This window comes from Chiloscyllium plagiosum, unplaced genomic scaffold (genome assembly GCF_037043375.1).
Source record: "Chiloscyllium plagiosum isolate Xiang-an unplaced genomic scaffold, Cpla_swu_hap1 HiC_scaffold_22, whole genome shotgun sequence".
NCBI lineage: Eukaryota > Metazoa > Chordata > Chondrichthyes > Orectolobiformes > Hemiscylliidae > Chiloscyllium > Chiloscyllium plagiosum.
Window position 1 is genome coordinate 73,671,416 of NW_028270160.1, and position 72,089 is coordinate 73,743,504.

At 46.4% G+C, this 72,089-nt stretch overlaps 1 protein-coding gene across 1 annotated transcript; it reads right to left on the minus strand.

Annotated features, from left to right (window-relative positions):
- Nucleotides 1-14,110: 14,110 nt before the first annotated feature.
- LOC148146046 (beta-1,3-galactosyl-O-glycosyl-glycoprotein beta-1,6-N-acetylglucosaminyltransferase 3-like) lies at nt 14,111-30,505 on the minus strand. Its single transcript, XM_087999241.1, has 2 exons — nt 30,005-30,505; nt 14,111-14,647 (listed from the first exon to the last, which is right to left on the minus strand). The coding sequence occupies exons 1-2, from the start codon at nt 30,473-30,475 to the stop codon at nt 14,111-14,113; spliced, it is 1,008 nt and encodes a 335-aa protein (XP_087855367.1). The 5' UTR covers nt 30,476-30,505.
- Nucleotides 30,506-72,089: the final 41,584 nt, after the last annotated feature.

Here is a 72,089-nt window from a genome sequence, read left to right on the forward strand (position 1 = left end):
CAATCAGTGACAGGGATTGATCCTCAGTCAGTGACAGGAATTGAAGCTCAGTCAGTGAGAGGGTGTGAACCTCAGTCAGTGACAGGGATTGAACCTCAGTCAGTGACAGGAATTGAGATTAAGTCAGTGACAGGAATTGAACCTCAGTCAGTGACAGGGATTGAATCTCAGTCAGTGCAGGGATTGAGTCTAAGTCAGTGACAGGGATTGAATCTCAGTCAGTGACAGGGATTGAATCTCAGTCAGTGACAGGAATTGAATCTCAGTCAGTGACAGGGATTGAACCTCAGTCAGTGACAGGGATTGAATCTCAGCCAGTGACAGGGATTGACTCTAAGTCAGTGATAGGGATTGAATCATAGTCAGTGACAGGGATTGAATCTCAATCAGTGACAGGAATTGAGATTCAGTCAGTGACAGGAATTGAACCTCAGTCAGTGACAGGGATTGAACCTCATTCAGTGACAGGGATTGAATCTCAGTCAGTGACAGGGATTGAACCTCAGTCAGTGACAGGGATTGAATGTCAGTCAGTGACAGGAATTGAATCTCAGTTAGTGACAGGGATTGAATCTCAGTCAGTGACAGGGATTGAACCTCAGTCAATGACAAGGATTGAATCTCAGTCAGTGACAGGGATTGATTCTAAGTCAGTGACAGGGATTGAGTGTCAGTCAGTGACAGGAATTGAATCTCAGTCAGTGACAGGGATTGAACCTCAGTCATTGACAAGGATTGAACCTCAGTCAGTGACAGGGATTGAATCTCAGTCAGTGCCAGGAATTGAAACTCAGTCATTGACAGGGATTGAACCTCAGTCAGTGACAGGGATTCATCCTCAATCAGTGACAGGAATTGAATCTCAGTCATTGATAGGGATTAAATATCGGTCAGTGACAGGGATTGAACCTCAGTCTGTGAAAGGGTTTAATTTCAGTCAGTGACAGGGATTGAACCTCACTCAGTGACAGGGATTGAATTTCATTCAGTGACAGGGATTGAATTTCATTCAGTGACAGGGATTGAGCTTCAGTCAGTGACAGGGATTGAACCTCCGTCAGTGACAGGGATTGAATCTCAGTCAGTGACAGGGAGTGAATCTCAGTCAGTGACAGGGATTGACTCTCAGTCAGTGACAGGGATTGAAACTCAGTCAGTGACAGGGATTGAACCTCAATTAGTGACAGGGATTGAATCTCAGTCAGTGACAGGGATTCAAACTCAATTAGTGACAGGGAGTGAATCTCAGTCAGTGACAGGGATTGAAACTCAATTAGTGACAGGGATCGAATCTCAGTCAGTGACAGGGAGTGAATCTCAGTCAGTGACCGAGATTGAGCCTCTGTCAGTGACAGGGATTGACTCCCAGTCAGTGACAGGGATTGAAACTCAGTCAGTGACAGGGATTGAATCTCAGTCAGTGACAGGGTATAAGCCCTTCTTCTGGAATGAGGAGGGTGTACCAAGCAGGCTAAGATAAAAGGTAGGGAGGAGGGCCTTGGGGGAGGGGCATTGGGAATGCGATAGTTGGAAGGCGGCTAAGGTGAGGGTGATAGGTTGGAAAGGGGGTGGGGGCGGAGAGATCGGGAAGATGATTGCATGTCAAGAAGGCGGTGCTGAGTCTGAGGGTTGGGACTGAGAAAAGGTGGGGGGAGGGGAAATGAGGAAGCTGGAGAAATCTGCATTCATCCCTTGTGGTTGGAGGGTTTCTCCAGCTTCCTCATTTCCCCTCCCCCTTTTCTCAGTCCCACCCCCTCTCCGGCCTATCACCCTCACCTTAACCTCCTTCCACCTATCGCATTCCCAACACCCCTCCCCCAAGTCCCTCCTCCCTGCCTTTTATCTTAGCCTGCCTGGCACACCCTCCTAATGTCTGAAGAAGGGCTTATGCCCGAAACGTCGATTTTCCTTCTCCTTTGATGCTGCCTGACCTGCTGCGCTTTTCCAGCAACACATTTTTAAGCTCTGATCTCCAGCATCTGCAGTCCTCACTTTCTCCTAGTGCAAAACTGAATTAACAAGAAAAGCAGTGGGATAACAGTACTGAGTAAAACAGCTTTCAGGGTGTTCTACAACATGACGTATTGATTGGCTGACTAGCCTCAGCAAAGTGAAGGTCATCGCTGAAAAGAATATTGAAAGATATTTCAATATTGATGGGACTGATAGTGGGTGAAATCTGCAAGTCTTATTGTTTGAATACAAGTTGGAATTAGCATGTGAGACCTAATAGGATCAGATTAATCCAGTCTTTGGATATCACATCATTAAAATAAACCTGCTGTCATTCAATGATTTTAAAAATAATGAGATACCACACAAGATAAAATAGTCTCTGAAACTGTCTCTTCTTCAATTTTGAGATAATTCTCCAATTCTGAGACATTGCCAGCAGCAGGAAGGGAGAGGTTATTTCACAAACAACAACATGTACTTTCGAAGGCTAGTTATCTTGAAAGTATGCTACATCATCCTTCACATTGTTAGTGTGCCTGGTAAATCTTGTAACAACTTAAGTTATATAAATCTCTACATTTCCACTGTACGCCTGATATGCCAGATGACAGTATGCTCACTAACTAGGTTTAAAGTGAATAGTTTCAGATAGGAGGCTCCTCAGTAATATGCAGTATTGTGGGTTTCTCTATGCTGTACAGAATGTGTATACACTGAGGCCACATTGATGGAATTTGGCTGAGCACTGACTCTATCTGGTCAAGAAAGTGTTCAGCAAGATGGTCTTTCCCTGTAGTAGTTTAAAGCCTGCTATTTCTCAGATGGGTTTTGTAATGACCCACTTCTCAATGATACCTGGTGTTTCCCATTCCTTGATGGAAAGAGATGTTGTTAGTGGATCTTGCTCAGGCAGCTTGCTCCAAATGGGAGCCCAGCTACAATATTAGCAAAAGGTGAGTTGAGCAGGTCATTATGGAGTGATAACTGATGGTGAGCACAGATGGCATTGACTATCTACGTGTTTTCATCAATCAGTGGATGTGTGGGGACACAGTATTTGTGAGGACAGCTCACTGGGAGCGGTGTTAAGCACAGGGTTCCATTTATGATGTGTATTGTTGAATTATTTGTTTGTCAAAAAGACGAGTGAGTTATGCTATTTGTAGAAAGAGGCATAGTGCTGTGGTGCACAGTTTAACAGGACAAACACTGAGATCTGGAGTGTTGTGGTAGCAGCTGTCCCACAGAGGATCAAACAACTTTGTCAAACAGGATGTTTCCCATCTTGCCCTTTGTTGCTGTTATCCTTTGATGTTCCCCAAACGATAATGGTCTATGTGAAGATACTCCCATGTACATTTCCTTGGGATTGTTATTTCATTTTAGGCTATTAATTTGCATAAGTATTTATTATTGTTATTATTATTTTGTTGGTTCTGACATTTTACAGATAAATGCCCGGATATATTTTTCGACCAATTCACTGTGAGGCCATAGTGTTACACCTTGATGCAGTACTCCATCAACTTTGTGAAATCTCTGTTATTGGACCTGGTCCAGAGGCCTCACCACTGTGGAAATTGGTTGGTCCAAAAGGATTTTTCACAGATGAAAGCCAAGTTGGTTTATGGTGAATGACGTGTGATTTAGGATATTTGATATTTTTGTGCTGCTCCAAGGCTCCAATTAGGATCAAGAACATTTGGCCCGACAGAGTGAAAGTCAGTGCTGCTATTGTGTATTCCTGATGAAGAGCTTATGCTCAAAATGTTGATTCTCCTGCTCCTCGGATGCTGCCTGACCTGCTGTGCTTTTCCAGCACCACACTCTTTAATTTTAATCTCCAGCATCTGCAGTGCTTTCTCTCTGTTGTGCCCTCCAGTTGAACTGAAATTCAACATTGAGAGACTCGTGAGTTGGAAACTGTAAATGGATCACCAGTTGATTCATAGTCCATCAGTAGCACGCTGCTAAAAGAATATGAATCATCTGTCAACCGTGATTTACAAGATGCTCTTTGCATCATGGTGTGGGACATCATTGCACCGATTGTCACATGGGACGTCTGTCCAAGCAGTGATGGTGATTCACACCACAGAGAGGCAGATTTATATAGACATATAAATTCCAACCGTTATAATTGCTGTAGTACAAGTCAGTTCAAGATCTTGCTGGGCAATTTTAGCCAATCTGCTTCTTAGAATTTTTATTGCATCTTCCTTGCATTCTGGGTGGTTGGAAAGGAGGTGAGTGGGAATGACTGCTCGCCCTGTGTTCACTTTATGGGTAGTTGTTCATGACTAGACCCTTTGCTGGTTGGGGATGGCTATTCAGGGAACTGACCTCACATAGGGCAGTTTAGTATGTTCAGCTCCTGTTTGGATGACAGTTCTGAGGTAGGGCCACTTAAATTGAAATATCACCTCTGATTTCTCTCCACCAATGCTGCCAGACCTGCTGAGCTTTTCCAGCAACTTTTGTTTTTGTTTTTGATTTACAACATCCTCAGTTCTTTCAGTTTTTATTTGTCATTTTTCATGTTGTTTGAATCACTGTGTGAAAGTGAGGTGATTTATTGAAGATCACACTTAGGTGCTGAATAACCCCAGATTGCTTTGTGGTTATTGATGGTTGGAAAGTATATCAGGGTGGGAGTAAGGTAGTATTGAAAGGACTTGTTATTGCCAGCTAACAATTGAAAGTTTATAAATGTTTGCAGTAACAACAACACTGAGCTGAACATTCCCCCAGTACATTGTATATGTCAGGGCAGCTGCTGGCACAGCATGTTTTACATCAAGGGAGTAATGCAGTGGATCAGACTTTTTGATGGAATAACAACCTGTTACTTCAATTCCAAAAAAGTTCACTCGAAGAAAATGCTGTTGATGCTTGTGCAATGGCATGGGGTGTTCAGCAGAGGGTATCATTTTAAACACAAGAGAGAGAGAAAGAGAAAGAGGGAATTAACCCCCAAAACAAAAGACACTCCATTGGACAGAGACACAGACACAGAAATTACTCACAAATATACAACACACTGATACATTCCCAGGCTGAAGCAAACCTCATGGGAGAGAGGGAATATGAGACACCATCAAGAGAGCTGGGACTAACTGGAATATGAGTATCACCACTTCAGTCTGTCCATGTCTTAACTTCTGTTTGTCCCTGTCTGACTTTTCCTCTCTCTCTGTGTCCTTTTGTCTGCCTCCCTCTTTCTATCTCCCTCTCACAGTCCTTCTCTTTCTCTCTGTCTCCATCTTTCTATTTCTCTCTCTCTTCCCTATCTCTCCCTCTGCCCTTCTCTCTCTCTCTCCCTCTCTGAGATTCTCCAGCTCTCCCGTCTCTGTTCTTCGCTTGCTCTCCTCCTTCTCGATCTCTCTGTTCTCTCTCTGTTCCTGTTTCTTCATCCCCACTCTTCCTCTCTTCTCTCTGTCACTTATTCCCTCTGTCTCTTTCTCTCTCATTCTCTCTTTCACCCTGTCTTTTTCTCTTAGATCTGAAAGTGCCTACACAATATTGCATCCCCCTATTCTGTTCCCATTTTACTCCCCTCCCAAATGTTTGCCCTTCCACAATTATTTTGCCCTCCCAAATATATTCCTCATCAAATGTGTACCCTCACAAATATTTTGCTGTTCCCCCATATCATGCTGAGCCCCACTCCCTGGTGTAGAGATTAATGAGTTTGTCTGGACTAACTGGCCTGTAGCTGACTGCTTTCGTGCACAGCAAGATCGCAGTCCCAGAATTATGGAAGCTTCACATCACACAGATAATCCTTTCAGCCCATCATGCCTCCCTACCACCACAACCACCAATAACCCCCCATCCTCCCACCACACCCCCCATTAAATAATCCTGGTGCTGTCCAGCTACTCAGGCCTTGCCCCGAATGGCATTGTTACTCCCCTACCTGGGGAGACCGCTCTTCCGCCCTGTCTCATACTCTGCCTCTTTGTCCTCTCACCCCTCCATCTCTCTCTCTCCTACAACAGCCCCTTCCCCCCCCCTCAAGCCCCATCAAACACTCCCCCTCTCCCTGGCTCTCTCTCACCACCTCCTTGCTTCCCATTCCTCCGCTCAAGAACTCAGGGGCATGGCTACTCCGCCTCCCCTCACAGACTCACAACCCCTGGGCTGAAGAACATGGTGAGTATGTTCAGAGACTAACTGGTCTTTTGACTGACTGCTGTAATGCACAGCAAGATTCCAGTCTGCAGCCAACCGATCACACATTCAATGAGAAAGGTACTTTATGCCCCTTCCACTCATCCCTCCACCCCCTGGCCCGGTTTGGACAACAGTGAGGGTAAAACCTGGGAGAGACAGGGGAAATGTGTATCCTACTGCATTAACTGTACAGCAATTTGTGGCACTAAGTCCAAATCTTCCCAATCCCCCTTCCCTGCCACTGGGACAGAGCAGAGGGCCCAGGGAGAAAGAGGGAGAAAAAATGCATTGAGAGAAAAAGAGAAGAACCAACAGACAGAGAATGAGATAGTGACAGTCAGAGGGAGGGAAGGAGAGAAAGAGAGTTCAAGGGAGGAAGAGATCGCAAGTGAAAATCCCAAGGACAGAATCAAGATGTCAGGCTAATAAAAGCAAGTATATTATCTCCATTCTTTATCTATCTTCAGAGACTGGTGTACATTCACCCCAAATCTCTCTAATTGTCAATGCTTCTAGGGTCCTATTGTTCATCGTGTATTTCCTTGTCTTGTTTGTCCTGCTCATGTGCATTACATCACCTCACCTCATTACTGCTGTTTCCTCGACATGAAGGATTACTTTCTGTTTAGAGATTTATTGTTAAGTTTCACCATTTTATCATGAAATTCAGTGGCACTGCTGTTACTGAGTCCCCTTTATCCATATTCTCTGAGAGTGAGGGACAATGGGGGGGTATATGGGCCAAACACATGCAAATGGGACTATTTAACAGTGAAAACTGAGTGGCATCATCAAATTGGGCCGAAAAGCCTGTTTCCATGCTGTAGACCTCTAGCACTCTATAAATCCTTTACAATCACAGCTCCATCTCCCTCTGCTTGACAGTGACTATCACCCACACCCCAACGCTCACCAGCTGCTACTGAAGTTTTCCACTGAATCTTGTTGAAACAAGGAAGACTCCACATCACTCCCATTTTATTTCAGGAATTCCAGGAATTGCTTTTCTTGAGTCAATGTAATGTCTCATGTGTTTTGCTTTATCCTTTATAGAGGTGAGAGAAATACACCACACTGTAATATCGAGTCCAAATAGTTGGCAACTTCTTGATCCTTTGATCACACAAATACTCAGACACCAGCCCTGCATTATCTCAGTGATCAGAGCTACTTCTTTCCATCTGAAATTAACTGATTACTCCATAATCTAAGAATGAAATAAATGATTAATAACCAACCAATAAAGTTAAAATTACAGAATCATTTGTATTTTTCCAACTGAAATGCACACATTTTGAAATCAAACTGTACCAGCTACACTGTAACAAATGGGTGTAAGTGGTGGGGAGAGAGAATCAAATGAGCTGCTGTACACACACAGACAGTGCTGTAGGAAACTAAGGTGTTGATATTTGGGGAATGATGTAAATTGTGATGTAGTTGGACTGGGGGAACCTCACTGGACTTGTAATGCAGTGACCCAGGATACAAATACCAGCAATTGGCAGAATTTAATCTCAAATAATTAATCCATCTGGAATTGAAAGTTAGTTTCATAGTCCCATTGCAGAACCTAACACCAATTGCTATAAATACACATCTGCTTCACTCATGTCCTTCACCAAAGGGAATCTGGGAATCTTACCTGGTATGGCCCAGAAGTGTTTTCAGAAGACATTAAATAGTTCTGACTGATATATAATGCATGGTTAAAGCTGTATGTTTCAGACATGAGTGAGCAATGAAAACAGGAATGCTATTCGGTTTCAGCTTCGACATTGAAATTGGCAACACACACAATGAACACAGTAAAGTACTTCTTCCTAAAAACTGGTAGCAAGACAGACATGGTCTCGGTTGTTTTTGCTGAATATTACATCACTTCACTCCTAAATGTTGATTGCCCTTTAAACACCACCTCAAAGACGTGCTTCAAATGGCAAAGACGGAGAACAGATTCTGACTGGGGAGCATCAGATTCGCAGTAGCAATACTAGGGACCAAATTCGTCAATTTGTGAGGAGATGGTCAACCAGACTAGACCTGAAACTCGCATGAAGGGAACCAGTAAGAGAGAACAACTTACTTGTGTCCCACTCCTCCAATAGATGGAGCCTAGAAAGAGAGAGAGAAGAGCAGTCTGGCAGACAAAGGGATGAATAATTGTGAGGCAGGGAGAAAGACAAGCTGATCATGGAGCTACAGGTGAAAATGGAGTTGGCTGTGCCTGAAGCAGCCCGTGTCATGACCAGGGCCTGGGTTGTGGAGGGTCGATACAAACTTAATGGGCCAAATGGTCTCTTTCTGCAGTGTCGGGATTCTATGATCTTTGATAAGTTGAGTGATGATCACAGATAAGTACCTAATGCAATTAATAAAAAAAGCAAACATTAAAAGTTAGAGCTACACAAACCCTGTTAATTGAGCTAAACGTTGAACTGGGAACTGAACTGAACTGCATTGCCAAAGAATCATCAATCTTGGAGAGATGGCACATGAAGATTACCAGGACGGTACCAGAGCTGGAGAACTTTATGTAAATTTGTTCACAAATGGGAACATCATTGGTTGGGCCGGCATTATTTTCCTTCCCAAATTGCCTAGAGGGTAGTTAAAGGTCAAGCACATTGCTGTGGGTCTGGAGTCACATGTAAGCCAGACCAGGTCAAATGGCAAATTTCCTTACCTAAAGCACATGAATGTATCAGACGGGTTTTCACAACAATGTTTTAATGGGGAAGACTCCTTCCTTTTCCACTGAAATTGAATTCAATTCCCACCATCTGCCACGATAGGATTCAAACTCATGTCCCCAGAACATTGACTCGATTTTTTTTCTGCCCTTGCCCAGTCCCTTCCCACTTCCATCTGTAATTCCTCTGATGCCTTACTTTGGTTCTGGATGCTGCCAGGTTTATAGTGTTGTCAATCACAGGGACCCTGTTTCCAAAACTCATTCAACTTTCACGACAGAATAATCATCTCAATCCTTGTGCTCCTCATGTTGTGGCTCAGACTGGGAACACTTCACAGTTCCCATCTTCATATCCCGCAGTTTGACCTACACAGCTGTCCCACATGGACAAATCACCTTCGGGTGTAGAAGGATGGACTGGGCAAGGAATGGGAATTTTAATCAGTCACTAAGTTAGCTTGGAAATATGTGCTGCACATTATATTCCATCTACTAATTCCTTCCTCACTCAATGAAGTTGCCCATATCTTTGGTCCACAGCTTTCTCTCCCACTCACTGTAGATCTTTTCAGTGAACCTGGAAACATTACATTTGTTCCCTTCAGCTACTCATTGCTATCAATTGTAAGTGCCTGTGTCTTTAGCAGTGACCCTTCAGGCAGCCCCACTGGGTACTAACTCAAAGAAAGTGAGGACTGCAGATGCTGGAGACCAGAATTGAAAAGTGTGGTGCTGCTAAAGCGCAGCAGGCCAGGCAGCATCTGTGGAGCAGAAGAATCGACCTTTCGGGCATAAGCCCTTCTTCAGGAATGAGGCTAGTGTGCCAAGTGGGCTGAGATAAAAGGTGGGGGGGAATTTGGGGGAGGGGCGCTGGGAATACGATAGGTGGAAGGAGGTGAGGGCGAGGGTGATAGGCCGGAGAAGGGGTGGGGGCTGAGAGGTCGGGAAGAAGATTGCAGGTCAAGAGGGTGGTGCTGAATCCGGGGTTGGGACTGAGATAAGGTGCAGGGAGGGAAATGAGGAAGCTGGAGAAATCTACATTCATCCCATGTGGTTGGAGGGTTCCTAGGCAGAAGATGAGGCGCTCTTCCTCCAGGCATCATGTGGCCAAGGTCTGGCAATGGAGGAGGCCAAGGACCTGCATGTCCTTCGTGGAGTGGGAGGGGGAGTTAAAGTATTCAGTCACGGGGTGGTTGGGTTGGTCGGTGCGGGTGTTCCAGAGGTGTTCCCTGAAACGTTCCGCCAGTAGGCGGCCTGTCTTCCCAATGTAGAGGAGACCACATCGGATGCAGCGGATACAGTAAATGGTGTGTGTGGAGGTGCAGGTGAATTTGCAATGGATATGGAAGGATCCATTGGGGCCTTGCAGGGAGGTGAGGGGGGAGGTGTGGGCGCAAGTTTTGCACTTTTTGTGGTTGCAGGGGAAGTGGAGTGGAGATTGGGCTCGTGGAGGGTGTGGACCTGACGAGGGAGTTGCGGAGGGAGTGGTCTCTCCGGAACGCTGATAGGGGTGGGGAGGGAAATATATCCCTGGTGATGGGGTCTGTTTGAAGGTAGCGGAAATGACGGAGGATGGTACATGTATCTGGAGGTTGGTGGGGTGGAAGGTGAGGACCAGTGGGGTTCTGTCCTGGTGGCGATTGGAGGGGCAGGGTTCAAGGGCGGAGGTGCAGGAAGTGGAGGAGATGCGGTGGAGAGCATCATCGACCACGTCGGAGGGGAAATTGCGGTCTTTGAAGAAGGAGGCCATTTGGTCTGTTCGGTAGTGGAATTGGTCCTCCTGGGAGCAGATGCGGCGGAGGCGAAGGAATTGGGAATATGGGAGGCATTTTTACAGGGGGCATGGTGGGAGGAGGTGTAATCTAGGTAGCTGTGGGAGTCGGTCGGTTTGTAGTAAATGTCTGTGTTGAGTCGGTCGCCCGAGATAGAAATGGAGAGGTCTAGGAAGGGGAGGGAGGAGTCTGAGACGGTCCAGGTAAATTTGAGGCTGGGGTGTACTAGCTCATCAAGCTGGAAATGACCTTGTTTACTGCCCACCAGCTAGTCCTCCACCCTCCAGGGCACAGCAAACACTGTGACATTCATGGTACAGTCTCTTTTAACATCGCAATGGTGTCACGAACCCACAGAAAACCCACAGAAAGCAGAGATGAGGGAGGGAGGCAGAGAAGTGAAGGGCAAAGAGAGAGAGAGAGAGAGACACATACAGGGAGAGAAATAGGGAGACAGAAGAGGAGAGACAGACACACTGTCTATGCCTATGAGGGAGAGAGAGCTATGAGGGCTCACTGGGCTGAATACATCCCTAAATGATGAAACAAAATTCAGAGACAGATCTCTAGTCAATGGCAGTGTGGGGATGGCATTTCAAACCCATGGCCAAAGGAACAATGATGAGAACAATGTTGAGGTGAGTTCTTCCTCTGTGCCTAACACCATTCTGTCCCTGTCCTGGGAGTGTTTGATGAGGATGGAGTGGTGGGAGATTTACTCTTATCAATCCCAGGATTGTTCCTGCCCTGGATGTATACAGTTGGCATTACATGTGGCATTACAGAGGCAACATTTCTCTTTGTATAGCTTCTGCTGTCATTGCCCTGTCAATTTTGGTGGGAGATGGATAAAATGGAGATGTCTGAGTCCTTGAAGTATGAAGCAAGCTCCATTAAACAATCCCTGGATGTTAGACTAACACGGGGCATTCGCACACATAGGTCAGCTTTCGTCATTTGTACAGAAACCACCCCGAACCCCTTGATTAGATTCCAGTCTGAAACTCACTCCCGCATATCTGGTATTCTTTATACAAACCACCCCGAGACCCTCAATTAGATGTGGATATTATTGCAGTGTTCTGATTTCTGTTCATTAAACAGCCATAATCATTCTCATTCAGTCCCATTTAGTTCCCATTTCTACAAGTAGATTCTATCTCATTTGTTTTCTTTTTGACTGTTTTCATTTTTATTTGCATCCAAATGATATCCAGTGTCACTATTTCCAGTGTTATTGTCTGTAGTTAAAACATCTGACATCGCAATGTCCAGCATTACACTGTCCAGTGTCACAGTCTGATCTCACAGTATCTAGTGATAATGTCCAGAGTGACAGTGTTGTAACCAGAGTGACAGTGTCAAGCATTGGAGATTCCGGACTGACAGTGTCATACAGGGAGTGGCAATGTCCAGAGTTATTGTGCCAGAGGTACGGTATCCGGCGTGACAGTGTCATACAGGGAGTGACAATGTCCACAGTTATTGGGCCTGGAGGTACGGTGTCCAGAGTGACACAGGAAAATGAAGCTGAACCAAAACCAGCCTCCCGATAACTGGATTTGCAACACAGTGACATTCAACCATTCAATGACCCTCAAAATCGTTCAATTGTTCCTTACCAGAATTTACAAATAACAGATCTTGGATATCAAGTTTATAAATTAATAAATTGTTAATTTCTGTTTATGTCACTTTAGCAGAACACAGACGATCATAAACCCATGCACTCCTCCAATTCGCACAGCAGCAGACAATTAAGAGATAAACTTGTTTAAAATTTTAATTTGCCAGTTGATAACAGTTTCAATGATAAATAGTAGGCCATCATGAAATCCTTTGATGCTGGGTTGTATTACAGGCACAAGAACTGTACACCATGTTTGAACTTAAAGTCACCAGTCAATGCGAACAAATTCTGCAGACCTGTGGAGATTAACACTCATTCCCGAAGACTCACATTTGACCTTTTAACCAGTTAACATCTGGGGAAATAACTAGACAAAGTCAAACCAAAACGAAGACCAGACCAGTCCAGCAACTTCCAAAGAAGCACTTCCTCCAAGCCCAAAATCCAGTCAGAGCGAGATCACTCATGGTTTTTGCTTTCTTTCTCACCATTCTCTGTGGTTACCTGCCTGGCAGCATTCCTCTTACTGACTGACCCATTCAATATCCATCCAGCTGTCAGTACCTGAGCAGAACTACATCTCGGTGCTGAAACGTCTGCTGTGTTCAGAGAGCAGTAATTCACCTGCATTATCTTTCCTGGCCAGATCCTAACAGCAAACATCAGTATTTTGTCTCTCCAGTTTTTTTTTAAGAAGAACTAGCCACTGTTCAAACTTCAATTCTCAATTTGGACTCACAGTTCCTAACCAAAATGAGAAAAATAAAAAAATAGTGATGGTCACAACACTGGTCTTGCAGTGTCCAGCTGTACAGTGCCCACTCGTGCAGTGTTCCAGTAATGCAGTGTCCACTCGTGCAGTGTTCCAGTAATGCAGTGTCCACTCGTGCAGTGTTCCAGAAATGCAGTGCTCACTCGTGCAGTGTTCCAGTAATGCAGTGCCCACTCGTGCAGTGTTCCAGTAATGCAGTGTCCACTCGTGCAGTGTTCCAGAAATGCAGTGCTCACTCGTGCAGTGTTCCAGTAATGCAGTGCCCACTCGTGCAGTGTTCCAGTAATGCAGTGCCCACTCGTGCAGTGTTGAGTATTATTGGTGGATGTGTCCCTGTGAGACTGGGCACAAATAACCCCATCGACCTGTGGCCAACCACTTCAACTCCCCCTCCCACTCCACAATGACACTTCCTGCACCACCAAATCCAAGCTATCTGATGACTGGAGGAAGAACACCTCATCTTCTGCCTTGGGACCCTCAACCACATGGCATCAACATTGACATTACTAGTTTCCAAATCTCTCCTCTCCCCCCACCTCATCCCAGATCCAACCCTCCAAGTCAGCTCTCCCCTCTTGACCTGTCCATCTTCCTTCCTAACTATATGTTCGACCTTCCCCACTGACCAATCACAATCACCCCCCCAGCTGGATTTACCGAGCACCTTTTCAGCTACTTCCCCAAAAGCCCCACCCTCACTCCATTTATCTCTCAATCCCCTTATTCCCCCACAATCCTGATGAAGGGCTTATACCTGAAACATCGGTTCTCCTGCTCCTTGGATGCTGCCTGATCTGCTGTACTTTTCCAGCACCACACATTTTGACTCTCACAGTAACTAATGTTACAGTGCTAAGTCTCACAGTGCCCAGTGTTACAGTGGATAGTATTAAGGTATCCAATCTCCACAGTGCCCAACACTATAGTGCCCAGCCTCATACTGTCTAGTGTTACAGTGGCCATGTTACAGCATGCAGTCTCACTGTGCCTGGCCTCCACAGCAGCCAGTGTTATAGTATACAGTCTCACAGTGCCCAGTTTCACAGTGCCCAGTCTCTCAGTGTTTCCGATGTCTCACCCACCACCCCTACCACCATCACTGAGGTTTACTCTGTCCCAACCTCCAACCCAGCCCCAGTTTTACCAAGTGTCCTGTTTCGGAGATATTCCTCCATGCACTGTACTGCCGTGTTGTCCATGTTGGGGTCAAACATTTTTGCAAAGAAACATCTCTGACGGACCACCCACTGTAGATCTCCTGCCCCATACACACAAACCAAGTGGCGATACCTTCCTGTGCAGGGAGGGTATAGGGCACCCCTCTCAATGTCACCAGCCTCAAAGGACCACTTTACTGCCTGGCCAAGTGTCCTGGTGGCCCCTTGGGTGTATGGGATGGAGCCGGGTAGATTGGGCATTCTGTGCAGGGTAGTCCACACATGCTCGTCCGGGCTGTAGGTATCCTCCGACCACTTGAGGAAGGCCTGGATCTCGGCACTGTCAAACACATGGCCGACAAACTCTCTGGAGTCCATGAAGTAGGCGCTGCCCACGAAGATGGAGGTGCTGATGTTTGGCTGGTCTTTCAGTTGCGCCGTCAAGACAACTTGGTCGAGGATATCATGGTGGTATTGCCAACGTTTCTAAAAGGCAAGCACAAGAGAGAGTGAGAGAGACGAGAAAGTAGAAATGATAGCTTTTCAACTTCGCCTATGGCTTTTTCCCTCCCCAACTCCTCTGCACTCTCCTCGCCCCCAGCTCCAGCAAGATCCATGCACACTCCTTCTCTCAGTTACTCACCTTACAGTGGAGAACAAGGCCATTCAGCCCCTCAGGCCTTTCTCACTCCTATTGCCTAGTGCTAGTCACCTGCCTATTTCCCCATATCCCTGCCTCCCAAACCATCTCCCAATGCTCATTCGCTGAGCAAACATAAAACTCATCCTCAAACACTCCCAGTGCATCTGGCTCCAAAAATATACTTCAAGCTGTGCCCTCTGGTCATAAAGGTTGAGAGCACCAGAAAAATAGATCCTTCAGCCCATCATGTCTGCGCTGGCAAAACAGGCTCCTTGCTACTCCAGTCTCATTTTCCACCACTGGGAACATTGCCTTTCATGCCTCACCAGTGCAATGGAGACACTTTCCTGTGGTCATCAACTCCTGGAATGGAACTTGAACACAGAGCTTTTGCCTTAGAGAGAAGAACATGGTGTGCAGGGATATAGTTCTTTTAAAGTTGCATTGCAGATAGACAGGGTGGTGAAGTAGGTATTTGATACCTTTACCTTCATTGGTCAGTGCATTGAGTATAGGAGTTGGGATGTAATGTTGCAGCTGTAACAGAGATGGATAGAGCTCTGAAAGATAGTGGAATCAAGGGTTATGGGGATAAGGCAGGAACAGGATACTGATTGTGGATGATTAGCCATGATCATAATGAATGGTGGTGCTGGCTCGAAGGGCCGAATGGCCTACTCCTGCACCTATTGTCTATAAGTAGGAGTATCTTTGACTATCTCTGATATGCCTTTGCCATTAACAAGTGTGATCTATTGTCTGTAGAGGACATTGGTGAGGCCACTTTTAAAGTACTGCATACAATTCTGGTCGCCCTTCGAAAGAAAGGATGTTGTTAAACTTGAGAGGGTGCAGAAAAGATTTACCAGGATGTAGCTGAGATTGGAGGGTTTGAGCTACAGTAAGAGGTTGAATAGGCTGGGGCTATTTTCCCTGGAGTGTCGGATGCTGAGGGGTATCCTTACAGAAGTTCATAAAATCAGGAGGAGCATGGATAGATGTTGAAATGATCAGCCGGATGATAGTACACTTCACACAGCTTCCTTTATCACATACATGCAAGAAGACTCAACCAGCCGGGTCAAAATAATAAGGAAAGCAAGGAGCTCTGCTCAGTCACTCAAACCACTATCATGGCTTTCAACCTGAAGTGCACACAGCACAGTGTAGACAATCTGCCACCAAGGAACTCAAAAACAGCACATGCTTACACATGTTCTCAAAATGTTGCGCCTTATAAAAAGTAGAAAGTTGCATTTACAATAGATTAGATTAGATTACTTACAGAGTGGAAACAGGCCCTTCGGCCCAACAAGTCCATACCGCCCCGCCAAAGCGCAACCCACCCATACCCCTACATTTACCCCTTACCTAACACTACGGGCAATTTAGCATGGCCAATTCACCTAACCTGCACATTTTTGGACTGTGGGAGGAAACCGGAGCACCCAGAGGAAACCCACGCAGACACGGGGGGAACGTGCAAACTCCACACAGTCAGTCGCCTGAGGCGGGAATTGAACCCGGGTCTCTGGCGCTGTGAGGCAGCAGTGCTAACCACTGTGCCACCATGCCGCCCACAAAATAAATATATTTTATATTTATTGTGTTGTGGTCTCACAATGAGGCACTGGATTTGACCTGGTGAAAGAACCTGTCCCCCTCTCATAAATTTCAGGTACAAACACAGCATAGTGCCCAACTTATGCAAAATATTAATTCAAGGCATAGGCTCGATAATGTGGAAATACAAATTCAACACGTCACACATCAGATAACTCGAAGTGAGCCCACGGCCAGTATTAACCACAAAGGCCAAAGTCACTGGTGTGGTATTCCTGATGAAGGACTTTTGCCCGAAACGTCGATTTTGCCTGTCCTCGGATTTTGCCTGTCCTCGGATGCTGCCTGAATTGCTGTGCTCTTCCAGCACCACTAATCCAGCCGGGTCAAAGTCCACCCTTGCCTGGAGAGTCTGAAACAGGCAGTTGCAATCACACTTTTACACACAAATCAGCGTTCCCTTTTCACGAATTACATTTTGATTTCAAGCCTTATCAACACAACTGATCAATCAGATCCTGATCTAGGTACATGATGTTTAGCATTAGATCATTGACCTTAAACTTCTACAACACCTGTTGAGTGTTGTTTCGGTCTTCCTGCCTTCTCACTTAACTGGAGCCAGTTTCAGTAAGCTAGCTAGCTTGCATACATGCTTGGCTGCACTTTTCTGTTGCTGCTCAGAATTGTTTAGCTGACCTCCTTTTCTGTTCTTGCCCCATTTTGATTCCTTCCACGTTGGCTGTATAGCCAAAGGTCTTTTCCCAAGGGTGGGGGAGTCCAAAACTAAAAGCATAGGTTTAAGGTGAGAGGGGAAAGACCTGAGGGGTTACGTTTTCACGCAGTGGGTGATGTGTGCCTGGAATGAGCTACCAAGAGGTGGTGGAGGCGGCTGGTACAATGACAATATTTAAAAGGCATCTAGATGTGGACATGAATAGGAATAGGTTAGAGAGATATGTGCCAAAGGCTGGCAAATGAGACTAGGTCAGATTGGGATGACTGGTCAGCGCAGACAGATTGAATTGAAGGCTCTGTTCCATACTGTATGATGCTATGACTCCATGCTCTCTGGTTATTGAGGTTTAGAGCACCAAAATAATAAGTTGCCCTTCAGCCCATAGTGTCTGCATTGGTCAAAAAGACAAGCTCCGAGCTATTCTCATCCCATTTTGTAGCACTTGGCCCATACTCTTGAGTGTCTCACAATAGCAATGAAGACACCTTCCTATGGTCATCAGCTCCTGGAGTAGGACTTGAATCCAAAGCTCCTCCCTCAGAGTGAAGGACACCACACATTAGATTCTCTACAGTATGGAAACAGGCCATTTGGCCCAACAAGTCCACACCAATCCTCTGAAGAGCAACCCATCCACACCCATTACCCTACCCGATATTTACCCCTGACTAATGCACCCGAACACTATGGGCAATTTAGCACGACAAATCTACCTGGCCTGCACATCTTTGTGGATTGTGGCAGGAAACCAGAGCACCCCAAGGAAACCCACGCAGACATGGGGAGAATGTGCAAACTCCACACAGACAGTCGCCCAAGTCTGGAATCGAACCCGGGTCTTTGGCGCTGTGAGGCAACAGTGCTAACCACTGAGCCACCGTGCCACTCCTTCTGCAAGACACAAGACACTTTATTCACATTGTGTCGAAAGATATCTTTTATCCTCGGTCCTTGTGGCATCATGCATGGGAGATATGGATCCTTGGTTACCAAGGGGAGGATAGATTATCGATGGTATGCAGGAATGTAGATTGTGGAACAGGATCAAAAGGGCCAATGGTCTACTCTTGTTCCTTGTATGTATGGGAGCAGATTTTTTTTTATTCAATTTACATCGGAACTTGCCATCATCTCATACAAATGTAGTTTAGGCTTCATATGCGTTTCAATTCCTCAGATCTCCCTACCAGGCCTCTAACCCAAAATCTTACATCTGCATTCCATTGCAGTTGTACAATCGGTGAACAGTGAAGTATATTTCCTTGTCTTCATTACCGAGTGCTCACCCATTGAATAAACCTCACCCCAATCTCCTTTGTTCCAATGGGAGCATCTTTCCAACTGAGCCATCCAACTTAAACCCTGGCACCATTCTGCGAAATCTCCTCCCTGTCCTGAGGGCCCTCACATCGTTTTATTGTCACCGGAAATGACCACAACAATCCAACTGGGGCTAAACCAATTCGACATGCAGCATAACTCAACCATTTATTGGCATCAATGCCTCTATTTATGAAGCCTTCTGCTTTTCTACCCTCTTATGGCCTCTCCCACCTTCTAATGTTGATGAATGTTTATCGCCAGATCCCTCTAATCTTGCGCACTCTTTACGATTGTGCCATTACATTTCTATTACCTCTCCACATCCTTCTCCCAAAACATATCACCTTACACTCTTCTGTATTCCCCTCTGACTGGATGCTGTCTGTTCATTGTGGTGACTCTGGACAATTCACATCATCCTCACCATTTGCCAATCCTCCAGGTTTATCATTGCCCCGAATATGGGCATTTTGCCACATACTCCAAGATTGATATCACTGACATATTGAATAAAAGCAGTCGTCTATTTAGGGCTGAGATGCGGAAACATTTAACTTACAGGACAGTGAAGTTATGGAATTCTGTACCACAGAAAGCTGTGGAATTTGAGTCATTGAATATATCCAAGAATGCGATTAACAAATATTTAGGTTTCAAAAGCATCAAAGGCATGGGGAGAAAGTGGTAGTATGGCATTGAGATAGAGGGTTAGACAGGATCATATAGTATGGTGGGCCTCATGGAGGGCCAAATCATCTTCTCCTGCTCCGGGTCTTGATGTTTATATGTCCCAGCTGTGTGGATCATTCCCATCTACCAACCTACCAACGTCTCGTCCAAAACAAGATCCATGAATCAGGGCTTGTATTGTCAATTTTGTTGTCCAGCCATTTTTATCTAGTGCCTAGTGAAACACTTCATTGAATCCAGTTCAGACAACATTCTCTGCATTCAAATTCTCAGCTACTTCATCAATGCATGATACGAGGTTAGAGACTTACTTTTGAAAACCTGCACTGGCTTCGCTTCATTACTTTGATCTAAGGCAGGTTGGTGCGAATTGTAGCCATAATACCAGCATGAATGACAAGTGCATGATATAAAGTAAACTAGGATCCATGCGGTGTGAGCCTTGGAGACACAGGTTCAAGTCACTTCTGCTCCAGAGTTGTGCGATAACGTCTTTGAACAGTTTCATCAGTAAATGTAAGATCATTAACAAGTCGGGACAGGAGTCGGCCATTTGGTCCCTCAAGCCAGCTTCACTAGGATCGTGGCTGATTCAACATTCCTCAAGTCCATGTTCTTGCCCTATCCCCGTAACGCTTAATTCCCCAACTGAACAAGAATCTATCCATCTGAGCCTTAAATATATACAAGGACAGCTCTCTGTGGCAAGGAATTCCAAAGATTCACAACCTTCTGAGAGAGGAAATTCCACCTCATCTCAGTCTTAAACTGGTGCCCCTTTATTCTGAGACAATACCCCCCTGGTCCTGGACTCTCCCATGAGGAGAAACATCCTTTCAGCATTTACCCAGTCAAGCCCCTTAATCCTGTCCATTTCAATGAGGTCACCTCTCAGGGCGGCACGATGGCACAGTGGTTAGCACTGCTGCCTCGCAGCGCCAGAGACCCGGGTTCAATTCCCGCCTCAGGCGACTGACTGTGTGGAGTTTGCACGTTCTCCCCGTGTCTGCGTGGGTTTCCTCCGGGTGCTCCGGTTTCCTCCCACAGTCACAAAGATGTGCAGGGCAGGTGAATTGGCCATGCTAAATTGCCCATAGTGTTAGGTAAGGGGTAAATGTAGGGGTATGGGTGGGTTACGCTTCGGCGGGTCGGTGTGGACTTGTTGGGCCGAAGGGCCTGTTTCCAAACTGTAAAGTAATCTAATCTAATCTTCTAAACTCCAGTGAGTAGAATCCTGTTTAGCCTTTTGTTTTTAAGACAATCCCTCCATAATGGGGGCCATCCCACTGAACATTCTCTTAACTTCCTCCAATGAAACAACATGTTTTCTTAAATAAGGTGACCAGAAGTGCTCACAGCACTCCAGATGTGCTCTCACAAGCACCTTGCGCAGTTGCAGTAAGACTTCCTGACTTTTATACTCCAACCCCCCTTCAAATAAGGGCAAACATTCCACTTCAGTTCTGAAGAAAGGTCACCAGACTCAAAACATTGACTCTGTTTCCTCTCCACGAATGCTACCCGACCTGCTGAGTCTCTCCAGATATTTCTGTTTTCATCCAATATTCCATTAGTCTTCCCAATTACCTGCTGCCCCCCTGTGCAAGCTTTCCATGTTTCATTCACTAGTTCCCCCAAGTCCCTTTGTGTTGCAGCTTTCTGAAGCTTTCTCCATTTAAATAGTATTCTATTCTTTTGATTTCCCTTCCAAATGAACAACTTCACATTTTCCCACATTGCACTCCATTTGCCAACATTTTTGCCAACTTAACCTATCAATATCTGTCTGTAAAGCACATAAGACAACATTTTTTACTGTAACTCGATTATACATGACAGTAATATATCAGCAAGGTTTGAGAAGGTTTGTAGCTCAGGTTGAGGTTCTAGATGTAGCTTTGCTCGCTGAGCTGGAAGGTTCACTGAAGATGTTGCCTCGTATGGTGACAAAACATCTGAAAATGAACCTTCCAGCTCAACGAGCAAACCTACATCCAGAGTAATATTTCGAATCAACCTCAGAGTACAATGGGATCTTGATCAGATGGGCTAATAGGCCGAGGAGTGCCAGATGGAGTTTAATGTCGATAAATGTGAGGCGCTACATTTTGGTTTGGCGAAGCAGGGCAGGAATAATACACTTCATGGTAAAGTCTGGGGAGTGATGATGAAACAAGAGATCTTGGAATGCAGATTCATAGTTTCTTGAAAATGGAGTCGCAGATAGACAGGGTAGTGAAGAAGGTGTTTGCTACGCTTGCCATTATTGGTCAGTGCATTGTGTGTAGGAGTTGGGAGGTCATGCTGTGGCTGAACAGGACATTGGTTTGGCAATTTCTGGAATACAGCATGCAATTCTGGTCTCCCTGCTATAGGAAAGAGGTTGTGAAATTTGAAAAGGTTCAGAAAAGATTTACAAGGATGTTGCCAGAGTTGAGTGTGGAAATGCAGGAGATTGGTACTCGATGTGGAATAATTACAGACACGATGGGCTGAAGGACATCCTTCTGCAAGAATTCTTTAATTCTGTGACTGGCGCAGAGGGAGATTAACTTCAAGGTTCATGTTATCAGGAGGGAGACCAAAGCCCTTTCCTTAGCTGAGAGGTCAGAAAACTCTCTACTCTTTACATGAACTAAGGCATAACCTGTCTCCACCAATATCATAGCAAAAGTCAGCCATTCGTCCCTTCCAGTCTGCTCCACCATTCAAGGTCACTGCTCTTCTGGTTGCAATTTCAATTCCACATTTCTATCGGTTGCCCCGGGGTCCTTATCTTTTTTTTAAAAAAAGGTCACCTTACTCACCCTTTCATAACTTCATCAACTCAGCCTTCACAACTTTGTACAGAAGAGATTTACACAGTGCAACAGCCCTCTCAGGGGAAAATAATTCTGCAAGGCATTGGTGAGGTCACTTTTGGAGTATTGGGTAAATTTGTGATCGCCCTGCTGTTGGAAGGGTGTTGTTAAATTGCAAAGGATGCAGAATAGATTTACAAAGATGTTGCCAGGACTGCAGGGTTTTAGTTATAAGGAGAGGCTAGATTGGCTAGGACCTTTCTCACTGGAGTATTGGAGGGTGAAGGGTGACCATATAGAGGTTTATAAAATTGTGGGGGAAATCAATAAAAGTGAATAGCCCCAGGATGGGGAGGCCAAACCCAGAGGGCATAGGTTTAAGGTGAGACCTGAGGGTGGTACAAATACGGAGCAATTTGCCAAAAAGAATTGTTGTAGTGGATACAATCACAAGATTTAACAGACGACATAAATAGGACAAGTTTAAAGGGATATGGACCAAATACAGGACAATGGGACTAGTTCCAATTAGGATACCTGGTTGGCATGGATGAGTTGGACAAAAGGGTATGTTTCGGTGCTGTAGGACTCTGACAATATCTTATTCTACAGAACATCTTGTCAAACCTACAAGAGAAAGCAATGTCCCATCAACAACCTTATCATGTCCCCTCAGAGAAATTCATACATTTCAAAAAGATCTCTCAGATTTCCAAACTTAAATGTGTAAAAGCCAATTTGTTCAACCTTCCTTCATAAGATAAACCCTTCATTCCCAGGAAAAAGGCAGGTGAAACTTGCTGTCAATGTAATTATTTTAAATGAGAGAAAATGTACAGACTGATTCTGATGTGGTCTCATCAAGGCCTTGTATGGCACTCTCTCCATCCCTCAAACCTGGAAATGGACTCTACATTTTGAAGAAAAATGTCTGTGCTAATGGACTCTGGACTAGAAAGGACTTTGTTTGTTGGTAATTAACTGTCATATGGTTTGTTGGGTTTATCACTTGCACTGGAGGCGAAAGTGAGGACTACAGATTCTGGAGATCAGAGCTGAAAATGTGTTGCTGGAAAAGCGCAGCAGGTCAGGCAGCATCCAAGGAGCAGGAGAATCGACGTTTCGGGCATGAGCCCTTCTTCAGGAATCTGCACTGTCTTGTATGTCCCTGGGTCTGGCAGGTCTTACTGTGAGCTGGGAGGCTCATGGGTCCTCCTGAAAGCTGTCACCCCGAAAGCCGAAGGGTGGGTAGGCCATCCTGTGAACCTGAAGGTTGGTAGGCTGTCCCGAAAGCCAGAGGATGGGTAGGCCACCCTGATGACAGTCTCCCCGAGAGCTAGATGGTGGCCAGACCGTTCTGAGCACTGTCATCCTGAAAAGGGGTAATCGGGATGGGCTGTCCTAGAGGTGGTCGAAAGCTGTGTCAGAGCAGCCGAGAGCCAGAAAGTGCGTAGGGGCGGGCTGAGATCCAGAAGGCTTGTGGGCTGCTCTGCACGCTGTCGTCCCAGGGAAGGGGACAGGCTGTCCTAGAGGTGGCCGAAAGGTGTGCCAGGATAGCCACTGGCCAGATGGCGCATCGGGGTGGGTGAGAGCCCAATGGTACGCAGGGGCAGACCGAGAGCCAGAAGGTGGGTGGCCGTCCTCAGCGCTGTCACTCCACGTGGCCACTGGGGTGGGCAGACCTAGAGGTGGTCGAAAGGTATGTCAGGGCGGACCGAGAGCCAGAAGGTGCGTAGGGGCGGGCTGCCTTAGAGTGGTCGGAAGGTGGGAGGGACGGGGGCTTGCTGGGTCTGTATTGTCTGCACTTTTTAATGTAACAAGATTGTCTTATGCATAAATGTCATTGTTGCTGTCCTTCCATATTTGAAACTGGGATTTGTGGTTTGTCCTCAATTCCCTGTAAACTGGTTGAACAGTAGGGCTTGAGGCCTAGCTTTGCTGCTCCTCTCTCGTACAATTGCTGTTGTATACAGCTGTAAATGTTAACTGTTGTGCTGTAAACTCTTTTTTGTACTTGTTTAATAAAATTAAAAAAAACAGGGGAATGCTCCTCTCCCTTGTAAAATTGCTATCTCTTGTATACAGTTGTAAATGTTAACTGTTTTTGTAAACTATTTTGTAACTGTTTAATAAAATTTATAAACAGGAGATTCAGCGGTCTTCTCAATTTAGGGGACTGACTCTGTGCTGGCTGGGTCACAGTCAGTGTGTTACTGTTGGTTTCTGCTTGTTTTTTGTGTGGGGGAAACCTGATTCCTGAACTGGCTGAATTATTTAGCCAGTTTGTTAACTGGCATTCCTTTAGGGAGGACTGATTGTTAAACTCCTGATGTACATAATGTGTTTCAGGTGTAACTCAGTTCTCATTAGGGGATAGTTGTTTCACTGACTGGTTACAGTCTGTGTGTTATTCTTTTCTTCACTTTTGAGAAAAGGACAATGTTAATTTTGTGGTAGGCCTTAGCCCTTGGACTCTAGTTTTCTTTGTTTTTTGTATGTGTCCTCACTGTTTGGACTGAGTCCTTGTGGAAGACATACATTTTACCAGAGGAGCTGTTCCTGTGGGGAGGCCTAGCCCTGAGACTGGACCTCCTGAAGATTGAACACCTGTGTGTGTGCTGGGAGGTGAGCACTTGCTGTATCCTGGAGTTTGGGAGAAGACCTTCCCTTCAGGGGTGGATCAAAACCCCTGTGAGTTAACCACCTTTACAATGTACTGTGTTCCTGTGAGTGGGCCTGGCTCTCCAAGGGTGTGCCAGGACTCCATGGAGACTGAACACCTGTGTGCTGTGGGGTGTGCATTTGCTGTCTTTGGGAGTGGACTCTGCCCTTGGTTGTAGACCCTGTTTTTAGCAGTGGACTCTTTCTGACAACACCTGTCGTAAACTGGAGTGGACTCTTTTTTTTGAAGACTCTATATTTGGACTCTGTGTACCAGAAAGGACTCTATTCACAATTAACTCTGTCGTGTTTCTTGTTGGGCTTATCACCTGCACTGTCTTGTGTGTCCCTGGGTCTGGCAGGCCTTACTGTGAGCTGGGACGTTCATGGGTCGTCCTGAAAGCTGTCACCCTGAGAACAAGAGGGTGAGTAGGCCACCCTGATGCCAGTTGCCCCTAGAGCCAGTAGGTGGTTAGGCCATTCTGAGCGCTGTCGTCCTGAGAAGGAGTAATCTGGATGGGCTGTCCTACAGGTGGTCGAAAGGTGTGTCAGGGCGGACCGAGAGCCAGAAGGTGCGTAGGGGCAGGCTGCCTTCGAGCGACCAGAAGGTGGGAGGGATTGGGGTGGGGGGGAGGCTTGCTGGTTTATTGGAGGTCTGTATTGTATGCACTGTTTCTTACACAAGTGGACTGTCTTATATGTATGTCTGTCATTGTTACTGTTTGTCATGATTGAAACTGGGATTTGATGTTTGTCCTCATTTCCCTGAAAACCAGTTGAATGTCAGGGTTTGGGGCTTGGCTTTGTCATTCCCCTCCCTTGTAAAATTGCTGTTTCTCTGTACACAGCTGTAAATGTAATTGTTTGTTTGTATAAACTGTGAATTGTTTAATAAAAAATATAAATAAACAGGACTGTCTGTTTCCTTTCTTCCTGGTGATGGAATATAAATTGTGAGGAGCAATTATAAATGTTGTCTGCAAAAATCACAAAGCTGAATCATGAAAGAGGAAGGGGAGTGTAGGTTAAGCTAGATATGCTTGTACAAACAGTTATAAGCATCTGTTTCCCGCTTCTGCAAAAACAAAAACCACAATCAAGAGGTCATAAGGCTCAGTGTGGACGAAGAATGAGAGGAAATGTTGCTTTAGCAAGCAAGGAAGCAGATGGCAGTGATGGAGGATATATGCTAACAATAGACCACAGAGGGATGTGGTGAAATGGCCAAGCAAATCCTGTACCGTTACGCACAAGGCCAGCTAAGGCAAGAGATAAACAAGAGGAATGGGTGCTGGGTTTAGAGTAGTGGGAGGAGGGAAAGAGAAATGAATTGTATCAAGGTTTTGTACTGTGTGCCTATCTTGTAGACACCACTCTTGCAAGAGTATATCAGATGATACTGCTGCAGCAGATCTTGTCTTGGACTGAAATTATGAAGTGAGTGGGTTCTATTTCCCACATAAATTAAGATTTACACACTTGTTATTTTTCACTGCATCTGACACCTACACATGATATGGGTACTTGGGAAAAATAAGCATGACTGCTGTCGGGTGGTAGTGGAAGAAAAATAAACAGGCATGTCAAGAGATCTGCTCACTGAGAGCTGGCTCGAGGGAAGCTGGATCAGCATATGAAGGACTCTTCAACCCTCTTGAGAGGAGACTGACTTCGAAACAGCCTCAGTGTGTCTTATGTGCTGCTGTTGGTGTCTTCCTACTGAGGAGTTTATTTTTAATTTTTTTTTATAGTTTGTTGTGATTTGTTTTCTGGGGTTTCTTTCTGCTTATTTCTGTTAATTTGAAGCTATGCTCAGCTGCACAGGCAGCTACTACCACCACTGCTGCTACAGTCTGGGCCTGCTCCTGCTACTGAAGCCTGGACCTCGCCTGCACCCCTGCTGCTGCTGCCTGGGCCTACCTACACCTGGGGACGACTTCGACTGCTACTCCTGAGGCTGCTTCTGAAAAAAAAATAAACAGGACGATCAGATGTTCTGTTCACTCTGAGCTGGCTCTGAGGAAGCTGGATCCATATCAAGGACTCCATGTGAAAACAAAAGGGTGAGTTGATGACTGGATAATGGCCTCTGTGAAGTTATTCCTGATGTTGGGGTTTCCTGCTCCTCAGATGCTGCCTGACGTGCTGTGCTTTTCCAACACTGCTCTAATCTTAACTGTAATCTCCAGCATCTGCAGTACCCACTTACAGTCATAGAGATGTAAAGCATGGAAACAGATCCTTCAGTCCAACCTGTCCAGGCCGACCAGATATCCCAACCCAATCTAGTTCCACCTGCCAGCACCCGGCCCATATCCCTCCAAACCCTTCCTATTCATATACCCATCCAAATGCCTCTTAAATGTTGCAATTGTACCAGCCTCCACCACATCCTCTGGCAGCTAATTCCATACACGGACCACCCTCTGCGTGAAAATGTTGCTCCTCAGGTCTCTTTTCCCTCTCACCCGAAAACTATGCCCTCTAGTTCTGGATTCCCCGACCCCAGGGAAAAGACTTTGTCTATTTATCCTAACCATGCCCCTCATAATTTTGTAAACCTCTATAAGGTCACCCCTCAGCTTCTGACGCTTCAGGGAAAACAGCCTCAGCCTGTTCAGCCTCTCCCTATAGCTCAAATCCTCCAACCCTGGCAACATCCTTGTAAATCATTTTGGAATCCTTTCAAGTTTCACAACACCTTTCCAATAGGAAGGAGACTAGAATTGCACGCAATATTACAACAGGGCCTAACCAATGTCCTGTACAGTCGCAACATGACCTCCCAACTCCTGTACTCCATACTCTGATCAATAAAGGAGCATATACCAAACACTGCCTTCACTATCCTATCTACTTGCAACTCTGCTTCAAGGAGCTATGAACCTGCACTCCAAGGTCTCCTTGTTCAGCAACACTCCCGAGGACCTTACCATTAAGTGTATAAGTCCTGCTAAGATTTGCTTTCCCAAAATGCAGCACCTCCCATTTATCTGAATTAAACTCCATCTGCCATGTCTCAGCCCATTGGCCCATCTGGACCAGATCCTGTTGTAATCTGAGGTAACCCTCTTCGCTGTCCACTACACCTTCAATTTTGGTGTCATCTGCAAACTTACTAACTGTATCTCTTATGCTCGCACCCAAATCATTTATGTAAATGACAAAAAGTAGAGGGCCCAGCACTGATCCTTATGGCACTCGACTGGTCACAGGCCTCCAGTCTGAAAAACAACCCTCCACCACCACCCTTTGTCTTCTACCTTTTGAGCCAGTTCTGTATTCAAATGGCTAACTCTCCCTGCATTCCATGAGATCTAACCTTGCTGATCAGTCTCCCATGGGGAACCTTATTGAATACCTTACTGAAGTCCATATAGATGATATCTACTGCTCTGCCCTCATCAATCCTCTTTGTTACTTCTTCAAAAAACTCAATCAAGTTTGTGAGACTATTTCACTATCAACCTAAGAACAATCCTTTACATGCTCTGAACGAAACTTACATTCTTCTGTTCACTCTTAACTTTTAAGGGGTATCCATGGGCACCCGCATGGGCCCAACTATGCCTGCCTCTACATCCATCGGCACCATTCCCCACCTTTTCCTCCACTACATTGATGACTGGATTGGCACTACCTCGTATATGCATGAGGTGGTTGAAAAGTTCATTAATTCTACCAACACCTTCCAACCTGACCTCAAATTCACCCAGACAATCTCGGACACCTCCTTCCCCTTCCTGGACCTCTCCATCTCTGGCAACCGACTAACCTCGGACATCTACTACAAATCCACCAACTCCCATAGCTACCTGAAATACACCTCCTCCCACCCTGCCCCTGTAAAAACACTATCCCTTATTCCCAATTTCTCTGCCTCTGCTGCATCTGTTCCCAGGAGGACCAATTCCACCACAGAACATCCCAGATGGCGTCCTACCTCAAAAACTACAATTTCCTTCCACATGGTTGACAATGCCCTCCAGTGCATCTGCTCCATTTCCTGTACCTTCACCCTTGAACCACACCCCTCCCAACGCAACAGGGACAGAACCCCTTGGTCCTCACCTTCTACCCCACCAACATCCGGATACATTGCATTATTCTCCACCACTTTCTGCCACTTACAAACAGACTGCACCATTAGGGACATATTTCCCTCTCCACTCCATCTGCAACTCCCTTGTCAGATTCACACCCCTCACCAACCCACCCTCCCATCCTGGCACCTTCCCTGGCCTCTGAAAGAAGTGCAAAGCCTGCACCCACACCTCCCCCCTCACCTCCGTCCAAGGCTCCAAAGGATCCTTCCACATCTGACAGAAATATACTTGTACCTCCACCAATGTCATCTACTGCATCCATTGCACCCGATGTGGTCTCCTCTACATCGAGGAGACAGAACTCTGACTTGTGGATTGTTTCAGAGAACATCTCTGGAACACCCACACCCACCAACCAACCCTACCGCCCCGTGGCTGAACACTATAACTCCCCCTCCCACCAAGGGCATGCAGGTCCTGGGCCTCCTCCATCACCAAACCCTTACAGCTGACGTCTGGATATTCCACCTTGGAACCCTGCAACCAGGTGGATCAATGTCGATTTCACTAGTTTCCTCATTTCCCCACCCCAACTTATCGCAGTCCCAAGCCTCCAACTCAGCACCACCCTCCTGACCAGTCCATCTTCCTTCCCACCTGTCCACTCCAGCTTCCACAACCTCCTCTCTTCCCCCCCCCCCCCCCCGCCCCCGCATACCTTCATCTATCTATCACATTCCCAGCTACCTTCCACCCCCAGCCCCACACCCATCCCACTTATCTCTCACCCCCCTGGTCCACAAGCCTCATTCCTGATGAAGGGCTTATGTCCAAAACATTGATTCTTCTGCTCTTCAGATATTGCCTGACCCGCTGTGCTTTTCCAGTGCCACACTCTTGTCTCTGATCTCCAGCATCTGTAGTCCTCACTTTCTCCTACACTCTTAACCTACCTACATTCCTGTATATTCTCCTAATCAGTCTATATCCCTCCTTATCCCTATCCCAGGCCCAGCCCTCTCTTTCTACCCCAAACCTTTCACCTGACCATCTTCCTTTCCACCCATCTGCTCCACCCCACGCACTGTCCAATTCTGCAGCCCCTTCCTCTCCCCGGGTTCTGATGAAAGTTCCGACCTGAAACGTCAATTGCTCTTCTACTCTGTTTTCAGCTCAACTCTCCAACTCCTCTACATTCCTTTGTACATTCTGAACCTCCCTCCATGCAATTGAACTGTTTTAACAACCCTGTCTCTCTTTGTACAGGCAGGAGTGAAGGACTGGAGGGGAGAGAGAGAGAGAGAGATGATGGAGGGAGGGAGGGAGGATGGAAAACACTTAGATGAAGAGAGGTCCAGCAGACAGGAAGGCGGTTACCTTTTTGAACCCTGGTGCAGGATCCGACTCAATCACGTTGGAGCCGTTCAGAGCTCTGAGGCTGCGGACTATCTCCCGGTTGGTCTTCAGGGGGAAGTCTTGCCCACACACATTGATGAAGTACCTCCAGGGGACAGGGCTCTCCAGCAGCTCCTTCATGCAGTTGAGATCTGCCTGAACTCTGCTCCAGCCAGCATAGGTGACCCACTCCAGCTTGGCTGTGACAAAGACATTGTGAAAACACGAAGCGATGGCCCGAACGGCCGCATGAAATTGACTCGGGGATTTGCGGTCCACGTGGATACAGTAGACGTTCTGTGGGGCGTAAATGCTCCGTAGAAGCCTCTCGAACATCTCAATGCTCTGGTGGATGACCATGGAGTAAGCCAAGGGGAAGTGTTCCTCCTCAGGGCTCAGGGGGACAGTGATATACTTGCGGCCCCTCACAAACAATCTGCAATTTCGGGTCATGTTCAGATAATCTCCCTCAGTGACGGCTTGGTGCTTGAGGAGACAGTAATGGAGTTGAGGAGGGCCCTTTCCACCTCCTGCCTGTCCCCCTGGCTGATCTGCCAGCAGGTGGAGTTCTCCTCGACCAGCAGAGGGTGTTCCTGCATTGGACTGGCGCCTGGTTTCACCAGCCTGAGGGTCAGCCGGCCCCCACCTCTATGGACCAGCAGCCATTGGCACAACAAGACCACACTGAGCACACACAGCGCTGATCTGAGGCACGACCAGCGGGTGCACCGCTGGCTCAGCTTGGGCATGGCACTTTCTCATCCACATCCCGCCCTCAGACCCCACCCCTCCAACCGTAACAAGGACAGAATGCCCCTGGTGCTCATCTTCCACCCTACAAAACTTCGCATAAACCAAATCATCCGCCGACATTTCCGCCACCTCCAAACAGACCCCACCACCAGGGATATATTTCCCTCCCCACCCCTTTCCGCCTTCCGCAAAGACCGTTTCCTCCGTGACTACCTGGTCAGGTCCACGCCTCCCCTACGACCCACCCTCCCATCCTGGCACTTTCCCCTGCCACCGCAGGAACTGTGAAGCCTGTGCCCACACCTCCTCCCTCACCTCTATCCAAGGCCATAAAGGAGCCTTCCACATCCATCAAAGTTTTACCTGCACATCCACTAATATCATTTATTGTATCCGTTGCTCCCGATGCGGTCTCTTCTACATTGGGGAGACTGGGCACCTCCTAGCAGAGCGCTTTAGGGAACATCTCCGAGACACCCGCACCAATCAACCACACCGCCCTGTGGCCCAACATTTCAACTCCCCCTCCCACTCTGCCGAGGACATGGAGGGCCTGGGCTTCCTTCACCGCCGCTCCCTCACCACCAGACGCCTGGAGGAAGAACGCCTCATCTTCCGCCTCGGAACACTTCAACCCCAGGGCATCAATGTGGACTTCAACAGCTTCATCATTTCCCCTTCCCCCACCTCATCCTAGTTTCAAACTTCCAGCTCAGCACTGTCCCCGTGACTTGTCCAGACTTGTCCGACCTGCCTAGCTCCTTTTCTACCTATCCACTCCACCCTCTCCTCCCTGACCTCTCATCTTCATATCCTCTTCCACTCACCCATTGTACTCTATGCTACTCTCTCCCCACCCACACCCTCCCCTAACTTATCTCTTCACGCTTCAGGCTCACTGCCTTTATTCCTGATGAAGGCTTTTGCCCGAAATGTCAATTTCGCTGCTCGTTGGATGCTGCCTGAACTACTGTGCTCTTCCAGCACCACTGATCCACTTTCCAGAGGGCAGTGTCCCCAGCCTATAGGCGATAGGCAAATGCAGAATGGATGCTCTCTGTGCTGGGCAGCACTGCCTCCACCAGGCCGTGGGGATGGAGTGACTGCAATTTGCTGGAGAGGTCGCAGCAGCCAGTCCCCTCCTTGTTAGACTCTTGTCTTCCCTTTTCCCCAAGATTCAACGAATGATTCTGACTTTCACTCCCTCTCCCCCCGGAACTGCTCTCCCTCTGGAATTCCTCTCTCACTTTAACACCTCTCCCTCTCTCTGTGACCCCTTTGTAACCCCTCTCCCTCTATAACCCCTCTCCCTTTGTAATCCCTCTCCTCCACTAACTCATCCCTCTCCCTCAGTAACTCCTCTCTCTTTCCTCCTCTCTCTGTCCCTCTGTAACTCCTCTCTCTCTCTCTCTCACTAACTCCTCTCTTTCTCTGTCCCTCAGTAACTCCTCTCCTCCCTCTCCCTCTGTAACTCTCTCTCTCTCGGTAACTCCTCTCTGTCTCTCTCGGTAACTCCTCCCGCCCTCCTCTGGTTGAAACCCAGCCAATGTTCCGTTGTTTCTCTGTCGGAGTCCGGGCTCCTCTCGCTCCTGTCTGCCTGCCTGACTACAGGCGTTTCCTTCCCTGGTCTCTGCTTCTCTCCGGCCGTTCCTGGACCGGTGTTGCCCGGGTGAAGTAAACGAGAGGATCGCGATGGTGTGCAGTCTGGATCGGAGAACCTACAACCATAGAGACACAGAGCCAGCCAAGTCCTATTGGACCCACGCCCCAGCCTGAGCTGGGATGCTCTTTCAGGAAGGAACCTGCCATCGAGCCCACAACAATGTGGGAGGGGTAACCCTTGGATGAAGAGAGACCAGGAGACGGGAAGGTGGTTACCTGTTTGTATTGTGACTCTTAACTGCCGTTGGGCTATTTGGGATGGCCAATAAACACTGGCCTGGCTAACGGTGCCCCCCACCCCATGAACTTATTTGAAAAAAAGTGGCAATAGTAAATCAAATTAAATCAAACTTCACCACCCGTCATCTCTCTCTCTCTCTGATGCGAAATTGGAATTATGGTGATTTGACCGTTCAAAATAAAGCAGTGAACCTGAGCACAGCAAGTTGATATGAATCCAAAAAAAAAAATTCCCCTGCCAAGAGTGACTCAGAGGTTAGCATTGCTGGAGCACAGTGCCAGGGGACCAGAGTTTGATTCCAGCCTTGGGTGGCTGTGTGGAGTTTTGCATGTTGTCTGCTTGGGTACTCTTCGGGTGCTCTGATTTCAAAGATGTTCAAGTTAGGTGGATTGGCCATGCTGAATTGCCCATAATGTCCAGGGATGTGCAGGCGGTGTGGGTTACCATAGCCACACACACAGCAGAACACTCCTGCAGGTTTAGGCAATGCTCAATCTAATGCAACATCCTGGTGGATCTCCTTTGCCGCCCCCTCCAGTACAATCACATCCTTCCTATAATGCGGTGACCAGAACTGCACACAGTATTCCAGCTGTGGTCTCACCAAAATCCTGTAAAGCTCCAACATGACACCTCCCTGCTCATGTATTCAGTGGCTTTGACCCTTCCTAATTCCCTTACCTGTCTATCCTGCTGCCTTCACGGATGGCTGGACACACAAACCAGGATCTGTCTAATCTTCTGTGCTTGCCAGGGTCCTCCTATTTAACGTGTACTCCCTTGCCATGTTAGTCCTCCAGAAATGCATGTCACAGAAATTTGGGCATTCAGTAGCACAGAATGGAGAAAAAAAATGACTGGCATCAAGAGCTGGCATCTTTTAAGCATTGTAACTGTGCCCACATACATTACTTCATCTGGAAGTTTATTCCATCACAAACCTCTCTGGGGAAAAAAGAGTTGCTCCTCAATCTTTAAATCTTTTTCCTCTGACCTTACAAACATGGCCCTGAGTCTGAACTCCCCCACACTAGGGAAAAGACCCTTGTCATTCACCTTATCAATCACTGTCATGATTTTATAAACCTCAACAAGGTCACCCCTCAATTTTCTATGCTGCAGTGAAAAACACGTACAGTTCTGATCACCACCCAACCAGAAGGATGTGGATCCTTTAGAGAGGGGACAGAAAATGTTTACCAGGACGTTGCCTGGAATGGGGGATTTTACCTGTGAAGAAAGATTGGATAGACTGGGTTTGTATCCACTAGAATGCAGGAGGTTGAAGGGTTTATAAGATTGTGAATGGCATGGATAGGGTGGAAAGTATGAGGCCTTTTCTCAGGGTGGAAGAGTCAGTTACTCGGGAACACAGGTTCAAGGTGCAGGGGTCAGGGGGGTGTTTAAAAGAGATATGTGAGGCATGTTTATCATGGAAAGGGTGGTGAGTTCATGGAACACACTGCCAGAACAGACAATGGAAGCAGACACAATTGTAGTTTTCAAGAAGCATCCAGCAGCAGGCATGAATAGGAAGGGAACAAGGGAATACGGATCCTGTAAGTGAAGACAGTTTTAATATGGAAGGCAAAATGTGTCACTGCAGGCTTGGAGGGTTGAAGGGCCTGTTCCTGTGCTGTAATGTTCTTTGTAAAATGTCCCCAGCCTCTCCATTCTATTTTTATATCTCAAACCCTGCACTCCTGGCAACATCCTGGTAAATCTTTTCTGAACCGTCTCCAGTTTAATAATATCCTTCCTACAGCAGCGTGAGCAGAACAGGACACAGTCTTCCAGAACTGGTCTTACCAACTTCCTGTCCAACCTCAGCACACCATCCCAACTCCAATATTCAGAGAGCTGAACAATGAAGGTCATCACACTCCAGCAGGCATTGTTTCACCCTGACTCCCCTTGGAACTGTCCACATCTCGCTGGGACACTGATGTGAAACAACTTGGCTCTTTGACTGATTCGACCAAGTCTCATTTCCTACTGTTCCTGTGTATCCCTCAGAACACGAATGTAATGTGCATTCCCATGGCAACATCACGATGACATACTTGTTTGTGGATTCACATGAAGTGGGCATCACTGACTGGGACAGCCTTGTTACCCATCCCCCTAATCTCTACGGCATAAATGATAAGGAACTCTCCTCTTTAACTCCACTGTCCTTGTGTTTTAAGAACCCTGACCACAAATGTAAAGTCACATGGGGAGAGAGCTCCAGGATTCTGTCCCAGAAAAACTGAAGGAAGGATGGTTAATTTCAAAGTTGGGATTAAGGGTGAAGTGGAGAGTAACTGCAGAAGGAGTAGTGATGCGTCATATTGCTGACCTTGTCTTCAAGGTGATATTGATGTTGGGATTACAAGGTGTGGTTGAGGGACCCTTTCTGAATTACTCTAGTAAATCCACAACAGGTATAACATTGTTTCCAGGAAAAAATGGACAGGCTTCATCAGAGAAAGGAAATGCAAATTGCTCAAAGTCTTATGAGATGATAACATGGAGGGCCCAAGCAGCTGAAGGCCAGTGGAGTGATGGAATTAGGGGATGGTCAAGAGGCTGGAATCGCAGGAGGGCTGACATCATGGAGTGATAATGAGCATTGATGTTACAGCTAAGAGAGGGTTATTGGGACTGGAGGAGGTTTCAGAGATAGGGTGGGGTGTAGGGGGTGGAGGAGGTTCTGGAATTAGGAAAGGTTTCAGGGCTGGATGAGGTTACAGAGATAGGGAGAAGTGTACTGGGTGGAGGGAGTTACAGAGTCATAGAGATGTACAATGCAGAAACAGTCCCATCAATCCAACTCATCCATGCCGACCAGTTCTCCTAACCTAATCTTGACTCAATTGCCCGCTCTTGGCCCATATCCCTCTGCACCTTTCCTCGTTATATACCAATCCAAATGCTGTAATTGTACCAGCCTCCACCACTTCCTCTGGCAGCTCATTCCATACACGCACCACTCCTGAGCCCATTGGCCCATCTCATCAAGATCCTGTTGTACTCTGAGGTAACCTTCTTTGCCATCCACTACACCTCTAGTTTTGGTGTCATCTGCAAACTTACTAACTGTATCCCCTATGTTCACATCCAAATCATTATATAAATGATGAAAAGCAGTGGACCCAGCACCGATCCTTGTGGCACACCACTGTCACAGGCCTCAAGTCTGAAAAGCAACTCTCCACCACCGCCCTCTGTATTTTAGCTTCAAAGTCAGTTCTGTATCCAAATGGCTAGTTCTGCTTGTACTCCATGAGATCTAATCTTGCTAACCAGTCTACCATGGGGATCATTGTCGAACGCCTTACTGAAGTCCACATAGATTGCGTCTACCGCTCTGACCTCATCAATCCTCTTTGTTACTTCTCTGAACAAACCCAGTCAAGTTAGTGAGACATGATTTCCCACACACAAAGCCATGTTGACTATTCCTAATCAGTCCTTGCCTTTCCAAATACTTGTAAACCCTGTCCGTCAGGATTCCCTCTAACAACTTGCCCGCCACCAATGTCAGGCTTACTGGTCTATAGCTTCTCTCAGCTTTAAAGCATCACCTTTTCATTCTGAGGCTATGTCCTCTGGTTCTAGTCTCTCCGACTCGTGGAAACACCTTTCCATATCCAGTCTACCACGGGATCTCAGTATTCTGTAAGTTTCAATCAGATCTCCCTCACTCTTCTGAACTCCATTCAGTCCAGACCCAGAGTCCTCAGCCACTCCTCATGTGACAAGCCTTTCATTCCTGGGATCATTCTTATAAAATGCCTCAGGAATGCTCTTAACCTACTATTGTGAGAGATGACATTACACTGAATTACATGTTTTGACTGCAGGCTATAAAACGACCGAACTTTAGCAGCAAGCTATGTTAGTGTCCCTTTCTCACTGACTGCTGCTATCTCCTCAACAGTTTGAAGGGTCTATGATGTGTAGATACTAGACAGTACAAACTGAGCATACACATCTCTCTGTAATGAGAACAACCCATGGTCGACTCAGACTATGTGGACTTTACCTTTACCTTCACCAAGCATACATTAATATGATTAAGAAAACATTTACTCAACAACAGGAATGTTGGATGATTACAAAAATAACTTGGTCCACATGTATTTTGCCTGAACCATGGTTGCTACCATATCACCAAAAACAATTATACATGTGGAAGTCTAAACCCAGTTTATTCATCCAAGACGTGTGTTGCAATTCAGTTCTTTCTGTTTTCTTGTCTTTGACAGTGCATTACCCTACAATGTAGGTATGTCTGCTCTCATGTATGTTCACCCTGTTCAATGTCCTTGTCTTTATCTTCATCTTCACTCTCAGAAGATTACTGCTGATCCCCTATTTCCTCTGCCGCCAGTCCACACCCTGTTTGTCAACTGCACTTGAGAAAGACATAGTGCACCATTTCTGATCTTTACTGCAATGCTCCACTGGAGCTTCTAACTCACCTTGAAGTGGTTGAGTTATGATTGTTCAACTATGGCCCTGGTGGAAGCATGGGCAGTGTTGTATCTTCATTTTCCTGTTGCCTCAGGGGCGCACTAGCACCTTGATAACATTCGTAGACCCTTATTTCAAGGAGATTAGTGTGTAAGAGTAGGGAAGACTTACTATGGGGTGGTTGGGTTGGTTGGTCCAGGTGTCCCAGAGGTGTTCTCTGAAACAATCGAGGGCGGGTAAGAGGCCAGCACGGGGTGTCCAGGTGGATGGGGTGTGTTGGAGGCGGGAGAAAGGGTCGTCAGAGGGTGGGCGGGAATCTTGGTTGAAGAAGTAGGCGCGGAGTAGGTCCGGGTGGTCTGGGACACCCGGACCAACCAACCCAACCACCCCGTAGCCCAACACTTCAACTCCCCCTCCCACTCCACCAAGGACATGCAGGTCCTTGGTCTCCTCCATCGCCAGACCATGGCAACACGACGGTTGGAGGAAGAGCGCCTCATCTTCCGCCTAGGAACCCTCCAACCATAAGGGATGAACTTAGATTTCTCCAGCTTCCTCATTTCCCCTCCCCCCACCTTGTCTCAGTCAAATCCCTCGAACTCAGCACCACCTTCCTAACCTGCAATCTCCTTCCTGACCTCTCCGCCCCCACCCCACTCCGGCCTATCACCCTCACCTTGACCTCCCTCCACCTATCGCATTCCCAACGCCCCTCCCCCAAGTCCCTCCTCCCTACCTTTTATCTTAGCCTGCTGGACACACTTTCCTCATTCCTGAAGAAGAGCTTATGCCCGAAACGTCGATTCTCCTGTTCCTTGGATGCTGCCTGACCTGCTGTGCTTTTCCAGCAACACATTTTCAGCTCTGATCTCCAGCATCTGCAGTCCTCGCTTTCTCCTCGAAATTTCATTGGAGGCAGTTGAGAGAAGGTCTACTAGGCTAATCCTCAGAGAGCAGGCATTGTCTAAATAGCAAATGCTAAACAGGTTGGGACTCTACTCACTGGAACTTAGAAGATCTAACTGAAAAATATGGGATTCTTAGGGGTTTTACAGGGAAAATGCTGAGAGGAGGTTTCTCGTCATGGGGGAGTCTAGGACCAGAAAGCATGGTCTCAGAATCAAGGGATGTCAGTTTAAGACTGAAACGAGGAAGAATGTCTTCTCTTTGTGTCTTTGGAAGTCCTTGTCACAGTGCCCCCTGTGGGGGCAGAGTCCTTGTGTATATTTCAGGCTGAGATGGATAGATTCTTGATCAGTCAGGGAATCAAGGCTTCCAGGGAAGGTGAAAGTGAGGAATGTTGGATCAGTCACGATCCTATTGAATGGTGGAGCAGGATCAAGAGCTTAAGGGCCTACTCCTGTTCCTGTTTCTTCTGGCATTATTGTCATGTGGTCATCCTGAGCACTAACCCACTGTTCTGGAAAACATGGTGTCGAATACTACCACAGTTGATGGTGAAATATGAATTCAATAAAATCTGGATTTAAAAACTAGCCTATGATGACCATATAACCATTGTTGATTCTCAGATTACAGGTTTATTAGTGAAATTCCAGATCCATGGCAATTCCGTTGGCTCTTAACTGACATCTGAAATAGTCAAGTAAGACACTCAGTTCAAAGGTAATAATGGATGGAAAACAAATGGCAGCCTTACCAAAAAAGCCACATCCCAGGAAAGAATAACAAGAAAAGAAACATGTTGAACCAAATTTAGATAATTTTTCATTTAATTCCCTGCAGCTCTTCTTCTGTGGCTCAAGGTCTTTGGAAGGAGGCAGGAAAGCAATATGGGTACAGGCTATGGCACCCTATAGCTGAGGGAAGGTAGTGATGGCAGATAATCCCACTGCCCAGGTTTCTTGGCTCCCCTTGTTATGGGTGAATGATGTACACAAGTGTAAGCTGGAGAAAGAGGCATCAGTGACAGCTTGGATGTATTTGCAGGTCGCCTCAACTGGGAGATGCGACAAAAGACTCGATGTAAAATATATGTGTGTGTAAAATGTATGGGATTTTGAATTAATGACAAATATGTTTTGTCCTAATTATTTGAAAGCACTTAATAATTATCTAGGTATGTTTTTCTGGAACCATGACTTAAAGGTGGAATGTGCCTCCTGGAATAATGATGGTTATTTGTTATATTGTGCTAGTTTGTAACAAAAATCATTGACAGATTTTGTTCTGAGCAAGGATCACTGGACCCAAAACATTAACTCCTGATTTCTCTCCACAGATGCTGCCAGGCCAGCTGAGTTTTTTTGTTTTTGGAATGACTGCAGTTTTTGAATAGGAAATGGGACTTTATTTTGTGTTTTGAAATATTTTATAATAAATTGCAAATAGAAAGGAAAACAAAGAACTGCAGATGGAACTGGAGATCTGAAAGAATCAAATTCAAAACATGCCTGAGAAATTCAGAGGCTCTGGTAACATCTGTGGCAAGAGAAACAGAGTTAACACTGAGTCTAGTGTGGCTGTTCCTCAGAACTCTGTTTCTCTTTCCACGGATGCTGTCAGACCTGCTGAGTTTCTCCAGCATTTTCGATGTTTGTTTTGATTTCCAACATGCACAGTTTTTGCCTTTCGTCAGATCTGAAGATAAAGCTGTTCATATCTGTGTCTTAGGGGACACTGTTTGCAAGTAATCCATGGCTGATACATTAAACAATAAAGACATTTGAGAGTGCAGGTGGGAGACAATTTAAAACAAGGAAAAAGAGTAAGTGCTGAGGGAATGCAGCAAGTTTGCAGCATCTATGGAAAGAGAGACAGACAGAGTTAACATTTTGAGTTCAATGTTCAGTTTTCATGACAATTTAAGGTCTCCTCTGAATGACAGAACCTCCCACTAGTTCTGTTCTGGTGGCTCAGGACTGATGTTCATGTTCAGGTTTTGTACAAGGGCCAGATCCTACTCAAATGGCTACAGTTTAAGCAGTTAAAGCCTGTGTAAATTTTGGGAATTAATATGAGGGTTTTGCAATTAAAGCCCAGCTACCAAGCCAAATCAAGCTACAATTGAAAATAATGCATTTCCATTGGCTCAGAACAAGGCAAACAAACAAAATAAATTAATTGCAAGAATGTTTCATCATTGAGTTTAGTCTGCCCTTCCCTCTGAACATAATAAAACTGCAATGAACAATGCACCTGTTTCTAGAATTTGTTTTATTTCAACAATAAATACTTTGTACAGTGAGCAATAAAATCTTGCTGAGGACACAGGACAGTGAATATTTTCTCTGTGCTGACATTTGAAACACAGATGGAAGTGATATGGGATATTTTGGAACTATCATGGTCCCTGGATCACTAAAGATTAGATATGTAAGTAAGATACATATGGAAATCCTGATGATATGACGTGCACGTTCCAAATTCCCATGACCCTCGGTCGACCCTTCTCCCTGACCATCAAGAACACCCAAGGCTTAACTCCCAGCTCCCTGTGTACCAGCTCCCCAGCCTGTGATATCCTACCTTGGTTTATTTAGACATTTCAAAGCAATCCTCTGCCTTCTGCACTGAGTTTCAGTCACAGACATTGCAAAGTCCTCGTTAGTTTCCTGGCAGCTGTTTGCTAAATCTAGGCTTCAACCACCGATTGGGTAACTAAACTCCTGATAGCATCATCACACACACTGAATCCCCTTTCCCATCTATCATCTGTTCCTTTGTCCATGTGATTACTATCCAAACCCACACATTACCTTCTGAATACCCAGTGACCGAGTGAGTAAGCTAACCTCCAGATCCAGCCCCACAAACCTCCAGACCCTCTGAACCCTGTCAGCTGAAACTACAAACATACATCATGGATCATCCGATTTCAGCCCCACCCCTTACCCTCCCCTTATCTGACCTGTCAAACACTTTGACTGTTAGAGCCATCCTCCAAACCAGAACTGACCAGAAAACACCACCACCCACACATTCTAATTACTCCCACCAACTGGACTCTGCAATTCAACCTCAACCATCCAGCTTTTGCCCCCAAACAGACACAATTACCCCCATTGAAATGCATTGACACAATAGAGTCAGGCCCGATTATACAGCCCCTTTTCCCAACGATCCAGATACACTCAAGGCAGAATGACCAGCTCATCCTTGTACCAGCTCAGCAATCTGCATTATCCAATCTTCGTTTATTTATCAAAGCCATCCTCTGAAATGTGAAGGAAGGATGTGACTCAGGAAACACATAGATTTGACAAAAATCTTCTGTGAAGATTGCAGCTCTGTATCAGCTGAGCGACAGAATTCCATGATTATGTGCGATGAATCTGTCACAGTCACATTCCATCAAGTTGCTCTGGAGAGTTTCAGAGATCAGAACTCTGGGTCGGGGACAGAATTGTCACATTTGATGGATTTCCAACCAGAATTCTTGAGACCAAAGTTTGGTTTCTGGTCACTGGATTCAAAACGTTAACTCTGATTTCTCTTCACAGATGCTGCCAGACCTGCTGAGCTTTTCCAGCAATTTCTGTTTTTGTTTCTGATTTACAGTATCTGCAGTTCCTTCCATTTTATTTGGTTATCAAGGACCTGAATGCTCAGCATTTGTCCAATATAAAATGTTCAAATAGCCGATCACTACGAGACAGAGACTAACAGTTAATAAGTCTGTTGTCCACCTGTAAACTTGTGAAATACTGACTCTCTTTGTTGCTGTGCTGCGCAACTGACTAACTCAAGGGCTAATGCAACAGGCCAGACAGACAGTAAGTCAGGTGGCATGTGAGTCAGTATTGAAAGCCATTGAATGCTCATTGGCATTTGGTGCTAAAAGTTTGGATTATGATGCAGTCTGGATAAATTAGATATTGCAAACAGGAGATAATCAAATGGACAGTCACTATTTTCAATAATATAAAAGAAAGAACTGTGGATGTTGGAAATCTGAAACACAAATAGAAATTGCTGGATATTTCTCTCTGCAATCTCTCTACCGATGCTGCCAGACCTGTGTAGTTAACATTTTGATCCTTTTGCAGAATTGGACTTGAAATGTTAACTCTAATTTCTCTCCACTGGCTTCAATAAGCAGCTCTGCCACCCCCATTTTGGAGCAGATATTTTAACCTTCATTTGCTGAGTAACATCAACTCAGACAGCTCAGTTTCCAGACATGGAAGTTTGTGTTTTGGAAATGTCCATGCAATTTAAATCCCTCTCATTTGCCCTGTTGAAAAGGCTTTTGCTTCTTTTGATGGGCAACATAAAGACAGACCGTTTTCCCAAGATACAAATATAAATGGTTTCTGTTCATATGAGCCTGTCCAATATGGTTGTATTTAAACAACTCAAAATAATAGGTCTGTATCTGAATGTGGGCAGCTTTTGTGTCAACTTAAACAAATCCATAGCACACATTGATGTAAATAAATACAGCATGAGGACAGTTAGGGGAAAGCAGCCACTCAAGGGGCTGATCGATGGGCCCCCTGATGTTAGACATGAAGAGATATTGGCTGCTTGTGATAGTGAGATGGCAATCATCATTGCTGACTTGAATCTACACAAAGACTGTGTAAATCAGGTTGGCAGCAGTAACGTGGATAAGAGGTTATTGATGACATTCGAGAAAGTATCTTAGAGCTGCGTGTTCTGAAGCAACCAGACAGAAGGTTATGTTATTATCATCTTATTGATACTGTGTAATGTGACAGGATTTATGAAACAATCTCAGTGTAAAGGCTCTCCTACGTAGCAGCCATCACAATATAATTCAATTTTACATCCAATTTGAATGGAAGAAGATTGACTCTGAGGTAGGTATTTCAAACTTAAACAAATCTACTCTGCGGGCATGTAAACTAAGCCAGCTGAAGTAAATGGCATAACTGACTCGGAGAGAGATCAGCAGAGACAGTGATGGCAGAGATTTAAGAGGATACCTCAGAATATTCAGAATAAGTATATTCTGACTGAAACAAGAGACTTTAAAGGGAGGACTTGTTTTCTGTGGTTTACTGAAAAGTTGAAGAAACCGTCCAACTTGAGGATATTGCAAAGATGGGTGGCAGGTCAGATGATTGATTAGAAAATAAAGTATGGCAGAGAAGAAGGTTAGTTATAAGGAGGAAATTGGAATCTCAGAACCCAACTCAAAATCTTAAAAACAACAAAGCAAGACTTTCCATGGGTGTTTAAAAACAAAACATGTACGGAATGTGAGTGTCACTCCTCTGGCGAGTGAGAATATGGAGTTATTGGTAGATGTTAGGGGGCAAAAAGTGCAGAGCTGGAAAAACACATCAGGTCAGACAGCATCCAAGGAGCAGGAGAATCGATGTTTCAGGCATAAACCCTTCATCCATAGATGTTAAGGAAATGGCGAATTAAATGAATAAGTACTTTGCTTCTATCTTCATTATAGAAGATACAAAAAGCATTTCGGTAATAGTGGTAAGACACTGTTTTGCTGACATTGAAACTTCAGGCCAACTGTGTCTGCATGCTGACTCAGAACTGAGCACGTGCACAGTTCCAGATTGTCTGCATCATCATCCCAATCTCCCTCACCCTCTTCCCTCCTCTCTGAGTCTGAACATCACCACCATTCTCCGCACCATGTCCACCAGCCCCAACCATCATCAGACTGGACATCAATCTCTCTCTTCTCCAGCTCACAATCTCTCTCTTTCACCCTCAGACTTTCTCTCCCACCCCCACTCTATCCCTCCAAATCTCAACATCCAGTGAAACTGAGCAGACATGGAAAGAAGATGCATGATTGAAACACTTCAACCAATCGCATTCACCCATGCATGAGCAAGCATCTCCCTGGAGAATACTGCATGTACTCCTCAGTGTCAACCCAACTGTAAGTCAGGAAGTAGGAGGGAGGGATGACCACAATGTAATTACAGTCACTAAGGAGGCTGGACTCAGTCAAACTGATAATAGGTCTCATCACCTTCTGTCTTCATCCCAGAGTCTTAAAAGAGGTTGTTCATTTGGTTGTAGATGCATTAATGCAAATTCTTTGAATTTCCCAAGATTCATTAGACTTCACTCAGTCAGAGATCATTTAGTCTGTCAATGTTTTGCCCCATCCCTTGTCAGTGACCATCACCTCCCTGCCTCTAAACCTCTTCTGGCCCCAAGGCCTGTCTGGAATGACTTGATGGCACTAACTGCTGTTTGGAGACTCTTGCTGACACTAGCCTCGAGGATGCATAAGGTTCACTTGGTACAAGGTTCATTAATTGAAACCTGCTGTTTTTCTATTACTACGGTATAATAATGTCTATTTAACCCTGACCGTATAATTCATTTCAACAGTCCCTTATTTTGAAAGAGGATGTAAATGCATTAAAGACAGTTCAGAGGAGGTTTACTCAATGAATACTTTGAATGAGTGGCTTGTGCAATCGGGATAGGTGCTCAGACTGGGTTTGTTTCTGCTGGAGTTTAGACGGGTTAAGAGTGATCTGATCAAACTGTATAAAGGCTCTTAATGATCTTGGAATGGATGTTTCTTCTTGTGGGTGAGTTCAGAATTAGGGACCATGTTTATAAAATTAGTGAGGGGTCATACTTTTTGGTCAGAGAGGAAGAGAATTCTTTGTTTGGGTGTGTAACTTTGGAATTGTCTGTCCCAGAAAGTGGGAGAGGTGAGGACAATGGATATTTTTAAGTCACAGGTAGATTTATTTCCTTGCATAACAAGAATCTAGGTTTACACCGGGTAGATGGGAACTCAAAACATAGACTTATCAGCCATAAACTTATGAAAGAGTGGAATATGTTCAAGCGAGCAAATGAATTTGTTAAATGCATTCATGAAAATTTCCTCAAGCAGTATACAGAGGATCCTACTCAGGAAGGGACAAACTCGACCTACTCATGGGAAATAGGGCAGGACAGGTGATGGAGGTGATAGTGGGGGTGCACTTTGGGACCAGTCCTATTAATTTTAAAGTAGTTATGGAGAGGAACTGGTCCACAGGTTCAAGTTCTAAATTGGAGAAAGGTGAATTTTGATGGAATTAGACAGGAGCTTGCAGGGGTTAATTGGAGTAGTTTGTTTGCAGGTAAGGGGACCTCCTGCAAATGGGAGGCCTTTAAAAGTGAGCTCGCTGGAGTTCAAGATCTATATGTTCCTATGAAGGTCAAAGGCAAGGTTGACAGGAATAGGGAACCCTGAATGACAAGAGATATTGAGGCTTTGACCAGAAAACGAATGAGATATGGCTGAGGTGCCGGCAGCTGGGACTAAGGGAATCCCTGGATGTATACAGGGGATGCAGGGTTTTACTGAAGAAGAAATCAGGAAAGCAAAAAGGGGGCATGGGATGGCCTTGGCTGAGAAGGTTAGGATGCATCCAAAGAGGTTCTTTAAGTAAAAAGGAGTAAGAATAACTCGCGAAAGAATAGTTATTTCTTATTTTCTAAAGGCAAGTGTAAGTCATTGTGTTCCAGAGGCAATTCAATTGGACAAATTGATAGGCTTGAAGCAAAGTGCACTTTATTCTTACACTGCAGTTAAAATAGTGATTTTAAAATAGCAACCATTTCAAGATGGAGGTGGAGTAGGACACCTGAGATCGAGCTTGTCCACTCCGCCCATTTAGAGTCATCGGGTCATAGAGATGTACAGCACAGAAACAGACCCTTCGGTCCAACTCATCCAGATATCCCAACCCAATCTAGCCCCATCTGCCAGCGCCCGGCCCATCTTCCTCCAAACCTTTCCTATTCATATACCCATTCAGATGCCTTTTCAATGTTGCAATTGTATCAGCCTCCACCACACCCTGTGGCAGCTCATTCCATACATGCACCACCCTCTGTGTGAAAAAGTTGCCCCTTACGTCTCTTTTATATCTTTCCCCTCTTACCCTAAACCTATGCCGTCTAATTCTGGACTCCCCCACCCCATTTGTCTATTTATCCTATCCAAGCCCCTCATGACTCTATAAACCTCTATCCAGTCATCCCACAGCCTCCGACGCTCCAGGGAAAACAGCCCCAGCTTGTTCAACCTCTCCCTACAGCTCAAATCCTCCAATCCTGGCAACATTCTTGTGAATCTTTTCTGAACCCTTTCAAGTCTCACAACATCCTTTTAAAAGGAAGGAGAGCAGAATTGCACACAATATTCCAAAAGTGGCCTAACCAATGTCCTGTACAGCTGCAACTAACTCCTGTGTTCAATACTGTGACGAATAAAGGAACGCATACCAAACGCCTTCTTCACTATCATATCCTACCTGCAACTCTACGTTCAAGGTGCAAGAACCTGCACTCCAAGGTTCAGCAACACTCCCTAGGACATTACCATTAAGTGTATAATTCCTGCTAATATTTGCTTTCCCAAAATGGCTCCTACCATCACTACTTTACAGTTGATAAACTTTTGCACAACCTCCCTGAAAATTTATTTTTACGTAGCTTTCCCATGAGTTCTTGGCCTATAGAATACAGGCCTAATGCACTTTATGATTAGATTAGATTAGATTACTTACAGTGTGGAAACAGGTCCTTCGGCCCAACAAGTCCACACCGCCCCGCCGAAGCGCAACCCACCCATACCCCCTATATTTACCCTTTACCTAACACTACGGGCAATTTAGCATGGCCAATTCACCTGACCTGCACATCTTTGGACTCTTATGGTCTCTTAAGAATGTCAACCCATGTGTGGCAAATTCCCAACTGCAGCATTGCCATGTGCCCCTGCAGATTAGAGGGATAATTAGTGGGATTAGTTCAGCCTTATTCAAAAGAGGAGAATTACTTGAATATCGAAGTAGTACATACTATTCAAGCTCAATGAAGGAGGAACGGAATATTGGTTTGCTTCAGCATTGTCTCATATGCTGCAGATGGGAGCTCTGTGAGTATTCCTTCATTTGAAAAGGGGATTTTCAAACTAAATGAGAGAGAATAATTGTATTAGATGAAATCAATCAAGTCCCATTTGCCAGCATCTGGCCCACACCCCTCCAAACCTCTCCCACTCAAATACCCATCCAGATGCCCCTGAAATGTTGCAATTTTACCAATCTCCACCACCTCCCCCGGCAGCCCAGTCCACACACACATACCTTTCCTTTTCATTTTTCTCTTTTCATTCTTCGCTTTTCCATTTTTGATCTTTCTCCTCTCTTCTTTCTTCTCCTGGCCTTGGGACTCCTCGCCTCAGACTGTCCACAAACCCAGCCTGACAGTCTCTCGGCCAAGCTGAGCAATCTCTCAGTGGCCCAAGGTGCCACTCTCTCAATGGCTGAGCATGTGCAGTCTCTTGGCCAGATATGTTGATCTCTCTGCCTGACGTGGTGATCTCTCGGCCGGCTGTGGTGATCTCTCGGCCGGGTGTGGGGATCTCGCAGCCCGCCATGGTAATCTCTCAGCCAGCATGATGATCTCTCAGCCCAGTTTGGTGATCTCTCAGCCCGGCATGGTCAACTCTCAGCTGGGAGGATGGTGATCTCCCAGCCTGGCATGGTGATCTCTCAGCCTGGCATGGTGATCTCCCAGCCTGGCATGGTGATCTCCCAGCCTGGCATGGTGATCTCCCAGCCTGGCATGGTGATCTCTCGGCCCGGTGTGATGATCTCTTAGCCCAGCGTGGGGATGTCTCAGCCCGGTGTGGTGATTTCTCGGCTCAGCGTGGGGATCTCTCAGCCCGGTGTGGTGATTTCTCGGCTCAGCGTGGGGATCTCTCAGCCCGGTGTGGTGATTTCTCGGCTCAGCGTGGGGATCTCTCAGCCCGGTGTGGTGATTTCTCGGCTCAGCGTGGGGATCTCTCAGCCCGGTGTGGTGATTTCTCGGCTCAGCGTGGGGATCTCTCAACCCAGTCTGATGATCTCTCGGCCTGGTGTAGTGATCTCTCAGCCCAGCATATGCAGTCTCTTGGCCAGCTGTCGCCGTGGCATGGACCTCTGATCTCAAGGTGATTCTTTGAAGTGCGGTCCAACTGAGATTAAGCACTTAAGAAAGACTGTAATGTTTGAACCTGCATCTTTATTACTTTATTTTACACTTAAAAGTAAGAATGTCTGCAACGTGTAACTTTTAAACTTATATCGTGTGTTTTATGTTACACTATATTTACTTTAAAAATAAAAAGTGTTGAATTTTTAGCATTGTTCTTTCTTCATACTTGTGGGCGGCACGGTGGCACAGTGGTTAGCACTACTGCCTCACAACGCCAGAGACTCGGGTTCAATTCCCTCCTCAGGCGACTCTCTGTGTGGAGTTTGCACATTCTCCCCGTGTCTGTGTGGGTTTCCTCTGGGTGCCCCGGTTTCCTCCCACAATCCAAAAATGTGCAGGTTAGGTGAATTGGCCATGCTAAATTGCCCGTAGTGTTAGGTGAAGGGGTAAACGTAGGAGTATGCATCTGGGTGGTATACGCTTCGGCAGGTGGCTGTGGAATTGTTGGGCCGAAGGGCCGGTTTCCACACGGTAAGTAATCTAATCTAATCTAATCTAATACCTTCTTCTTAAGATTCTGTGCCAAAGTATTTGTCCCTAAGATGGTGCATTGTGTGGTGATATTATATAATTCTCACTGTATTCCTGTACCTTTGTGCTGAGTACATGTGACAATAAAATCAAAATCAATTTACAAACAAAAAAAAGAAGAGTTGGAATAACTATTGGAAAACTTAGCAGGATAATGGGTTATTTATCTCATAAACAGCAACTGCTCCAATAGAGTAACACATCCTTGGCGGAGGCAAATTCAGTGAAATAGATTGTCTCACATGCAATTCTGGACAAGGACTGTAATAGAGTTGTTCAAGATTACATTTACTTTCAGTGTTCTGGAAACAGTTCAACATTTATTTATCCCTTTAAATCTTTCCTATTCATGTCCCTGTCCAAATGTCTTCGAGATGTTGTAATTGTACCTGCCTGGACCACTTTCTCTGGCAGCTCATTCCATACACACACCCCCCCTGCATGAAAATGTTACCCCTCAGGGAGGGAGTAGTGTATAAAAGGAGGAAGGTCTTGTTACAACTGCACGGTCACTGTTTAGACCACACATCGAGTATTGCGCTCAGTTTTGGTTTCATTTATGAAAATGATATACTTGCATTGGAAGCAGTTCAGAGAAATCTCAGTTCCTGGGAGGAAGGGATCCTTGTTTCAAAACTCCAATTAACCTGGATTAGAAACAGTAACTCTCTTATCCTCCACAGATGCTGCCAGACTTGCTGCGGTTCTCCAGTGATTTCTTTTTGGTGTGCTCCAAGAGGTTTATATCTAGAATAATCAATACCCCGGAGTGAGTTACGGACTGGAATCTAATCAAGGGATTCGGAGTAGTGATCTGACTGGAAAGCCACTGGAATTCTGAAAATGTGATTGCACTGATATTTTTGTCTCAATAGTATCCACGGGAGGGGTCTTTTTAAAAGTAAAACTCAATATTCAAACTTCCATGTGCACTAGTCTGGGAAAGCCACATCTGGGACTGTATCCTCCAAGGTGGGTCTGTATCTCAGTGACCTGGAGTTGTTTCATAGCATCCCTTTTGCAGTGTTTTAAATGCAGGAAGAGCTCACTGAACAGAGAAGAACAAAGAACAATGCAGCACAGGAACAGGCCCTTCGGCCCTCTAAGCCTGCGCTGACACATGTTACCCTTCCATACTAAAACCATCTTCATTTCCAGGATCCGTATCCCTCTATTCCCTTCCTGTTTGTGTATTTGTCCAGGTATTCCTTGAATCCTGCTAATGTGTCCGCTTCTATCACTGCCTTTGGCAATACATTCCAGGCACTCACCACCCTTTGTGTGAAAAACAGGCCTTGCACATCTCTTTTAAACTTCCCTCCTTGTGGTTTGAACCTGTGCCCCTCGTAATTGACGCCCCAACCTGTGAAAAAGTCTCAAAATACCACTTTATCCAATGCCATTCACAATCTTATAAACTTCTACATTCCAATGGAAACAAATCCAGTCTATCCAAACTTTCTTCATAGCTAAAACCACTCATACTAAGGCAACACCCTGGCAAACCTTTTCTGTATCCTGTATAAAGCATCAACGTCCTTCTCATAGTGTGGTGATCAGAATTAGACACAATATTCCAAGTGCAGCCAAACTAAAGTTCTACAAAGCTGAAGCATAACATGCCTATCATAGAAACCATAGAATCCTTACAGTGTGGAAACAGGCCATATGGCCCAACAAGTCCACACCGACCCTCTGAAGTGTATCCCAAGCAGACCCATTCCCCTCCCCTATTATTCCACATTTCTCCTGAATAATGCGCCTACCTTACACATCCCTGAACACTATGGGCAATCTAGCTTGGCCAATTCACCTAACCCACACATCTTTGGACTACTGTTATACTCAATGCCCATTCCAATGAAGGCAAGCATGCCATAGGCCTTTTTACTCCCTTATCCACCAGCAAGAAAGGAAGCACATGTCAGGTATAAACAGGATAGATCGAGTGAATCCTTAGAAGAGTATATGTAAGAGAGAAATCAGGAGGGCAAAAAGGGGACATGAGATAGCTTTGGCAAATAGAGTTAATGAGAATCCAAAGGGTTTTCACAAATACATGAAGGACAAAAGGGTAACTGGGGAGAGAATAGGGCCCCTCAGAGCTCAGCAAGGCGGCGTTTGTGTGGAGTTGCAGGAGATGGGGCAGATACTAAACGAGTATTTTGCATCGGTATTTACTATGGAAAAGGACATGGAAGCTATAGAAGGTAGGGAAATAAATGGTGACATCTTGAAAAATTACAGAGGAGGAAGTGCTGGATGTCTTGAAATGCATAAAAGTGGATAGATCCCCGGGACCTGATCAGGTGTACCCGAGAAATCTGTGGGAAGTGATTGCTGGGCCTCCTGCTGAGATATTTGTATCAGCAATAGTCACAGGTGAGGTGCAGGAAGACTGGAGGTTGGCTAATGTGGTGCCACTGTTTAAAAAGGGTAGTAAGGACAAGCCAGTGAACTATAGACCAGTGAGCCTGATGTCGGTGGTGGGCAAGTTGTTGGAGGGAATCCTGAGGGACAGGATGTACATGTATTTGGAAAGGCAAGGACTAATTAAGGATAGTCAATATGGCTATGTGCATGGGAAATCATGTCTTACAAACTTGATTGACATTTTTGAAGAAGTAACAGAGGATTGATGAGGGCAGAGCGGTAGATGTGATCTATATGTACTTCAGTAAGGTGTTCGACAAGGTTCCCCATGGGAGATTGGTGAGCAAGGTTAGATCACATGGAATGCAGGGAGAACTAGCCATTTGGATATAGAACTGGCTCAAAGGTAGAAGACAGAGGATGGTGGAGGAGGGTTGTTTTTCAGACTGGAGGCCCGTGACCAGTGGAGTGCCACAAGGATCGGTGCTGGGTCCACTATTTTTCAACATTTATATAAATGATTTGGATGTGAGCATAAGAGGTATAGTTAGTTAGTTTGCTGAAGACACCAAAATTGGAGGTGTAGTGGACAGTGAAGATTACAACAGGATCTTGATCAGATAGGCTAATGGCCCGAGGAGTGGCAGATGGAGTTTAATTCAGAAAAATGTGAGGTGCTGCATTTTAGGAAAACAAATCTTAGCAGGACATGCACATTCATGGTAAGGTCCTAGGGAGTGTTGCTGAACAAAGGGACCTTGGAGTGCAGGTTCATAGTTCTATGAAAGCGTAATCTCAAGTAGATAGGTTATATGAAGAAGGCATTTGTTATGCTTTCCTTTATTGGTCAGAGTATTGAGTATAGGAGTTGGGAGGTCATGTTGTGGCAGTACAGGACATTGGTTAAGGCACTGCTGGAATATTGTGTGCAATTGCCGTCTCCTTCCTATTGGAAAGATGTGAAACTTGAAAGGGTTTTGTAAAGATTTGAAGGGATGTTGCCAGGGTTGGAGAATTTGAGCTATAGGGAAAGGTTGAATAGGCTGGGACTTCTTTCCCTGGAGCGTCGAAGGCTGAGGGGTGATCTTATGGAGGTTTATAAAATCATGAGGGGCATGGATAGGATAAATAAACAAAGTCTTTTCCCTGGGGTATGGGAGTACAGAACTAGAGGGCATAGGTTTAGGGTGAGAGGGGAAAGATATAAAAGAGACCTAAGGGGCAACTTTTTCATTCAGAGGGTTTACGTAAATGGAATGAGCTGCCAGAGGAAGTGGTGGTGGCTAGTACAATTGCAACATTGAAAAGGCATCTGGATGGGTATGTGAATAGGAAGGGTTTGGAGGGATATGTGCAAGGTTCTGGCAGGTGGGACTAGATTGTTTTGGGATGGCATGGACGAGTTGGATGGAAGGATCTGTTTCCATGCTGCATATCTCTATGACTCTATGACACTGTGACACTGCCACCTTTAGTGATCTGTGGATGTGTCCACCCAGATCCCTCTGCATGTTAATGCTCCGAAGGGTTCTGCCATTCACTATATAATTGCCAGCTGTATTTGACCTTTCAAAATGCATCACCTCACATTTGTTGAGATTAAACTCCATCTGTCATTTTTCTGCCCATGCCTCCAACTGATCTATGTTCTGTTGTATCCTCTGACAATCCTCCTCATTATTCGCAAGTCCACCAATCTTTGTATCATCTCAATCTTTGTATCTTCCACAAACATACTAATTAGACTCGTCACATTTTCCTCCAAATTATTTATAAAGGCCATGAACATTGGAGGTTCCAGCTCTGATCCCTGTGAACACCTCTAGTCACAGCCCTCCATTCTGAAAAGCATCCTCCACCACTCCCCTCTGTCTCCTATGATTGAGTCAGTTCTAAATAGGAAAATCCATCTTGCCAGCTCACCCCCGACACCATGTGACTTCACCTTTTGTACCAGTCTGCCATGAGGGACCTTGTCAAAGGTTTTACTGAAGTCCTTGTAGACAACATCAACTGGTTTTCCCTCATCAATCATCTTCATCATCTCCTTAAAAAACGTGGTCAAGTTAGTAAGGCACGACCTCTCCCTCAAAACCATGCTGTCTGTCACTAATAAATCCATTTTCTTCTCAATGCAAATAGATCTTGTCCGTGTGAATATTTTCCAATCGTTTCCCTACACTGACATAAGGCTCACAGGCCTGTAATTCCCAGGATTATCCCTGCTACCCTTCTTAAACAATGGGACAACATCAGCTATTCTCCAGGCCTCTGGGACCTCACCTGTGGCCAGAGAGAATACAAAGATGTCTGTCAATGCTCAAGCAATTTGTTCTCTTGTCTCCCTCAATATTCTGGGATCGATCCCATCAGGACCCAGGGACTTATTTACCTTAATACTTTTTAAGACACACAGAATGTTTCCGTGTCCATGTTTAACTGATGTCATGAGGCTTCATGAGGGTCTGGCAAGAATGCTGAGCACTTCCAGAGCACAGCCCTCTTGACTGTATCCCACGGAGCTGTTCCCTCTGCTGGCTCTGTCCTGCCAGTGGGACAGGACCTTCCCTGAGATGATCATTGTGTTGTCTGGGACATTGTCTGTAAAGTGGGATTCTGTGAGTGTGACCATGTTCGATTGTTGCTGGATTAGTCTGTGAGGAATATACTGCAGGTCAGTTTTAAGTGTTATACAAGAAAGAGTTAACACCTCTTGATTTCTTTCAATTATAAAATCAAGCGGAACTAAATTTAGTTTTCGTTTGCTTCAATAATTAGAGTACACACCCGATTATTTCTCAATTCAGTAACTAAAGTAACCAGCTGAGTCACCTTCCCAACACACTGCCCGACCAAATACATTGAAAACGGCTTCGAAAAGGCCTGAATTCAAATATAGTGCTGCTGCACCTCACTGTCCCTCCAATAAAGAGTGAGTCAATGATGGGATCTGAAATCTGTCCAGAGAGCTTCCAAACTGGGTCCAGGCAGTTATTCAAATATCCCCTCACTACAGACAATTCAGAACTATCTCAGAGAGGGTGCAGAATATTCCCAAAGGGGAGAGGGACCAGCAGGATGTTGCTGTACACATTGGAACCCATGATACAGGATGGGAAAAGGACGAGGTCCTGAGGAGAGAAAATAGGAATTAAGGCAGAAACTTAAAAAGTCGATCCTGGAGGGTAGTTGTAGGAGGGGGTGAGGGTGTGAGTCCTTTTAGGGTATACAGTACGAGAAAGAATATCAGGCTCATATGATTTAACCAAATCAGAAATTATAGATGTACTTAATAAAAGCAGAGGGCTCAGTAAACGGATTCCCGCGGCTGGGTTTTGAGATTTCACTCCCTATTGCCGGTCTCCTCCCTCATTCATTCCATTTCACGGAGGCGCGATTTGACAGTAACTTACTTAAAGGGGACAGGGACCCCATTCAATCTGTATCTAACAGGTCCGTGCTGATGGAGCAACTTGTTTGATGTCCTGCAAGCTGTTCAAGTCCCGGTAGATGGTTCTGAGGGGGATTAGTATTCTCATCTTTTCATAGTTTCGGGTGAGATTGTGCGCTGGGGAGTGGGGAGACCACAGTTTGATGAATGACTGAATGAAATGCGGAAGGAGTAAATACCGAGCGATTGTGAGTGGGTTGGCAAATAAAGGGACCTTAATATAAAAATAAAGAAATATATAGTACAATATCTCACACAACCATAGAATAAGATGTTTGAAGGTGATTGACTCTCTGTATCAGTAAAGACCCGCCAGCTCGCCCACGGAGACATTGGGAATGAGTAACTGATATGGGTGAGCAGGGCAGAACCTCAGCAGATCACAGGATATTCAGGGACAAAGGTTACAAGATAGACAAGTGACCACATCAGCGAACAGGCACCGTGTGTTTGAATCTGACCGGTAGATATGTAATAGACAGTGACCTGATGTCATCAAAATGCCCAGTTAATTGGATTATTAATTTGATGTAATTAATTTACAGACCTGGTGTAATTAACTGCCTGGCCAACTGATTTACAGACCTGATGTAATCATCGCCCAGTTGGTTGACTTGTGGACTTGACATGATCAACTGCACAATAACAGTTAGTTTGTAGACTGACATCACTTTGATGTCAGAAAGTGTAAGAATGGTATTGTGCGGGTGTTTGACAGAGAGAGCTGGATTGTCCTGTGTGATGGTCTGGAGTTCCTCTCCTGGCTGTAATCGATTCCCGCTGGAATAAACTGCTGTTCCTGCTGAATTGCCCAGGCCTTCAGAGTCTTCTTGCCTCAGAGACAGCGGTCACTCCTACAGCAGTAATATCTGGATTACTCCCAGTGCCGTGTCCCAGTGGGAGTAGGAACAGGAGGGTAGAGCAGATGAATGCGCGGCTGAGGAGCTGGTATTGGGGAGAAGGATTCATATTTTTGAATCATTGGAATCTCTTCCAAAGCAGAGACTTGGGACTGCCATAGCGTTAAGGGTTTGGATCGAGAGGAATTTGTGAAGTGTGCACAAGCAAATGTTCTGATTCAGTATTTGGATGTACTTACGAAAGAAGAAGCAAAACTTGACCTACTCTTGGGAAATAAAGCAGGACAGGTGACTGAGCTATCAGTCAGGGAGCGCTTCAGGGCCAGTGACCCTAATCCTATTAGATTTAAAATAGTGATGGAAAAAGACAGAGCAGGTCTAAAAGTTAAAGATATTAATTTAGAGGAAGGCCAATTTTGATGATATTCGGCAAGAACTTACAAAAGTTGATTGGAGGTGGGTATTCACAGGTAAAGGACGGCTGGAAAGTTGGAAGCGTTCAACAATGAGATAATGAGAGTCCAGAGACAGTACGTTCCTATTAGGGTGAAGGGCAAGGCTGGTAGGTGTAGGGAATGCAGGATGACCAGAGAAAATGAGGTTTTGTTCAAGAATAAGAAGGAAGCATATGTCAGGTATAGACAGCAGGGATTGGGAGAATCTCAAGAAGTGTGTAAAGGCAGGAGAAGTATACATAAGGGGGAAACCAGGAAGGTAAAAATGGGACATGAGATAGCTTTGGCAAATAGGGTTAAGGAGAATCCAAAAGGATTTTATAAATACATTAAAGACAAAAGGGTGATTATGGAGAGAATAGGGTCCCTGAAAGATCAACAAGCCCACCTGTGGATCAACAAGCCCATCTTGCATCAGTGTTTATTGTGAAGAAGGAGATGGAAGCATGAGAACTTGGGGAGTAAATATCTGTAATAAGGACATCTTCAAAATGCCCATATAACAGAGGAAGAGGTGCTGGACATCTTTAAACACATAAAAGTTTATATATCCTCAGGACCTGTCCAGGTGTACCCGAGAGCTCTGTGAGAAGCTCGGGAAATGATTACTGGGGCCCTTGCTGAGATATTTATATCATCAATAGTAACTGATAAGGTGCCAGAAGGCTGGGGGTTGGCGAACGTGGTGTCATTGTTCAAGAAATGTGGGAAGGAGATCGATGAGCCTGACATCGGTGGTGGGCAATATGTTGAACGGGATCCTGAGGGATCCTGAGGATTTACATAAATTTGGAAAGACAAGGACAGATTAGAGTTAGTCAACATGCTGGGAAATCATGTTTCATTAACTGAATTGAGTTTTTTAAAGAAGTAATGAAGAAGATTGATGAAGGCAGGGTGGTGAATGTGTTTTATATGGACTTCAGTAAGGTGTAAAACAAAGTTCTGCATGGTCAAATGTTTAGAAACATGAGGTCACGTGGAATACTAGCCATTTGGATACAGAAGGTAGGAGACAGAGGGTGGCGATGGAAACCTGTGAGACCTGTGACCAGCGGTGTGACACATTGATTGGTGCTGGGTCCACCGCTTTTCATCATTTATGTATCTCCCTCATTGACACTTCGGGCTTGCTCTGACCATGTTAGGCTCGGGCCCACAGCCACATCCATGACTCAATGGACCGAATGGCCTTATTTCCTCTCCTATGTCCTATGTCTTGTGGTCACACCCCAGATGGCCATCCGACAGCACTCAGGACCCACGGTTGCTGGCACACTTCCCACAATGCATCACCAGTGCTGCCTCTCAACAGAACTCCAGAAATGAAGGAAAATATATATTAGAAGGCGAGAGAGGGAAAGGAATATAGCCAGCCTGGAGCAGATGGACCGAATGTGCCTGTTCTACAATCTTGGATAACTTGCTCAATCTCCCACTCACACTGCCCGCTCCCACACTCTCTCTCTCCCTCACACTGCCCGCTCCCACTCTCACTCCCTCCCACTTCCCGCTCCCACTCTCTCTCTCCCTCACACTGCCCATTCCCACTCTCTGTCCCTCACACTGCCCATTCCCACTCTCTCTCCCTCACACTGCCCGTTCCCACTCTCTCTCTCTCCCTCACTCGGCCCGCTCCCACTCTCTCTCTCTCTCACACTGCACGCTCCCACTCTCTCTCTCCCTCACACTGCCCATTCCCACTCTCTCTCCCTCACACTGCCGGCTCCCACTCTCTCTCCCTCACACTGCCCGCTCCCACTCTCTCTCTCTCCCTCACACTGCCCGCTCCCACTCTCACTCCCTCACACTTCCCGCTCCCACTCTCTCTCTCATTCGGCCCACTCCCACTCTCTCTCTCCCTCACACTGCCCGTTCCCACTCTCTCTCCCTCACACTGCCCATTCCCACTCTCTCTCCCTCACATTGCCCGTTCCCACTCTCTCTCTCTCCCTCACTCGGCCCGCTCCCACTCTCTCTCTCTCACACTGCACGCTCCCACTCTCTCTCTCCCTCACACTGCCCATTCCCACTCTCTCTCCTTCACACTGCTCGCTCCCACTCTCTCCCTCACTCGGCCCGCTCCCACTCTCTCTCCCTCACACTGCCGGCTCCCACTCTCTCTCTCCATCACACTGCCGGCTCCCACTCTCTCTCCCCCACACTGCCCGCTCCCACTCTCTCTCCCCCACACTGCCCGCTCCCACTCTCTCCCTCACACTGCCCGCTCCCACTCTCTCTCCCCCACACTGCCCGCTCCCACTCTCTCTCCCTCACACTGCCCGCTCCCACTCTCTCTTCCTCACACTGCCCGCTCCCACTCTCTCTCCCTCACACTGCCCATTCCCACTCTCTCTCCCCCACACTGCCCATTCCCACTCTCTCTCCTTCACACTGCTCGCTCCCACTCTCTCTCCCTCACACTGCCCGCTCCCACTCTCTCTTCCTCACACGTCCCGCTCCCACTCTCTCTCCCTCACACTGCCGCTCCCACTCTCTCTCCCTCACACTGCCGGCTCCCACTCTCTCTCCCTCACACTGCCCGCTCCCACTCTCTCTCCCTCACACTGCCCGCTCCCACTCTCTCTCTTCCTCACACTGCCGGCTCCCATTCTCTCTCCCTCACACTGCCGGCTCCCACTCTCTCTCTTCCTCACACTGCCGGCTCCCATTCTCTCTCCCTCACACTGCCGGCTCCCACTCTCTCTCTTCCTCACACTGCCGGCTCCCATTCTCTCTCCCTCACACTGCCGGCTCCCACTCTCTCTCCCTCACACTGCCGGCTCCCACTCTCTCTCTCCCTCACACTGCCGGCTCCCACTCTCTCTCTCCCTCACACTGCCGGCTCCCACTCTCTCTCTTCCTCACACTGCCGGCTCCCACTCTCTCTCCCTCACACTGCCGGCTCCCACTCTCTCTCCCTCACACTGCCCATTCCCACTCTCTCTCCCCCACACTGCCCATTCCCACTCTCTCTCCTTCACACTGCTCGCTCCCACTCTCTCTCCCTCACACTGCCCGCTCCCACTCTCTCTTCCTCACACGTCCCGCTCCCACTCTCTCTCCCTCACACTGCCGCTCCCACTCTCTCTCCCTCACACTGCCGGCTCCCACTCTCTCTCCCTCACACTGCCCGCTCCCACTCTCTCTCCCTCACACTGCCCGCTCCCACTCTCTCTCCCTCACACTGCCCGCTCCCACTCTCTCTCTCCCTCACACTGCCGGCTCCCACTCTCTCTCTTCCTCACACTGCCGGCTCCCATTCTCTCTCCCTCACACTGCCGGCTCCCACTCTCTCTCTCCCTCACACTGCCGGCTCCCACTCTCTCTCCCTCACACTGCCGGCTCCCACTCTCTCTCCCTCACACTGCCGGCTCCCACTCTCTCTCTCCCTCACACTGCCCGCTCAGACTCTCTTTCTTCCTCACATTGCCCGCTCCCACTCTCTCTCCCTCACACTGCCCGCTCCCACTCTCTCTCCCTCACACTGCCCACTCCCACTCTCTCTCTCCCTCATATTGCCCGCTCCCACTCTCTCTCCCTCACACTGCTTGCTCCCACTCTCTCTCCCTCACACTGCCCACTCCCACTCTCTCTCCCTCACACTGCCGCTCCCACTCTCTCTCCCTCACACTGCCCACTCCCACTCTCTCTCTCTCCCTCATATTGCCCGCTCCCACTCTCTCTCCCTCACACTGCCCGCTCCCACTCTCTCTCCCTCACACTGCTCGCTCCCACTCTCTCTCCCTCACACTGCCCGCTCCCACTCTCTCTCCCCCACACTGCCGGCTCCCACTCTCTCTCCCTCACACTGCCGGCTCCCACTCTCTCTCCCTCACACTGCCGGCTCCCACTCTCTCTCTTCCTCACACTGCCCGCTCAGACTCTCTTTCTTCCTCACATTGCCCGCTCCCACTCTCTCTCCCTCACACTGCCAGTTCCCACTCTCTCTCCCTCACACTGCCCACTCCCACTCTCTCTCTCCCTCATATTGCCCGCTCCCACTCTCTCTCCCCCACACTGCCCATTCCCACTCTCTCTCCTTCACACTGCTCGCTCCCACTCTCCCTCACACGTCCCGCTCCCACTCTCTCTCCCTCACACTGCCCATTCCCACTCTCTCTCCCCCACACTGCCCATTCCCACTCTCTCTCCTTCACACTGCTCGCTCCCACTCTCCCTCACACGTCCCGCTCCCACTCTCTCTCCCTCACACTGCCGCTCCCACTCTCTCTCTTCCTCACACTGCCGGCTCCCACTCTCTCTCCCTCACACTGCCGGCTCCCACTCTCTCTCTTCCTCACACTGCCGGCTCCCACTCTCTCTCCCTCACACTGCCAGTTCCCACTCTCTCTCCCTCACACTGCCCACTCCCACTCTCTCTCTCCCTCATATTGCCCGCTCCCACTCTCTCTCCCTCACACTGCTCGCTCCCACTCTCTCTCCCTCACACTGCTCGCTCCCATTCTCTCTCCCTCACACTGCCCGCTCCCACTCTCTCTCTCCCTCATCCGAAATTGATTTTCCTGCTCCTTGGTTGTGCCTAACCTGCTGTTCTTTTCTAGCACCACTCTGATCTCCAGCATCTGCAGTACCCATTTCTGCCGAATGGAAAAGACTGGCAGCTCAGTGTTCTGGGTTTGAGATGGTGCAGAAGGGATAGAAAGAGGCAAGGCAGGGGGAGGGCTGGCATTTTTGATTAAGGAAAATATTACTCCTGTAATTAGAGAAGGTATTTCTGAGGGATCATTTAGTGAAAATATATGGGTTCAAGTTAGAAATAAGAAAGGGATGATCACCTTGGTGGGGTTTTATATCAGCTCCCCAATAGTCAGAGGGCAATTGAGAAGCAAATATGTCGAGAGATCTCAAATAAGATTAATAAGTTTGTAATAGTAGGGGATTTTAATTTTCCAAACATTGACTCAGACTGCCATGGTGTGAAAGTTTTTGATGGTGAAGAACTTGTTCAATTGCAAGAAACGTTTTGCAATAGATATATAAATCTTCCTACGAGAGATGGACCAAAACTTGACCTTCTCTTGGGAAATAAGGCAGGGCAAGTGACTGAAGTGTGATCAGGGAACACTTTTGGACCAGTGATCATAATGCCAGTAACTTTAAAATAGTTGTGTAAAAGGATAAAAGTTAAAGTTCTTAATTGGAGTGAGGCACATGGGTATGAAACAAGAACTTTCTGGAGCAGAATGATCGCAGGGAAAAGGATGACTGACAAGTGGGAAGCCTTCCAATGTGTGAGAACAAGAATTCAGAAACATTCTGTTCCTGTTAGAGTGAAAGGCAAGGCTGGTAAGGTTAGGGTGCAATGGATGAATAAAGATGTTGACGTTCAAGTCAAGAATAAAAAAAAACATCTATTAGAGAGACAATTGGGATCAACTGAATGTCTTGAAGCGTGTAAAGAGTGTAGGGACATTCTTTAGAAGGAAATGAGGAAGGCAAAGAGGGGACAGGAGACAGCCTTGGCAGATAGGGTAAAAATTATCCAAAGAGGTTCCATAAGTACATTGAGTGGGGGAGCAACTGGAGAGAGAGTAGGACCCCTTAAAGACCAACAAGGTTGTCTTTGTGTTGAACCTCAAGAGATGGGAGGGATATAAAAAATATTTTGCATCCATTTTTATTGTTGGGAAAGAAATGGAAGCTGGAGAAATCAGGGATATAAATATTGATAAATAAATGTTTTGGAAACAGTTCACAGAAAACAGAAGAGGAAGTGCCGGAGATCTTAAAAAACATAAAGATAGATAAACCTGATCAAGTGTGTCCCAGGATGTTGTGGGAAGTTAGAGAGAAGATTGCAGGGCCCCGAGCAGAAATATTTGTATCATCAATAAACACAGGTGATGAACTGGAGGACTGGGGTGTGGCTAATGTGTCATTGTTTAAGAAGGGATGTGAGGAGAAGTCTAGGAACGATCGACCTGTGAGTCTGTCCTCGGTGGTGGGTAGATTTTTAGAGATGATCCTGAAAAATAGGATTTACAGAGGTTAGAGAGGAAAGGATTGATTAGAGATGGTCAGTCTGATTTAGTGTGAGCAAAATCATGTCTCCCATTTGATTGGGTTTGTTTTTGGAAGTAACCAAAATGATTGATGAGGACAGAGTGTTAGATGGTGTTTGCTTGGCCTTTAGTAAAGCCTTTGATGAGGCTCTGCATGATCGACTAATTGGTAAAGTTAGATCACATAGGATTCAGGGTGGGCTTGCCAACTGAATACATAATTGGCTTTTGGCAGAAGATGGTGGAACATTGTTTTTCAGATGGAGGCCTGTGACCAGCGGTGTCCCACAGGGAGCGGTACTGGCTCCACTTCTGTTAGTCATTTATACAAAAGATTTGGATGGGAATGTAGGAGGCAATGGTTAGTAAGTTTGTGGATGACACCAAAATGGTAAAATAGACAGTGAAGAATGTGACCCAAGATTACAAAGAGATCTTGATCAATTGGGTCAAAGGGCTGAGGAGCGGCAGATGGAGTTTAATTTGGATAAACGTGAGGTATTGCATTGTGGTAATACAAACAAGGTCAGGACTTAATGGTCGGGCCCTGGGTAGTGTGGGAGAGCAGAGAGATACCTCAGGGTTCAGGTGCATAGTCCTTTGAAATTTGCATCCCAGTTAGACAGGGTAGTTAAGAAGGTGTTTAGCATGTTTGCTTCATTGCTCAGACCTTTGCGTATAGGAGTTCTGACATTATATAGAACTTGTACAGGACAGTGATGAGGCCTCTTCTGGATTAATGTGTGCAATTCTCATTGCCCTGTTATAGGAAGGATATTATTAAACTGGAGAGGGTTCAGTAAAGATTTACCGAGATGTTGCCAGGAATGGAGTGTTTGAGATATAGACATGGGCTGTTGCACTGGAGGGTGAGGGGGTGACCTTATTGATGTTTAAACAATCATGTGGGGCACAGATAAGATGAATGATCAAGGTCTTTTCCCTTGGATGGGGAGTTCACACCTGGGGGTATATTTTTAAGGTGAGAGGAGAAAGATTGAAAAAGGACGAGGGGCAATGGTTTTAGAATGTTGGATGTGGAATGAACTATCAGAGGAAATGGTGGATGCAGGTACAGTTACAATGTTTAAAATACATTTGGACAAGTTCATGAATAGGAAAGGTTTGGAGGGATATGCGCCCAGCGCAGGCAGGTGGGAATAGTTTAGTTTTGGAACATGGTCGGTGTGGCCGGGTTGGTCCGAAGGGTCTGTCTCCGTGCTGCATGACTCTATGACTCCATGACATTATGGTACGCAGTCAAAAGACACGTTAGTCTCTGCCCTTTGACCTCCAGCCCAGGGGCTGGGACACAGCACGGGGAAGGGTATTGTTGATGGATGGAGATACCGAGGGGCTTTTATATGCAGGGAGTGCTTAATGGAGGAACTACAGAGAGACAGATTAGGATTGATGAAGTTGCACAAGGGAGGCAATTAGACAGGAGCCATGGAGGGGACAGGGGTAATGGAGGGGGACGGAGTAATAGAGGGGGACAGGGGCCATGGAGGGGGACAGGGGCCATGGAGGGGGACAGGGGCCATGGAGGGGGACAGGGGTAATGGAGGGGGACAGGGGCCATGGAGGGGACAGGGGTAATGGAGGGGGACAGGGGCCATGGAGGGGGACAGGGGCCATGGAGGGGGACAGGGGTAATGGAGGGGGACAGGGGCCATGGAGGGGACAGGGGTAATGGAGGGGGACAGAAGCCATGGAGGGGGACAGGGGCAATGGAGGGGGACAGGGGTAATGGAGGGGGACAGGGGCCATGGAGGGGGACAGGGGTAATGGAGGGGGACAGGGGCCATGGAGGGAACAGGGGTAATGGAGGGGGACAGGGGCCATGGAGGGGACAGGGGTAATGGAGGGGGACAGGAGCCATGGAGGGGACAAGGGTAATGGAGGGGGACAGGGGCCATGGAGGGGACAGGGATAATGGAGGGGGACAGGGGCCATGGAGGGGGACAGGGGTAATAGAGGGGGACAGGGGCCATGGAGGGGACAGGGATAATGGAGGGGGACAGGAGCCATGGAGGGGACAGGGGTAATGGAGGGGGACAGGAGCCATGGAGGGGACAGGGGTAATGGAGGCGGACAGGAGCCATGGAGGGGGACAGGGGTAATAGAGGGGGACAGGAGCCATGGAGGGGACAGAGGTAATGGAGGGGGACAGGAGCCATGGAGGGGAACGAGGGCTAAATTTGCAGTGAGTGGGAGGTTGTCCAATATTGAAGGGGGGAATGCAGATTCAATCTCAAGACTGAACAAGCGAAACAGGTAAGGAAAGGAAGAGAAGGGGAGAGAAAAATGAGAGAAGAAGAAAGAGCAAGAGAGTGGGAAAGAACACAGTAAAGGTGGGAAGAAGAGACAGGAGAGAAAAATGCAAAAGAAAAGGCTGTCAGTAAGAGAGAGAGAGAGAGAGAAAGGTTGAGAGGGAGAGAGAGAGATGTAGAGTGATACAGACAGAGGGTGAGAGACAGAGGCAAAGAGAGGGACAGAGAGAGAAAAGAGGAAAAACCAGACAGACATAAGCACGTGCTAAGGAAAGATATAGTGAGATTTAACAATTGATATTCACCATTCTGGTTGGTCTAAGCTCTCGTGATGGTCTCTCACACTCTTTCTCTCCCATTCAGGACAGACTCTGCTCCAGGGGCTTGCTTTTGAGATTCAACCATTCCCCACACTCTCACACACAGCGACAGACAGAAAGCCTCAGTTACTCACCCCCTGCTCAGTGCACACGGTGAAAGTTGAGTAGGTGAGGATAGTTTTCATTAGAAAAAAGGAGATTGAGGGGGGACCTGATTGAGGTCTACAAAATTATGAAGGGTATAGACAGAGTAGACAGAGATAAGCTTTTTTCCCAGAGTGAAGGATTCAATGATGAGAAGTCACACTTTCAAGGTGAGAAGTGAAAAGTTAAACGGGGATACACGCGGCAAGGACTTCACACAGAGAGTGGTGGGTGTCTGGAACACGTTGCCAGCAGAGGTAGTAGAGGCAGGCACAGTAATTTCATTGAAGATACGTCTGGACAGATGCATGAGTAGGTGGGGAGCAGAGGGATACAGATGTTTAGTAAATGGGCGATAGGTTTAGACAGAGGCTTTGGATCGGCTCAGGCTTGGAGGGCCAAAGGACCTGTTCCTGGGCTGTAAATGCTTTTGTTCTTTGAAGGGAAAATGGCTGCCAGAACCTGTTTGAAATATCCCCAAGTCTCTCACTGAAACTCCCCTCTCTGCCCAAGTCCCAGCTCATCCAGTCAGCTCCCAGCTCTCTCTACCCAGGGCATACCTCCCCCAGGGATGGAGCACAGCCAGAGTCACCTTAGTGGGATTAGAAGGGGGAGGGAGTGAGGAGGTGTGAGAGAATGCAGCAGGTAAACAGTTTCATCCAGTCTGCCTTTGTCTACTCCTACTTTGCATTTTATTGTCTTGGAACAAAAAACAAATGTACTTTCAAACTGATCAAATTCCTTTTGTCTTTGGGGTTTCCTATTGATCAATGTGACAAATCTCAATTTGCAATTGTCAGGAATCTAACCCAGGTCACCTGTTTGGAGGACAGCTACACTAACCACGATAGCACCATCACTGTGCACTTTACCACAACACAGTCCCCAAACATAATTAAAAAGACCTTTATCTTGACAAATTAAACAGTGTTTAATTTGATTCACTGAAAGTGATATTCGGTCAGGTGACGATAGCTTATATGAAGAGGTAGATTTGAAGGAGCATCTGAAATCGGGGAGGGAGCTGGCTCATTGGGCAGGTGCAGGGAGGGAGTCCAGAAATCCCTCTGGTTGGGCTTGGATTCCCCGGCAACGCATCAGCTGGTTCGTAGAAAGGAACAAATAAAGCAACGGAATGATATCAGAGAAATAGTTTAGTCCAGACTGCCTTAGTCTTCTCCTGCTTTGCATTTTATTGTTTTAGAATGAAAGCCACATGTATTCACAAACTGATCAAATTCCTTTTCTCTTTGGGGTTTCCTACTGATCAATGAGAAAATCTAAAAGTGCGATTGCCAGGAACCAACACGAGGAATTGAATGGAAACAAAGTAAATTATTGTGAAAACAAAGGTGCAATCAAAAGACACAGAATCTTTTCAATATTTTATTTCCTTTTTCAACAGGAAACTTCTCGTTTTTTAAAAAAATTGTCCAGATGTGTGGCTCAGAGAATTCAGTGAGGAAGAGTGGACAGGAGCCTGTCGTTGCATTTCCCTCTCTGGCCTGCAGTGAACGATTACACCTTCCTCCACATCATTTATTTTTCTACCCAATTCACTCACTGAGAACGGATTACTTGGGATGAATATCTAATTCCTCTTTTGGATTTGCTTTTGTTCCTCCACTTCCTACAAATTGTTGCTGATTACTAACAGCACTTTACACTGGCTTTACACCTCCAGTCTCTGTCATTTTGCTCCTCAGATGGAGTCATTCCTTGCCCATGAGGAAAGGAGTGTTATCATGTTGCTGCTCCTCCTTCTCCTTTCGGTCCATTCCTCACGTGGATTCCTTGTTCCGTTCTCTGCTGCACCTAATGTTGGCTCTCAGTTACTATGATTGATTCATCAATTGAATTATTGTTCTAACTGGATATGTCATGGCGTACTTTAACTGGTCTCTGAAATGTTTCTGTGTCACCACATAAATAAGGGCATTTGTGCAGCAACTTAAGTTCCTCAGCATGTATCCAATCTGAGCAAAGAGACAAAAAGAAACAGAATCCAAGGAATAACCAGCATTAAAGAAATGTAAAATATGCAACAACCAGAGAAGTATGAAGCTGGCAGATATGGCAAAGAGTAAAATCATAGAATTCTTCCTGCTCTCTACCTCTGGATCATTCTCTGTTTTTCTCTGACCTCTCAGTTCCTTCCGCACCTTAATGGCCTCGAAGATATGTCTGACAGTCAGAATGTTGATAAAGACAATAAAAGTGAATGGGAACAGTGGTGTTAAAAAGGTCTCAAAATATTTAAAACCTGTCCACCGAGGGTCATTATAATAACCAGGCCTGATATAACAGTACCATGGAACATTATTGATAATCTTTCCAGGGTAATACACAAAGGAGTTGGGAATGTTCTTTAAACAAAAGAAGATGCAGATTGCTGCTAGAACCCTGGTTGCAGTTTTCCCTGTGCAATACTTAGTTTTCATCTCATGTAAACAAATGGCAACAAATCGATCAAAGGAAAAAGCAATGGTGAACCACGCAGAACAATCAATGCTCAAGCGGTTGAGGGCATAGATAACACCACAAACAGGCGTGATTTGCAGGAAACACAGTGGATAATAATACTGTCGAAATCGGTGAAGGATGATATAAAAAACAATGAACAGTCGATCTGACATTGTCATGACCACCAGGTAGCGAGTGCTGCACACAGAAAGACCACATTTACCCCGAGCTAAGATTAAAATCACCACGAGACTAACTGTAAGAGAAAGGAAAAAATAGATTTGAAGTTATTAATGAAACATTCTCTGTGCGTGAGCCCAGACTGTAAGTAATGACACAAAGATAATTGTTGTTCCATGTTATATGAAGTTTAAAGAATCTCACTCAATGAATCATTTGCTCTTTTAAAGGACATAGGGAAGAACATGAGCAGCAGATTACTCACAGAAACACGGTCATATACTCAGGATGTTTTTGGGTCAGCAGCAGTCGATTTCGCCTGCTCCTCAGATGCAACCTTGCCTGCTGTGCCTTTTCCACCACATCGCCTTATCAGCAGTCCCCATTATTTCCTAATGACCTGCTGAACCCACCCATTACCATGTTGTTTCTGGGCTCCCATTTGGAGCAAGCTGCCTGAGCAAGACCCACCAACACAATCCCTTTCCATCAAGGAATGGGAAACACCAGGTGTCACTGAGAGGTGGGTTGTTACAAAACCCATCTGACTGATAGCAGGCTGTGAACTACCACAGAGGGAGGGTGCTCTTCCGAAACCCGGAAGTGCTCAACCAAACTCCATCAATGTGGCCAGGGCCAGTGCTCAGCCAAACTCCATCAATGTGGCCAGGGCCTGTGCTTAGCCAAACTCCATCAATGTGGCCAGGGCCGGTGCTCAGCCAAACTCCATCAATGTGGCCAGGGCCAGTGCTCAGCCAAACTCCATCAATGCGGCCAGGGCCAGTGCTCAGCCAAACTCCATCAATGTGGCCAGGGCCAGTGCTCAGCCAAACTCCATCAATGTGGCCAGGGCCTGTGCTCAGCCAAACTCCATCAATGTGGCCAGGGCCAGTGCTCAGCCAAACTCCATCAATGTGGCCAGGGCCAGTGCTCAGCCAAACTCCATCAATGTGGCCAGGGCCAGTGCTCAGCCAAACTCCATCAATGTGGCCAGGGCCAGTGCTCAGCCAAACTCCATCAATGTGGCCAGGGCCAGTGCTCAGCCAAACTCCATCAATGTGGCCAGGGCCAGTGCTCAGCCAAACTCCATCAATGTGGCCAGGGCCAGTGCTCAGCCAAACTCCATCAATGTGGCCAGGGCCAGTGCTCAGCCAAACTCCATCAATGTGGCCAGGGCCAGTGCTCAGCCAAACTCCATCAATGTGGCCAGGGCCTGTGCTCAGCCAAACTCCATCAATGTGGCCAGGGCCAGTGCTCAGCCAAACTCCATCAATGTGGCCAGGGCCTGTGCTCAGCCAAACTCCATCAATGTGGCCAGGGCCAGTGCTCAGCCAAACTCCATCAATGTGGCCAGGGCCAGTGCTCAGCCAAACTCCATCAATGTGGCCAGGGCCAGTACTCAGCCAAACTCCATCAATGTGGCCTCGGTGTAAACCCATTCTGCACAGTATAGGGAAACACACAATGCTGTACATTACTGAGGAACCTCCGAACTGACAAACTATTCAATTTAAACTAAATAAGTGAGGACATTATTGTCAGACATCAGGATTTGCCTTGCTAAGTGGAAATATAATAATTTATCAGTTATCTGTAGAAATAAGGATGATTCAATGCAGTGGTTTATATAAGTTGTTCCAACACTTACCAGGAACACCAACGACAGCCAGAATGGTCTCATACACTCTACCGATCCTTTCCCTGAGAAGATGCATTTCGTTGTTTGTGACACAACCTTTCCCTTCCTGCTGCTGGGAATCTTTTGAAATTGGAGAATTCTCTTGGAGATGGAGCTGACACAATTCCAGAGACTTTATTTTATATTGTGTGGTATCTCCCCTGGGGAACTGTGATTACATCTTCAAATTTTTTAACGCATTTTGAACAAACAAGTTACGACAGCAGGTTTATTTTAATGATGTGATAGCATTGAAATTTACAGCTATATTTGAATACCCCAAAGGCTGGATTGATCTGATCCTGTTCAGTCTCAAACATTCATGTTTTCAAGTAACAATACTTGCAATATTTCACTCACTATCAATCCTATCGATATCTAAATACCTTTTCATATTCTTCGCTCTGCTGAGGTTATTCACTCGTTGAATGCCTCATGCTGTTGACGTTTTTGAGAGCTGTTCTCCTGCCCACTGTTATCCCACTGCTTTCCTTGTTAATACAACTGATTTGGGAAATTCTCTCTGTGAATGAGCACTCTAATACAGAACATGAAGCTGATACTGACCACACCAACAGCTGGAACTTCCACTCAGTCACATTTTCTCAAAACAAACACAAAAATAATCAGACCCTTCAGTTCAAAATCAGAGAATGATGACATCATGCAGGACAGAGATGGTCCTTCGCTCCATCGAGTCTGTATCTCTAACCTCACACTCAAAGCTACTCAGGGCTGGACAATGGGAAGCCTTCAAACATGAGATAATGAGAGTCCAGAGACAGTATGTTCCTGTTCGGGTGAAAGGCAAGGCTGGTAGGTGCAGGGAATACTGGATGACTTGAGAAATTGAGGTTTTATTTGAGAAAAAGAAGGAAGCATATGTCAGGTATAGGCAGCAGAGAACAAGTGAATCCTGATTGGAGTATAAATGCAGTAGGAATATACTTAAGAGGGAAATCAGGAAGGCAAAAACGGAACATGAGATAGCGCTGGCAAATCGGGTTAAGGAGAATCCAAACAGATTCAATAAATACATTCAGGATAAAAGATTAACTAGGGAGAGAACAGAGCCCCTCAAAGATCAGCAAGGCAGCCTATGTGTGGAACCACAGGAGATGGGAAGATACTAAACAAATATTTTGCATCAGTGTTTACTGTGGCGAAGGTCATGTAAGATATAGAATGTGGGGAAAGAGATGGTGACATCTGAAAAAATGTTCATGTTACAGTGGACATCTCAAAATGCATAAAGATAGATAAATCCCAGGACTTGATCAGGTGTACCCTAGAAATCAGTGAGAAGCAAGTAAAGTGATTGCTGGGCCCCTTGCTGAGATATTTGTATGATCGATAGTCACAGGTGAGGCGCTGGAAGGCTGAATGTTGGCTAACAGGGTGCCACTGTTTAAGAAAGGTGGTAAGGAAAAGCCAGGGATCTATAGACCAGTGAGCCTGATTGATGGTGGAAAAGTTGATGGAGACAATCCTAAGGTATAGGGTTTACATATATTTGGAAAGGCAAGGACTGTTTAGGGATAGTCGGCATGACTCTGTGCGTGTGATGAGGATTGATGAGGGCAGAGCAGTGGCCATGATCTACATGAACTTCAGTAAGGCATTCAACAAGGGTCTTCACGGTGGACTGGTTAGCAAGGTTAGATCTCATGGAATGCAGGAAGAACTAGCCATTTGGATGCAGAAGTGGCTCAAAGGTAGAAGACTGAGGTTGGTGATGGAGGGTTGCTTTTCAGACTGGAGGCCTGTGATCCATGGTGTGCCACAAGGATCAGTGCTGGGTCCATTGCTTTTCATCATTTTCTTAAATAATTTGGATGTGAAAATAGCAGGTATCATTCGTAAGTTTGCAGATGACACCAAAATTGGACGTTACCTCAGAGTACACAGGATCTTGTTACTCAATAGGCCAAGGAGTGGCAGATGGAGTTTAATTTATATAAATGTGAGGTGCTATATTTTGAAAAGACAAATCAGAGCAGGAGTTATACACTAATGAGTTTGTTGCTGAACCTCCATCCAAGGCCCGAAAGGAGCCTTCCACATCCATCAAAGTTTTACCTGCACATCCACCAATATCATTTATTGTATCCGTTGCTCCCGATGTGGTCTCCTCTACATTGAGGAGACTGGACACCTCCTAGCAGAGCACTTTCGGGAACATCTCCGGGACACCTGCACCAATCAACCACACCGCCCTGTGGCCCAACATTTCAACTCCCCCTCCCACTCTGCCGAGGACATGGAGGTCCTGGGCCTCCTTCACCGCCGCTCCCTCACCACCAGACGCCTGGAGGAAGAATGTCTCATCTTCCGCCTCGGAACACTTCAACCCCAGGGCATCAATGTGGACATCAACAGTTTCCTCATTTGCCCTTCCCCCACCTCACCCTAGTTCCGAACTTCCAGCTCAGCACTGTCCCAATGACTTGTCCTACCTGCCTATCTTCTTTTCCACCTATCCACTCCACCCTCCTCCGGCTCCCGACCTATCACCTTCATCCCCTCCCCCAAACACCTATTGTACTCTATGCTACTTTCTCCCCACCCTCACCCTCCACTCACTTATCTCTCCAGAAAACCCCTGTCAATCTGGTTCTCTAATGCCCTTTAGGGGTTAGGGCTGTCCTTGTCTTGTCTGGGCTACATGTGACTCCAGACCCACAACAATTGGTGCGGTTGGTGGAGGTCAGCCATCTAAGCTCCAGGCCCTCACAGCAGGAGGTCCTCAAGACTGTGTCCTAGGCCTAACTATCTTTAGTGACTGTATAACTGACCTTCCCTCAGGCAGAATGTCATGGGTCCGAGGGTTCGCTAATACCCACACAATGTTCAGCAGCATTCTTCCCTCCTCAGATACTGAAGCACTCCATGTGGCTCTGCAGCAAGATCCTGGCAACTTCAGCTCCTCGGAAACGGTGTTAGGGAACTGGAGCCGGAGCTGGATGAACTTCAGATCATTCGGGAGGCTGAGGGAGTAATTGAGAGGAGGTACAGGGAGGTAGTGACACCTCAGGTACAGGGGAAAGGTAGATTATAGTCAGGAGACAGAGCTCAAAATGTGATGCTGGAAAAGCGCAGCAGGTCAGGCAGCATCCAAGGAACAGGAGAATTGACATTTCGGGCATAAGCCCTTCTTCAGGAATGAGGAAAGTGTGCCCAGCAGGCTAAGATAAAAGGTAGGGAGGAGGGACTTGGGGGAGGGGTGTTGGAAAT

Coding starts and splice junctions, on each gene's coding strand:
- LOC148146046 (XM_087999241.1), bottom strand. CDS start 30,475: ATGACCCGAAATTGCAGATTGTTTGTGAGGGGCCGCAAGTATATCACT. Junction 14,648..30,004: donor CTGCACCAGGGTTCAAAAAG/GTAACCGCCTTC, acceptor CTTGCCTTTTAG/AAACGTTGGCAATACCACCA.